At 39.0% G+C, this 61,468-nt stretch overlaps 1 protein-coding gene across 2 annotated transcripts; it reads right to left on the bottom strand.

The window, feature by feature from the left end:
* Window positions 1-22,616: 22,616 nt before the first annotated feature.
* Window positions 22,617-52,271, bottom strand: ZMAT3 (zinc finger matrin-type 3). 2 transcript variants are annotated; one of them, XM_029940770.1, is made up of 6 exons: window positions 52,077-52,271; window positions 48,023-48,349; window positions 31,980-32,099; window positions 29,463-29,629; window positions 29,243-29,343; window positions 22,617-25,764 (listed from the first exon to the last, which is right to left on the bottom strand). In XM_029940770.1, exons 2-6 carry the CDS (start codon window positions 48,290-48,292, stop codon window positions 25,553-25,555), a joined length of 870 nt encoding a protein of 289 aa, XP_029796630.1. In that variant the 5' UTR covers window positions 48,293-48,349; window positions 52,077-52,271; the 3' UTR covers window positions 22,617-25,552. The 2 variants fall into 2 exon arrangements, with proteins under 2 accessions (XP_029796630.1, XP_029796631.1); XM_029940771.1 differs by having other exon boundaries at window positions 22,617-25,761.
* Window positions 52,272-61,468: the final 9,197 nt, after the last annotated feature.

The following is a 61,468-nucleotide window of genomic DNA, read 5'->3' as shown; positions in this document are numbered from 1 at the left end:
AGGGGGGTCAGAGACAACAAAGGACAGTGGACAGTCTAATAGTGTATGACCAGTTGAGGGGAGAGGTAAGGATGAGATACAGGAGAATATATCTGGATTGCAAGAAGGTAAAAAAAGGGAGAAAGGAAAAAGGGAAATAAGGAGTAAAAATTTTTTAAAATTTAAGTAAAAAAAGGTAATAATAATAAAAAATAAGTACAAAAAAGAAGAAAAAAGAAAAAAAAGGAAGACAAAAAAGAAAAAGAAAAAAATTATAAGGAAATAAAAAACAGCTGCTCCCCCTGTGGATAGGCGTGGTTTGGTGTGGTAGGTCTCGGAGGCTGCTCTCAGAGGCTCCGCCTTGTGTCTGCAGAGAGTACAATGGCAGCACGCCAGGCTCCGCTGGAACCACGCATTGTAGGCCGCTCTAATGTGTCCTATCTCCTTGTGCCAAGGTTGAGCCGAGTTGTATTTTCCAGGCCCGCCTCAGTTCAAAGTTCCAGTCCATGCACTTTTATGCTACCACAGATGAGATGTATTTGCTCTGGTGGCTGGCTTCTTAGGGGGAGGAATCAGTTTGTCTTGGCTCAAGCAGGGATTTTGGCTGCTCCTGCCTGAGGCGACATGCACAACAGGAGATGAAGTACACGTCTTCACAGACACAACTGCGGATTCCCAACCCCCAGCCCAGATCGCGATCCTGTTGGGGGAGAAATGAGTTTCTCTTGGCTTCGCGCAGCTGTTGCTTGAGGTACCATGCACTGCTGGAAATGAGCTGGAAGCTCCTGCAGACTGAGTGTGTGCCCAGGCCTCCACGACTGCCAACTCCCTGCCGGGATCGCGTAGGTGTGGGGGCTATTTTTTCCCTGTTGGCACCAGGATTTGGGATTCACGCAGCCAATGCTGGGAATTGAGGTGCGTGCTCCCACTCCCAAAACCGAGGTCGAAGTGAGCACCCCTGGCGCTACCACTGCCGAGGCCGCTGACTCCCCACCGAGATGGCGCAGGGCTGGAAGCTGTTCTTTCCCTTGCACCACCTGGGTTTGTGATTCGGGCTACCCAGCAGTTATCTATGGAGTGAGTTTCTCTCTCCAAGCGTGGTTAAGCATTCTTTACCTCTTCCCCAGAGACAGTACTATGAGCGTGTTCAGTCTCTCTGTCTCTTCCCTTTGTCTCTTGGGCTCCACGTGCTTGCCCCATGTTGGGCTGGGGCTCCCACCTCCCCTGCCCGTCTCAGGCTGGCCCATTTCTCAATCTCCCCAGTTTGCACTCACTCACTCAGGTGTCTTTGAGGTTGTCTTCTTTCTGGAGTCCGTATTTTCTCCTTCCGCTCTTGCAGATGAGAGTAATGTCCTTCTCAGTTCGATAGATGGGGCAGACGGAGTTTACAGAGCTCCCTTCCTCTCCGCCATCTTGGCTCCTCCCTCTTTTTCCCCTTTAAATCAGCAAATTTTTTAACTGATAATGTTCAACTTCAGAGTACAGTAAGTCAGGCACTCTCTCTTAGGAGAATGCTGCTCTTAGAAGCCAAAATCAGTACAACTGTCCTGGAAACAATAGTGTATGAAGGACCTTTTAATGTTTCATACCCTCTCTTCTAGCAACTCCCCTTCCAGAAATATATACCATGAAAAATAATCAGAAAAATTGGGCAATTATTATGAAAAGCATATGTTTACTTAGTACTATCTAAACTAGTGGTAAACTGAAAATAGCCTAAATATTTTTAAAAATAAGAGATTAGTTTAATAAACTGAGACCCACCAAAACAATGTTATACTCTATAACAATTAAAAGTGGCATTTTTACTTCAGATAGCTGTGAAATTAAGTGATTAACTAGTTGTTACTTAACCTTCTAATTTCTGTATAAGTCTAATTACTTGAAATAGAAGTTGGTGTTTTGATTTTTTACTTTGCTTTTCTGTTTGGAGTGTCATTGTAACTACTGTATTGTAAATGATGGAAAATAATTGCATATGTTACAAAAAACAAATTGTGTTATATTCAAAATTTTTTAAAAAGTTGCATTTTTCAGGGACTTATAGCCTAAGGAGAATCCCCATAATAAAATATTAAAGTTAAATGATAGAAATAGCAGTTATCTTTCATAGATAATTTGTGTGCGTGTGTGTGTGCGTGCGTGTGTGTGTGTGTGTGTGTGTGTAGATATGTATTTAAAAAGCTCTGAAATGGGCCGCCTGGATGGCTCAGTTGGTTAAGTGTCCAACTTCAGCTTAGGTCATGATCTCACGGTTCTTGGGTTTAAGCCCCGCATTGGGCTCTATGCTGACAGCTAGCTCAGAGCCTGGACCCTGTCTTTGGATTCTGCATCTCCCTCTCTCTGACCCTCCCCTGCTCATGCTGTCTCTCTCTCTCTCTTTCTCAAACATAAATAATTAAAAAACATTAAAAATTTAAAAATAAATAAAAATAAAAAGCTCTGAAACTCTGCTTCTGGGAAGACGGAGTATATGTACTTTTCTCATTCCTCCTGCTCAGTACAACAAAAAACTCTGAATAATGTCTTATGTTTATAAGAATAATAAGAAAGGTGGAAGAAAGAAAGCAGAATGTCTAGGGACCTGAAGACTCAAGGAGTAATGTGGTTATGAGTACCCTGGATTTTCTGTTTGCCTCATTTATCACAGACTTGGGAACTAAGGAAGCCAGTTACCCAGTAAACAACAGCAAATGCAGATTTTTCCTCTCTTGCCAAAAAGATCAGGAAAGGAGGAGCCAAGCAATATAGAAAACTTTTAGATAGTAACTACTCTATTCCATTCACATGCCACCGAAAAATCCTGTGGTCCCCACCCAACCAATGCCAGCAATGGCTGAGCAGGAAACCTAGAACTTCCATCCTCACAAGATACCCCAATACCACTGCCAGGGTTGTGTCCAAGAAGGTCAAGTAAAGAGCCTTGAATTTCATCCCCATTAGCCAGTAATGAGCCTCCCCTCCAACAGTGTCAGGAGAGATCCCATGGAGCCCTGACTTCCCCCACCCCCCCACTGTTGTGGTGTCAGAGGAGGCCTACAGATGAGACAGGATCTTCACCAGTGCCCTGAAGAATGAAAGTGACAGAGGAAAGAATCAATGAAATAAAAAATAAAACAATGGAAATAACCAAATCTGAACAACCAGAAATAAATATATTTTTTAAGAAATGAACATAGACTCTAGGACATGTGGGACTATAAAAACAGCTCAAACATTTGTATCATCAGAATTGTAAAGAGAGGAGAAGAAAGATGGGGCTGAAAAAGGACTTAAGGTGATAATAGCTGAAAACTTCCCAAAGTTAGCAAAAGACATAAACCTAGGGATCCAAGAAGCTGATAAAATCCTAATAAGGAAAATCCAAAGAAATCCACACCAGGACACATTGTAGTCAAATTTCTGGGGAAAAAAACTTTTGAAATAAGTAAGAGATAAAATGCACATTATCTATAGAAGCTAACAATTTGAATGACAGTGTGTTTCTCATCAGAAACCTTAGAGACCAGAGGAAATGACATAACATTTTACAAATGCTGAAAGAAAGACCTGTCAACCCAAAATCCTATACTAAGCAAAAATAACCTGTAGGAAGGAAGAGAATATCAGGTCATTCCCAGGTGAAAAAAAAACTAAGAGGATGTGTCACCAATAGACCTACCCTACATGAATAGATAAGGGACATTCTTGAAACAAGGAGGAAATGATAAAATTCAGAATGTTGAAATATCAGGGAAAAAGAACCACAAGAACCAAAAATATGGGTAAATACAATAGACTCCTTCTGCTTTTCCATTTTCTAAATTAGGTTTGAGGGTTGATGCAAAAATTGTAACACTATATGATGTGGTTCTAAATGTATAGGAGGAAATAATTATGATAATTATAAATGGAGGAGGGTAAAGAACATAACAATGGGTAAGGATTCTATGCTTCACTTGAACTAGTAAAAAGACAACCCTGATAAACTGTGGTAACTTAAGTATGTATAATGTAATAACTAAAGCAACCACCAAAAATGTTATATAAAGAGATAACACCAAAATACCATGCATAAATCAAAATGAAATCTAAACAACATTCAAATAATCTCCAGGAAGGTAAGAAAAGGAAAATGGGGGGGGGGGGAGGAGGCGGTGTAGGGGAGTAGAAAAAATAAACAGAAAATAAAATGGAAGATTTAAGCCCTATCATATAAAGAATTACATTTAATGAGGCTGGTCTAAATACAACAATTAAAAGACAAAGATTGACAGAGTGGGTAAAAAAATCATGACCTAACTATATGTTGTCAACAAAAAACTCACTTTAAATATAGCAATATAAGCATGTTGAAAGTAAAAGGATGGAAAAAAGTATACCGTGAAAACATTCATCAAAAAACCCAACAGTGGTTATATGCATATCAGATAAAGAAAACTTTAGAGCAAAGAAAATTACTAAAGACAAAGAGAGGCATTATATAATGATAAAGAGAGACATTATATATAAAAACAATCCATCAAGAAATATAGCTGTCCTAATATAGATACACAAAACAATAGAGCTGCAAAATAAATGATGCAAAAACTCATCAGACTGAAAGGAGAAATAGACAAATACACAATTACAGATGGTGACCCCAATGCTCTTCTCTCAACCAGTCACTAGGACAAGCAGAGAGAAAATCAGCAAGGATTTGGAACTCAAAAGCACATCGATCAACATGATCTAAATCAACATTTATAAAATATTCCACGCAACAGCAGTATACACATTCTTTTCATGTTCCACAGAACATATGCCAAGATCGACCATATTCGGGGCCATAAAATGAAACTCAATACGTTTTTAAAAATTGAAGCCATACAGAGTATGATCAAACTAGAAATCAACAACAGAAAAATCTCCAAACCCTCGGATATTTACACACTCTTCACTAGAATAATCTAGGAGTCAAAAAGGAACTTTCAAGTGAAATAAAAATAGATATATTAAACTGAACAAAAGTGAAAACACAACATATCACAACGCTTTACTGAGAGTGAGGTTTACTGTATGCAGACATTGGAAACAAGGGAAATTTTCAGATTGATAATCTAGGCTCTCACTTTAACAATCTAGAAAACAAAAAAAAGCAAAATCAACCCAAAGGAAGGAGCACCTGGATGGCTCAGTCAGTTAGGTGTCTGACTCTCGGTTTTGGCTCAGGTCATGATCTCAAGATTTGTGAGTTAGTGCTGACAGTGCAGAGCCTGTTTGGGATTCTTTCTCTCCCTCCCTCGGTTTCCCCCCTCCCCTGCTGGCTTGCGCTCGCTCGTGCTCTCTCTCTCTCTCTCTCTCTCTCTCACCCTCTCCTTCACCCTCCCTCCCTCAAAATAAATAAACTTAAAAAAAAAAGCCTAAGGAAGGAAATAATCCTCTCATCATGAGAAGAATCAGGAAAACTGAAAACAAAAAAACAATAAAGAAAAATCAGTAAAAGAACTAGTTCTCTGAAAAGGTCAATAAAATTGACATACCTTTATTGGCAGAGATGTGGAGGAAAAGGAATCCTCCTTGGTGGGAGTGCAAACTGGGGCAGCCACTGTGGAAAACAGTATGGGGGTTCTTGAGAAGGTTAAAAATAGAACTACCTTTCCATCCACCAATTGCACCACTTGGTATTTACCCAAAGAATACAAAAACTCTAACTTGAAAAGATGCACCCCTATGTTTACAGCAGCATTATTTACAATAGCCAAATTATGGAACAGTGCAGTGTCCATTGAGAGATGAATGGATAAGATGTGGTATATATTTGCAATGGAATATTACTCAGCCATGAAATCTTGCTATTTGCAACAACATGGATGGAGCTAGAGAGCATACGAAGTATAATGCTAAGTGAAATAAGTCAGAGGAAGAAAAATACTGTAAGATTTCACTCCTATGTGGAATTTAAGAAACAAAACAGATGAGCAAAGGGAAAGACAGGGAGAGAGAAACCAAGAAACAGACTCAACTATAGAGAACAAACTGACGATTACCAAGGAGCAGGGGAGAGGGGGTTGGGTGCATTAGGTGAAGGAGATTAAGGAGTGTACCTTGATGAGCACCAGGTGATGTATGGAATCACTAAATCATACACCTGAAACTAATAGAACACTACATGTTAATTACACTGGAACTAAAATTAAAAACTTAATTTTTAAAAAGGCAACATAAAAGACTCTTAAATACAGAGAACAAACAGGGTTGATGGGGGTGGGGAAATTGGATGATGGGCATGAAGGAAGGCATTTGTTGGGATGAGCACTGGGTGTCATATGTAAGTGATGAATCACTGTTTCTGCTCCTGCAGCCAAGATTACACTGTGTGTGGGACGCCTGGGTGGCTCAGTCAGTTAAACATCCAACTTCAGCCCAGGTCATGATCTCAGGGTTCGTAGGTTCAAGCCCTGCATCTGGCTCGGTGCTGACAGCTCAGAGCCTGGAGCCTGCTTTTGATCCCATCTCTCTCTCTCTCTCTCTCTCTCTCTCTCTCTGCCCATCCCCCACTTGCAGTCCACCTTTTTTCTCTCTCAAAAATAAATAAACATTAAAAAATATTTTTAAAAAGAGATTACAATGTATGTTAACTAACTTGAGAATAAATTTTTTAAAAAGGAGGTAAAAAAAAATTAGAAAGGCAAACATTCTAAGAACAACCAGAGGGCTCTTTGGCCTTGGAGGCTTCTTGGGATGGAGGCTATAGTTATCAAGCTTTGGGGTGCAGTAGAACCCAGAGTGCTGGTTTTTAGCCCCACCTTCAGTCATATGGATTAAGTAAACCAGGGCTTGAGTCCAGGATTCTGATTTTGAACAAGTACTTAAGGTGAACCTGATGGAGGGAGCCCACAGCAGGTTTAGAGGGAATGTTTACATTTCGTTTTAAAAGGTAAGAAAAATGAAAAGAAGGCATTGCGTTAATGCTTCAATTAACCCATAAGCAGGATTATTAAAATGAGTAGACTGACACTATTCATATTTTGGATGAGTGGTACAGGTTTGTGCTTTTTGAAGATACGGTTGTGTTTGTCTAAGTTGTCAGTGTTTGTTACGTGTGTAGAGTCATGCATAGTATTCCCTTCTTTTCCTTTTGTTGGCTGCAGAGTCTGTAGTGATGTACCCATCTTATTCTTGACATTGGTAATTTGTGTCTTCTCTTTTTATTTTTGTCAATCTTGCTGGAAGTTTGTCCAGTTTTTTAAGTTTTTTAAATTTGTTTAATGTTCTCTTAGTTTTGAGAGAGGGAGACACAGAGCACAAGCAGGAGAGGTGGGGCAGAGAGAGGGGGAGACACAGAATTCCAAGAAGGCTCCAGGCTCTGAGCTGTCAACACAGAGCCCAACATGGGGCTTGAACTCCTGAGCCGTGAGATCATGACCTGAGCCAAAGTGGGATGCTTAACCAACTGAGCCAGGCAAGCGCCCCAAGTTTTTAAAGTTTTTATTTTAATTCCAGTTAGTTAACATACAATGTAATATTAGTTTCAGACATACAATATAGTGATTCAACAATTCCATATATCACCTTATGCTCATCATGATAAGTACACTCCTAAACTCATCACCTATTTAACCCATCCCCCAACTACCTCCCTTCTGGTAACCATCAGTTTGTTCTATAGTTAAAAATCTGTTTCTTGGTCTCTCTCTCTCTCTCTCTCCCCTGTTGCTCAAATGTTTCATTTCTTAAATTCCACATAGGAGTGAAATCTTACAGTATTTTTCTTCCTCTGACTGACTTATTTTGCTTAGCATTATACTCTCTAGCTCTATCCATGTTGTTGCAAATAGCAAGATTTCATGGCTGAGTAATATTCCATTGTAAATATACACCACATCTTATCCATTCATCTCTTGATGGGCACTGCACTGTTATATAATTTGGCTATTGTAAATAATGCTGCTGTAAACATAGGGGTGCCTATATCTTTTCAAACTTGTGTCTTTGTATTCTTTGGGTAAATACCAAGTAGTGCGATTAGTGGATGGAAAGGTAGTTCTATTTTTAACTTTCCAAAGAACCCCCATACTGTTTTCCACAGTGGCTGCCCCTGTTTGCACTCCCACCAACAGTGCAGGAGGATTCCTTTTTCTCCACATCCTTTCCAACACTTGCTTCTTTGTTTTTGCTTTTAGCCATTCTGACAAGTATTAGGTGATATCTTATTGTATATTTTTCCATGTTTATTTATTTATTTTGAGGGAGAGCATGTACCTGTGAGTGTGAATGGGGGAGGGGCAGAGAGAGAGAAAAAGAGAGAGAATCAAGCAGTCTTCACACTGTCAGCACAGAGATCATGACCTGAGTGGAAATCAAGAATCAAATGCTTAATATACTGAACCACCCAGACACCCCTCATTGTTGTTTTGATTTGCATTTCCCTGATGGTGTTGAACATCTTTTCATGTGTCTGTTGATGAACATAGTTGCAAAAATCCTCAACACTGTACTGGCAAATCGAATCCAGCAATACATTAAAAAAAATCATTCACCACAATTAACTGGGATTTATTCCTGAGATGCAAGGGTGGTTCAATCGTCACAAATCAATCAACATGATGCAACACATCAATAAGAAAAAGAATAAAAACCATCTGATCATTTCAAGAGATGCAGGAAAAACAATTGACAAAGTACAACATCCATTCATGATAAAAACTCTCAACAAAGTAGGTTTAGAGGGAACATACCTCAAAATAATAAAAGTCTTACATGAAAAAACCCCCTGTGAACATCATACTCAATGGAAAAAACTATGAGCTTTTCCCCTAAGATCAGAAACAAGACAAAGATGTCCACTCTCATGACTTTTATTCAACATAGTACTCAAAATCCTCGCCACAGCAATCAGACAACAAAAAGAAACCAAAGGCATCAGAATTGGTAAAGAAGAAGTAAAACTTTCCTATTTGCAGATAACATGATACTTTATACCAAAAAATCCTGAAAACTCTCCCAAGAAACTACTAGAACTGATAAATTCAGTCATAGGATACAAAATCAACATGTAGAATTCAGTTGCATTTCTACACACTAATAACAAAGCAGCAGAAGGAGAAATTAAGAAAATAATCCCATGTTATAATTGCACCAAAAATAATAAAATACCTAGGAATAAACTTAACCAAAGAGGTTAAAGAAACCAAAGATGACACAGAATGTTGCTTTTTAGTCTTCATTTTTGTCCTATCTTTTGTTACCATCACATGAGTGAAAGGTACACAGCTAAAGGGCTTTTAGCTTTCTCAATAAGGCCAGGACAACATAACACTATGACAGACAAGTTTTTTGTAAATATGGAAAAGCCAGCCAGAGTGGGGAAATGGGAAATGCAATTTCCTTTCCCCACATTTTCTTTTCCATAACTTTACCCACATCCACATCCACATCCACATCCACATATTGGTTTGTTTACTTTGGCTTCGGCTCCAGATAAAATTGATTAAATGTAGTAAGTTTAAGTATTATATCTCTGACTCATGCACACCGTTCTACGATGGCTCTACACAGCTGTAGTCCCGCCTGTACTGTGGTAAATCAGTGTGTGTCCCCAAAGGATGGCTATGAGATGATGGAAAGATTCCCACAGACACCAAGGAGATTGTCTTTCATGGCAGAGGATATGAAAACTTCGAAGCTGGTTATATAAATAACACAAGTAGAAGCAAAACTTCCCAGGCCTCCACCACATTTCACAAGGAGATGCACTGCTGTGGATTACCACACTCCTGGGGATAGAATTTGCTAAGTATGAGATGCCTTTTCCATTCTCATGTATCTGATCTGGGAACCACGCAGTCTGTGCCTGACTGCACAACACCTCCAAATCCTTCCTGGGTGTTTACAGCCATGTTGGGAAAAGCCAAGGTCCTTTCTCCAGAAGCATGCTTCTCCCAGACTGAGGTTGCTGGAGGACAACCTGAGGTGCATTCCTGTAACTATCATTTCCAAAACATACCAGAGCCTCGAGGACTGGGGTTTCCGGAAGTGTCACAGGGAAACCAACAAAAGAGGAATGATGCCATTTGGCAAAAGTAGCTTGGTTGCCAAATACTTTGCAATGTGCCAAGAGGCAGAAGGCAGGCACTGTATTACTGATGGGTCAGGAGCTTTTGCAAAATAAGACCAAGACTAATTTACTCTTCCTACTTCTTTTTTTTTTTTTTTCCTGAGCAAATTTAAACAGGATCCCTGCCTTTTACAGTCATATTAGCTGGCCTTGTCTCCTGTTTCACTGAGAAATTTTAGGCCAACAGACATAAACTGTCTCGGCTTTCTTTTCCCTATGTGTTTATTTTCTACATTAGCTTCCCTTAAGAAGTAATAAGATATAGTGGTCAAGTATCAATCTGAAACCAAACTACCTGACTCTCCACCAGTTGTGTGATTTGGGGCAGTTACTCAGCCTCTCTGTGCCTCCATTTTCTAATCTGAAAAATGGGAACAATAATCATACATAACTCAGAAAATCCTTGTGAGGAAGAAAAGCTACCATTTACCAAATATTTTGAAAGCATTCAGAACAGAGATTAGCACAGCGTAGGTACATATCAGTGTTTACTATCATTATTCCAATGTCAGAGAAGGAAGAATCCTTCATCTTTGAAGGTAAGCTGCTGCCCCCGTACCCCTGATGCCGTTCTCATCCTCTCCAACATGAGCCGCCCCCATGAGTGTCTTCTTCCCCTGTGTGCAAATCTCACGCTCCCTCTTTTTAGCCTTTAAAGATGTTTGTGTGCAGAGGAGTTAGGGAAGGGTCCACAGAGAAGCTACACTGAGCTGGCCTTGAAGACCAGGTAAGAATGTGCTTCATGAACAGGAGAGTAGCAAGGGATTAGTGGGGGTTGGGAGGGCAGCAAGGGAAGGGTCTCAAGCAAAGGAAGCAGCTCTAGCTAAGCCTTGATTTTGCACGGAACGCTTAAGGAGTTGTTCAGGGTGCTCACGGTGTTGAACACATACATGAGTTCTTTGAGGTGCCTCTAAGACAGGGTCACCACCTCAAAAGCCTAGAGAACCAGGAAGCGGAAATGAATGAGTCAAGTAAGCTGGTTAAGAAAATCAGGAATGAAAGAGGTCTTGGCCTCAGTTCTCACCTAAAAGCAGAGGCTGTGACAGGGACCTAAGTACAGGGAGTATTTCAGGAAGTGTGCCCAAGGACTGAGCGTGAGGAATCTGGAAGAGTGAAACCAGGAGAGAAAGTGATATTGTTGTGGAAAAGAGAGACTCCCGTCCACTGGGGAATCTTGAGAAACTATATAGAATTACTATGTAGAACACACTTCAGAATTACCCACCTGAGACATAAAAGTGGGGTGCACTTATCAATTGGCTCTTGATCCTCTTTCCTCAAAAGCTGCCCATAGGGCATTAACCCTTTCACACTTACAGGCTTGTACCTGTATCATAGAGATGAGTGACTTCCTGCTGCCTCTCAGCCCACAGCGGAAGAGAGGCTGTGTCTTATTTAACCATTTGTTATATTGGCTGTGCATTTATTCCCCCAGGATACAGCTTAAAGTCATACTCTAGGGAATGAAATAACCGAAGTTGGAGTTCATTGCTGTGTCAGAATTATATTTTAAAAGATATGTCCTGTTTTAGATGGACAAAACTGAAAGGCCAAAGCGTTTCCTGGGGATGAGAGATGTGCCTCTGTGCTCGCTTCCTGACTCCCTTTCCTCCAGTGCCAGAGGCTCACCCCAACAGCAGCTGGGCGATCTTCATCTGCTGAGTGTGACGCTGTTCTTCTGTTCCCTTCCTCTGCCTCTGGAGGAGCACTGATGAATTCTGTTCCATAGGAACTCTCTGATTGCTGACAGGATAACATCCAGCCAACCGGTCTGTGTTCCAGCAGGGGCCTTAGGAAATATTCATATTCATCGTGTTGTGTGGATGGGTGCTGCCAGAATGGCTATTGCCTAATGCCACTGCGCATTTCATCAACATACCCTCCTGCCAAGTCCCTCTTACTGGACCGAAGAAAGGGAATGAGCAGCTTCATATTTCTTTGTATGTGATCACTGTTTTATCACTTGGTAGCTGGCAAGCTTTCGTCTCTGGGCTCAAGGACTTTGCAAAGCCACTACCAGTTAGGAAAACTGGCCTGTGCTGGGTGTCAGGAGAAACCTGTGTTCTCCCTCCCAACTGCCTCGGTGCAGGTGGTTGCTGCTTTGGAACTCGTGGGCTGAGGGACCGAAGAACAAAAACCAAGCATGTGAGGGAGTATTTCCAAATAAAATCTTGCCGTCACACAATTTTGCCTAAAAACTGTCACTGGTTCCCCAGTGCCAAAAATTTCAATTCTATTATAGAATTAAATCAAAGCCTTCTTAAAGCAGAGGCCACAAACCAGCAGCCTCGCACTGAATTTGTCTTGCAGATATGTTTTGTTTGGCCCCAACGTGTTTTAGAAAAATTAGAATTTCTGGGGCGCCTGGGTGGCTCAGTTGGTTAAGCGTCCGACTTCGGCTCAGGTCATGATCTCATGGTTTGTGGGTTCGAGCCTCGCTTCAGGCTCGGCACTGGCAGCTTAGAGCCTGGGGCCTGCTTCAGATTCTGTGTCTCCCTCTCTCTGCCCCTCCGCTGCTCACGCGCTGTCTCTGTCTCTCAAAAATAAATAAACATTTTTTTAAAAAAGAAAAAAGAAAAAGAAAAATTAGAATTTCCAAGAGACCAAGGTCAAGGAACTTAACATAAAAGTTTGGATTTCTGTCCATATTGGACAGCATTTCTATATGAGGTTAAATAAATATTACAAGTAGAGGGCATAGAAATTCTTTTCCATAAGTTATAAAGCAACATATTTAGAAATACATAGAAAAAGGTTTGGAAGGATAAGCATTATGCTAATAATACCAGTGCCCTTTAGCAAGGAACAAGTGGGATTGGGGACCTAGGGCCTTTAAGGATTATTTCCCCTTTTCAAGCGTGTTGAACATTAGATAGTGAAAATGTGTCTAGGTCTACATATGTGACCAAACATGAATTTAAGTAATGGAAATAAAGAATTTCCCATCTCTGAGAAAGTTCCTTCAGGTCACTTAAATACACTTTGGAGTAGCCAATCCAGTTGTGATTAAAGTGCTCTGTTCTACAGTTTATTCACAAAATTGCAGAGGGACTGGATAAATGATTCGCCCTAAGTCACCCCAGGAATTTTCCCAGTTTTGACCACAACGCTATGCTGATGGGCAGAAAAGCTCACATCACTCAATGGACAGAGTCCTGAGTTCTCTTCCTTCGGAAATCAGTATCCCTGTGCACTTCCTGACCGTGCTCTGCCGGTAAGTGGAGGGCTGCTTCCTTCTGGAAGTGCCCCAGGCTGGATGTTGGCCAAGGAGTGCTGCAGGGTCTGTCTGAACACAAAGCGGAGGGGTTCACCATCCTGTGGTGCATTCTTCCTCCTTACTCACATGTTCTGACTTTTTGATAAGCTGTACTATCCCACTCAAAATCTCAAGGCTTTCTTTAGTGGCAAGTAAAATTTCCAAAAATAGTAACAGAAATAATATTAATGAAGTGCTTTTTAGGAGATTAACTGATACACAGTGCCTTACAAGTATTTGTTAAGTAAATTAAACTCTGTCGACTAAAAACTAATTGTACTTCAAACAGGACAAAGCATTTGCTCAAGTGTTTTGATATTTGCTGGATTAGAAATTCTATTATAAGGGGCACTGGAGTGGCTCAGTCGGTTAATCGTCGGACTTCTCGTGGTTAGTGGGTTGAGCCCCTCCGCAGCCTCTGTGCTGACAGCTCGGAGCCTGGAGCCTGCTTCAGATTCTGTGTCTCCCTCTCTCTCTCTGTCCCTCCACCACTCATGCTCTGTCTCTCTCTAAAATAAAAATAAACAGTAAAAAAATTAAGAAATTCCACTCTAGTATCTACCTGCCTGCTGTAGCTCATTACGGGCGAAACTTTCCTTTCTGGAGGGGCATCCCAGCAAAAGCCAAGTGACACATACAACGCAGCCGTAGTTGTTTCGGTCCAAGCAGTCATTCTAAGTCTTGGCTACGTATTAGAATCACCTAAGGAGCTTTTAAAATTCCCTGGAGAACTGGGTACACCTAGAGCAATTAAATCAGAATCTCGGGGTATGACCCAGGCATAAGTTTGGTTTTGTGGGGCTTTATTTTAACTTCCTAGATGATTCCAGTGTGCTGCTAAGTTTGAGACCAACTGCTCCAACTTCAATATGCCTATGATAGACACCTTGCACAAAAGAAGACCTTACCTAGAAAAAGTCTAATCCAGTGGATCTGGAGTAGGGCCCGGGATGATGCATTTTTTAAATGCATTTATTTATCTTTGAAAGAGCAACAGAGAGAGACAGAGTGTGAGCAGGGGAGGGCAGAGAAAGAAGGAGACACAGAATCCAAAGCAGGCTCCGGGCTCTGAGCTGTCAGCACAGAGCCTGACGCGGGGCCCAAACCCACATAGTGCAAGATCATGACCTGAGCCAAAGTTGGACGCTTAACCAACTGAGCCACCCAGGTGCCCCTGGGATAGTGCATTTCTAATGAGCTTCAAGGCGATGTTGCCATGGTATGGTTTCTAAGAGTCTTTCATACATTTGCCTGTAAAGATATGTAAAAAGCATTCACTGCAGGGGCAACTGGAAGGCTCAATCAGTTAAGCATCTTACTCTTGATTTCAGCTGAGACAGGTCATGATCTTGGGGTTCATGGGTTTGCGGGTTCAAGCCCTGCATTGGACTCCTTGTTGACAGTGCAGGGCCTGATTGGAATTCTCTGTCTCTCTCTCTGCCCCTCCCCGGCTCGTGTTCTCTCTCTCTCAAAATAAACAAACTTAAAAAAAAAAAAAAAGCATTCACTCCAGTATTGTTTCTAATTAAAAAAATACTGAAAGCCACCTATGCGTCCATCAACAGAAGGATGAATTAATTGCAGTATATGTGGACAATGGAACACTAGAGAGCACTTAAAATGGATAAACTATGGTTACATGTATCATCATAGATGAATCGCAAGAAAACTACAAAGGTATTTGCACATTATGATCCCATTTACATTAATTTTGAAAGCATAAACAACACTGTATCTTTATGGATGCATATAGGATTAGTATACTAATATGCAAGAAAATAATAATACCAGATTCAAGATTGTGGTTTCTCTGGGGAGGGACAAAGAAGATTAGAACTGGGCAGAGGAGCACAGTGGGCTTCAGCTGAAGCTATGTTTTATTCTCCTGAAAATAAGAGAATATAGCAAAATGCTAGGATTTGATGGTGCTGGGGAGCTCAATGATGAGTACCTGAAGGTCTATTTCATGATCTTCTCTACTTTGCATTTATGAAATAATTTCTAACTTTTAGAAGTTTTTAATTAATGTATACCCGTGTTCAGAGCAACATTATTCACAATAGCCTAAAGGTGAAGCAGCCCCAAAAGCCATCAACGGGTGAATAAACAAAATGTGGCAAATACGTACACTGGAATATCACTCAGCCTAAAAAGGAAGAAAATGTTAACATATGCTACCATATGAACCTTGGCAATATTATGCTAAATAAAATAAACCAGTCACAAAAGGACAAATAGTGTATGACCCAACCTGTATGAGCTACCTAGAGTAGTCAAAGTCATAGAGAAAGAGAGTAAAATGGCGGTTGCCATGGAGCTGGAGAGTGGGAGAAATGGGTATTATTGTTTAATGGGTTATGGAGCTTTGGTGTGAGAATATCTTAAAAGTTCTGGAAATAGTTGGTGGTGACAATGTACAGTAGTGTGAATGTACTCAATGCCACTGAATGGTAGACTTGAAAATGGTTAAAAATGATACATTTTGTTATGTACATTTTACCACACCTTTTTTTTTAAGTTTTTAATTTAAAAAATCAAGGAGGGCCACTCAAAGAAGGACCGTAAAAGACACTTTGGAAATCATGTGAGGGAATACCATATAGTCAAAAAGAGTAAGATCCACATGTGTGGGTAAAGAATGAGTGCCAAGGCACACTGGTCACCAGATAAATTAAAACGTGTATGGAAGGCCACCATTCATATTGCATAGGAGATCTCTGGGAAATATGTAAGAAGCTGGTAACTGCCTCTAGCAAGGAAAACGGCAGCATGAGTCCATGGGTGAGGTCAGCCCTTATCTGTGCAAAACCCTCAAATGATTTTTTAAAAATATCAATTCTCTGAGTTATCCATGCTACTAAGAGGAATAAAAATAAATAACTGGGAATCACATTCAATACCCCAACTCTAAGTAACTAAAGAGTCAAGTGACATGTTTGGGGACACACAGGTGACAGAATTGCCACCAATTATCCTAGAATGCACTTTTTCTAAATGTTTGAAATATTTAACGAGAGTCTTAAAAATATGTCGACTTCTGTATTACCAGCTTATTGAAACAGAAAACATACTTTCCTCAAAATAAATTATGCTTGGGAAAATTTTTTGCATTTTGCATTTTGTAGTTTAGTTTTTGTATTGTCAGCATTATTTCCACACATATGGTAACATTTGCCCCTATATGTAATTTTTATAATTTACCAATCTCCTTTAACAAGAGATTTTTCTAGTCCTTTCATTCCAATTTGAGGCTCTCACTGATCATTATTTCTATTTACTTTCCATGTTTGTTGTTCACATACCCAAAAATGCATGGATAACAGATCCTTTTAAAGCAATAGACATTTTTAAAAATCACAAAAATCATACATACACATATATGTGCATTCTGATTCCCAGTCCACCATTTTTCCCATTCTGCATACTTTAGAAGCTGAAGTTGTAAAAAGAATACACTCCTTGTTATCTCCTAAAACATGGTGTCTGTCCTTACTTTAAGGATTAAAAACTCTTCTCCACTAGGTAGTTTTTAGCCAAAGGTCCTGCTTCCAAGGAAGTGTACCAACCACATTCAAACAGCTAACTGTAACATTTAGAGAGTCCACGGGGTGGCACTAGATACCTTTGGTCAAAGTCCATAAGCCAGTAAGCTATTGGTAAAAAACAGAGATAGAGAAGAGCCTCTGGCATTAGCAAAGATTAAAAATTAAAGCTAGTATGAAAGACATCTTGTTCCTGTCTGGAGGGATGGCTGCCAGCCAAAGTATATTTGAAGCTCTAATTACATACTTTAAGACCAAAGTACCAAGCAGACGTTATAGACTCCTATGATGAAACATATTTCTTCCAGTGGCAAATATCCATCTGCTTCATCACAACATCTGTAGAACATACTTTTGTACACGTCCTTCTAATATACTTTTATCTCTCCATCCATGTATCTCCATGTATTTCTCTCTTACACACATGTACACACATGCATCTACATACCATGGAGTGTACTTTTAGGTGATTTCTTTTTTTGGCAAAGACTCATAATCACATCCCTATTAAATATGTACAGTTCATAACTGTTGCCTGTCTTCATCTTTTTGTAAGTTTCCACTTTTCAACAGTCTATGAATATCCCACAAGCAGGAATAAAACTTGGTGGATTCAGCTTAAACTCAGATGATAAAAATCTTAAAACTCATCACAAAAATTTCTATTTCTGATCTCTTTACAATCTTGTATTAATTTACAGAATTATATAATGCTGGAAAATTTCATTACTAGTCTTTTACATACGGGCAATTGTAAAGGATAACACCCAGCAATTGATCTTGAATAGATTTTCAGCAAATAAGCTTCAGAAATGCCCAAAGAAAGAAAAGCTGAAAAGCTCTAGTGCTTAAAGACTCTCTTTTTTAATGCCCATTATCATAGCTTTCTTTTAAGCTAAAAATCTCTTAAAAGATGATTTAATAAAATGTGCTGCCTTGAGTATTTTTACAACACACAGACAGATTCAATGTGATCTATTCATTTCATTCAGAAACATTTTTTTGTGCAGACACAAGAATTTTTCCCACGACAGTAAGCGTATGTGTCTTGCATCCTGATTAAACAAACCACACAGCACCTTCCAGGCCTATAAATCTACTTTTTAAAATGAGCATTTAAATTCACACACATTGCATACAGTAAGCCAGAGTACTTAAATGACCATAGTCCAGTAATATAGTTTATATAAGCTAATTATAAGAATACATTATTATGTGAAACACCCAAAAGATTAATGGGTAGATGCCTTTTCATATTGTTTATTTTCAGAAGCAGTGATTATGGTCCTGCTACACCCAAGGTTGCTTAGAATTTGAAGGAAAGATAAATTTTAAAATACATCAAGAAAACTGAGAACTTGCTCCAGGCTCAGGCTAACTCCAGTGATGTACAGAAGTCATGTAAGCAGCTAGGTCAATTCTACTGCAAGCCCAAGAGCTGACAATACTCTGCACGAGTTCAAGAAGTCTGGCAGATCATGTGCAGACTATGAATGGGGCCCTTCAGCATTGACCATCAGCATTGAAAATTATGCCCCAATGCTGACAATGTACCTTTTCCCTGTGATCTCCAACTCATAACCAAACAATCTGCAGACAAGACTCAGAAACTGTTTTATTAAATTGAACACAAAATGCCTGTTATAATAATGTCAAGCTTTTATCAGAAATCAGTACATAAATGAGGATACACAGCCAAAATAAGCCATCAACATAAGCAGTGTAAATTTTAAATAACTTTTGGATTTCTATATTCAATATGCTAAGAAAACAAAACCAAAAGAGCAATTTCAGTTTCACAATTCGCAATTGTGTAAAACAGTTGATTGGTTTTAATCCTGTGACACTTTTGCCATTTTATAACCCCAGAATGCACAGATTTCCAAATCAGTGACTGGCACTTAGCCCCAACAGCACACACAGATGTTAACCCCCGTATGACATTTAGAAAAATTTTTAGGAAACAACCCCAATTGCATACAGTTCTGGTTGGCACTTTTTAGCTATATCCTTTACTAGATATTGTTCTAGTGAAATAGCAAAAGCAACTTTAAAAGTTGGCCATGCCATTAAATGAAGGGTTCTAAAGTCTCCCTTGGTTTCTTTATTTTATTCTCTAATTTAAAACAATAACTACACTAAAATGCGACCTTAACAGTGAAAGAAAAACCAGTTTTGCTTCTGGATCTAGAGCATACATCCAAGAGAGGCGACTTATTGCCCTAGCAAATACATGGAATGCTTTAGAGCAGAATCGGACATGCTCTAGTAAGGCATTTCAAAGCAGACATACCATACCCAAACTAAATTATTACGGTCAGCCAAGGATACCACAAGGTGAACGCCAATTAACACAGAATCAACAAGAAATTCTTACAAAATGACATACCGATTTACAAAACCACAGAAAGGTGCTCAAGTACCGGAAGAAGGCAAAACAAGGACTAGCCGCTCTAAAAGTTTTGTTCCGTAAATGCCAGATCTGCAGAGTAGAAATAGACCTTCTATCTGCTTTGACCTAGAATATCACTCATCCTGACACAATGGGTTACTTTTCCTTAAAAAAATATATCATGTAGAGAATATACATTGAATCAGTGATATCGAACATTTATTTTCACTAGTGAGGGGGTCACTTAAGCACTTACATAGAAAAAGTTAGGAGGGAGTCATGAAGGTTATTAAATGCAAAAAGAAATCTGATAAAACTTGCATTCTTAGTTGGTATTCAACAGTGAAATGAGGTTTTTAGCAATTATACTGGCTTAATGAGGAACATGAAAATGAAAAACAATCTTTAGGTTCAAAGAATTGTGAAATGCCTGAAAATGAAAGTCTAACAGTTAAGGTCCCCAAAGGAATGTTCAGTTATTTTGGAAGCCATGATTCTTATCACACAAGCACAAGAGTATGAATCAGGAATAGTCAAGTTTCCATTCTGACTTGTTCGTTCAATCTTTATGACCTGGAGCAAGTCACTTAAATTCTTCAGATTTTATCCACAAAAAAATTGGCATAAAAATAAAGGCATATGTCAAAAAAATTTTTTTCTAGACAGTACTAGAGTAAAGCTAAAGATGCTTACTAAGGCTTACAATTTCAATAACTCATTGTACAGTACAATCAATTTTGATCCTGCTAATTATGGCTAGAGACAATTCTCAGGGAATTCAAAGGCTTTAAATAAGTTAATGGTTTCAACTTTCTAAACTACAAAATCTGTTTCTCTCGTGTTGTTTAAAACTGCTAATCTTCTATGGATTTGACTCCTCCTCTCTCTTTCTGGTAGAGCAGGTAAAAGTAGTGACAGAGATAGGGTATCATGGAGAAAAGCAGCAATAGATTGAAATGAGGTACTCACTGATTTAATAACCCCCAATTGGTAATTTACAGTGGTTTAAAGAAGCTGCATAGTTCAGCAAAAATACATCACAGAAGAGGGGCAAAGAAAAAAAATCTTACAGAATTTTAAAATGTGTGACAACTAAGCATTTAAAATGACCAACCCCAGAAAACTTCAGGTTGGAAAGGAGCCATCTTCCCTCAGGCTAAGCACATATAAAAACAGAAACTAAAAAGTTAAAGTCCGTGAGAGAAGAAAAAAAAAAAAGCACGTTATTTGGTTCAAGTTATCAACCTAATAAACTGCTTTTTAAAAGATATTAATATTAAACAAATAATAAACTCTAGTTAATGACACCTATTAACTAGAAGTGTTTAAGGGAAATGTACTGTCTGAAACTTACACTGAAATATGGATTTTAAAAAACTCCATGGATGGATGGATAGGGGGATGAACGGACATGTGGTAACACAAGCCTAGTAAAATGTTGGTGGTAGAATTTACTGGTGCATATATTCTAAAATTTTTTCAACCACAAGGTATGTTTAAAATTTTTCATAATAAAATGTTAAGGAAAATGTTTATATATCTACAATAAAATTAATTTAGCAGTGTGTTTTAAAGACTCAAGGTACCCAGGCAATTTACAATTTTAAATTCACTGAAGTAGGGAATTTTTGTTTTAAAAGGCCTCAACCCCAATTTGTGAAGATCCTTTTAACATAGAGATGAATTAACACAATAAATATTATGGGCAAAATAGTCTCTTCAAACATCTCATTTGCAAGTAAATAATTCTCTCCTCTCTCCAGGATAGAGACCTTGGGAAAAGACCACTGGAATAAAGTTTTTCCAAACAACAGTTCTCAACCCACCACACTATCCACTAAATATAAATGTAACACAGATTAAGGTGAAAAATAATCTATGACTATTGTCAGCCTGGGATAACTGGATTTGTTTTCAGGGTGTATGGTTCCTGATCAATAATGTTAACAATTTTACTCAATATCAAATTGAAATTGCACTAAAAAAAAAAAAAAAGACAGAACACAATTCACATAGACCTTTGCTATTCCAAGCTTTTCTGTTTTATGAATTGTGACTAATGACAATAAATCTATCATCTCTTCTCTCTGTGAAATGCTAAAACTTGCTAAAGGCACTCATATTCTGGGCTTAACGGAGACAGGGTCACATGGGACCATAAGCCAGTGTATTTTTTTGGTAGCTACCCAGAAAGGGAGTTTACAAATGATCCTCCCATTCATAATGGGTAAAAAGGTCAAAGAGCTATCAGTAGGAATGTTGTGTGAGAAGCTATTTACACAGCTATTTGTCCATTCAGCTAGATTGATAGTAATAACTTAATGATGGTAGAGGTCCACAGCCCAAAAAAAAAAAAAAAAAAAAAAAAAGCCAAAAAACAAAAGCAACAACAAAACACTATTATGTATGAAACTCCTGATCGATGATTTGGCTAGTTAAAAAAAAAAAGAAAGAAAATAAAGGTTAGCAATGTGGAATATTTTTCAAGCATTTGTTCAAAAGCATTAAATTTTTGCCTATACTGACAGAATATTTCTATTTCTAAGGAAACTTTATTGTCTTAGTATATGTCTCACCAAGTTCTTCAGAGAGCACTTCCAGCCTACATCCTGATACTAAGGAAACAAAACAGGTTCCAAATATACCGTCCCCAGGCCTCTCTGAAGAGGATACTCCACCTGGCAGGTACATGTCTCCCCTGACACAAGCGAGGCTCTTTTTTGTACACAGGTCACTAGACAGTCCTCAAACTGTCGTTGCTCATGGTCCCAGCCAATTCAGGAGTGAAGGAATCCTAAATCCCACCACTAATCCTTAGAATCTATCTACAGAGGAAGATTTAACCAAATATATATACATATGTTTATATATAAACATGAAATATATATTTCTCCTTTTATCTTCTTTGAAAGTGTAGATAGGTAGCTATAAGCAAGCATTATCAGTTCTATAGAACAGCCTTGTAAAATAAAGTAGAAGATTTCATGCTTCCCTTCAGCCTGTTTAAGTCAGAGCAACATAAGGATGATCTCAGAGAGCCATGATTCTTCATTCAATCTCAGGGTTTCAAAGATCCTAAATGGTTTTCTAAGTTTACCAACTGATTATAAGGGGAAGTAATGAAGGAGTTGGAAAAGTCACTTTTTCTAAATGAATGGTATAAAATATTATTCATCTTGCAGAATCCAGTGCAATAAGAGATAAGCAGACAAATGTAATAAAAACACATGCACATATTTACAAGTTGCAGTACATGATATGCAAAGACAAGACCAACAGAGTACTTTTCTGTTTGGTGTGGAGTCAAAAGGATTACATGGCACACTCAATTTTGTACCTTAACTTTTTGAAAAAAACACTTCAAAGGCATATGCAATCCAATCTTTTAATTGGAACAAGGAATTTTTCCTTTACAACCTCTTGCCCTCAATATCTTAAGAAGAGTTTCTAATTACTATCTTCTAACATTGACTTTGAATGACAACTTACACAAAGATACTCACAGAGAAAAGAGACTTTGATGCTATGAGTTCTTGCAGATGATTACTGAAATCTATTTGTTTGACTAAAGGTTTTCCATTGTTTAGGCCTCTGTCCATCCTTGTACAGAGCATATAAAAGATACTAACAGGACTCCTGGGGAGTACAGGGTGCAAATTCAAAAGCACATTACAGAGCGGGACTGGACTTCACAAAATGAAACCAATGGAGATCACGGATCACTGCAGCAGGAACAACAGGCTTCTTCGACAGGGGGAGAAACACGGTCTACAGGGGATGCATGACTGTGAGAAGCTGTACCATGCAGAGATGTATTTATTTAGGTATTTCCTTTCTGACAACCTCTGTCACCCTTTGTCTCACTCATGGAACACAGGAGAATACTGCAAGGTAACAAGCCCAAAACAACCCACTGTCATAGAGATTTGTGATTTTTTTTTTTTGGATGTGTACGTAACCTCTATAAATTGATCGTGGAAGTTATCAACTTCCTACAGTTTGGAAATTAAGGAGCAAACTGAGTTATTGTAGGCAATATGGTATCTAAAGTGTCATATAAAACAAACACATAGCTCTTTTTTAGTGCAAAGAAATAGAGCAAGTAAGAAATAACACTATAAATCTAACTTTTTCTTTAAAGAAAATGCGTTTATGCATTCATAACATCCATTAAGGGCACTGGGAGACTGGAAACCTGAATACACAAGGCCAGGAAAAACATCAAGGCCTTTAAGTCCACTGCTTTTTGTATATATGTAATGAGATTGTTAAGTGGGGAGATTGGGAAAATCTTTCCTTTAATTTTATTTGTAAAGGAAAAACGAAAAGTAGATAAATGCTACTTTTACAAACTGTAAATTCTTATTCACAATCCTTTACCATTATCTGAAATAAGGATCAAATGAAATCTCTATGGTATCACATAAATATATGTGTGTATATGTATATAAATATACACACACATCTATATGAGTGTGTATCTATCTATATAGATAGATACACACAAAGACATAAAGAAAAAGAGGGGAAAATGAGATTTTTAAATAATTCTAGAACCAAGTGGCCAGCACTGTTATATTAAAATCTACCAAAAAAATATGCTTAGCAGCAAAATGAGTAACCTACTGACCAATAAAATAAGCTCTAAAGTGCCCTAAACTAACCAATTATATAAAAAGATTATACTATGAGCCACAAATCTAGATAGAATCTCAATAATGTTATTTCATTCTTCTGTTTTGGGAAAAAACATTAGTAAACAGTTCTATTTTTCAAAAAAAACCACCACTTCAACAGAAGGACAGCTTGATACTGTACTAAAGGTTAATCCCAAACCTGAATTTTAAATACGGACCCAGAGTGCTCAAAAACTGTTCATAAGTATTAAAGGAAAGGAATGATGATGATACTTTCTTTCTCCTAATCTCTTTGCTTACAGAGTTCTCAAGGAAAAAAAGAGGTGCATTTTTAATTAGTAATATAAGCAATCAAATGTAAATTGACCATAGTGCAAAGACTACTCAATATAAACTTCCTGGTGAATGTGGCCTTTCTAAAGAAGTATGGATGAACACCAGTCATATCCATGTAAATACAGTAAGTAGATAAAGTGCCCAAAGTTCATAGGGCACTCCATTAGTTAATCTGGCCATACACTAGAGCTTATTTTAAGAACAAAAAAAACAAATAATAACACTGTTGTAATTATCAGATATCAAAGTCATCCATAATGTATTTCTATTATCTTTAAGGAAGCTGAATTATAAAGAAGTCAAAGTTCATGTATTTTACTACTGGAAATTATGATACTAAAATTTGATGAACTTTTTAAAACTTCCTCTCTAGTTATGAAAGTATGAAAGTATTTTTTCAGGATGGCCTACAAACTGGCAAGACAGAAAAGAAATGTAAGGAAAATGTAAGGATCAGTTTATCAAAAAAGTCTGCCAAAACAGATATCAAGAGAACTGAACTTAGGATAGAGACCATCATACAAGTACATGTTATTATCAGTGAATAACTCTAAAACCATCTGAAAAATATTTTTGTAAAAAATAGCATATCTATCTTATACTCACTGGATATTGGAATGGGGACTTAGAAACCCCACAATAGAGCTGGGGCATGAAAATGAGCTTACTTTACAAGCTAATTCAACTGGGGCAGGGAAAACAAAGAAGGTGGCATTTAAATGAGTGAAATCCACAACTGGAAATGAAATTTCACCATCTGGAAGTGTACATCCAAGAAAATCTGCATTTCAATAAAGGGAAGACATGAGAAGGGGAAAACATGTCCTGGGAAAGACCCTAATGCAGTTTATAATAGTATATCCTACTGACAAGGCATTGCGTTGAGGTGGTTCCAAAGAAGCCTTGGGAAACCAAAATCTCTGCTTACCTGTTTTTACCATTATCTGAAGTAAGAACTCAAGAAAATTCTTAACAGTGCATAAAACTAAAATTGCAAATGAAGGTGAAATTTTCAAATAGTTAAAGCTCTAAGTGATCAGGCTACTAGCTGACCAGAACTTGGTCAAGATAAAAAGTTATTTCTCATGGGGTAGGTAGGTCACATGCTCTAAGTAAGTAGCTCAACACAACTGACCTGAAAACGCATCATGACCTAAGAAGCACATTCTTTACCTTCCCCAGTTTTGACATCTCAAGGTACCACTGCAGGCTACGTGTATCGACATTAAGCAGAGGAATGTACTTATATCAAAAGGACCACAAAAGCAGGGCATGTTGACAGAAGGCAAAACAACAGGCAGGCAAAGCTGCTCTATCTGAATATAACAACCACTATACGTATCCCAGGTTCTCCATCTCGTTCCTGTACCGCTGTTCAGACACCTTGCTTTTATGCTGCTTGCTCTCTAGATGCTGCCGGAATTCCATCTCTTCGCCAGCCCCGACATTGCACATGGAGCAGTAGAACTGGCCACTTGGAGTAACACACATGGCCAGGTCACGTGGGATTCTCTGCCGAGAGCGGGGATTGAAGTAAGGACCTGCTAGAGCAAGAGAGAAAAGTAGTGTATTCACTTCAAAATATTTACTCAATAAATGATGACAGTCTGATTGATTATCACTGTAATCTATCACTCTAAGTTCAAATGTAAAATTCACTGACTCCCAGCTTTAAAAGAATGCAAAACTCCCAGATTTTTTTTAAATTACAATTTTATACAGGTACAGCTGAAATCATTCCTCCAACGATCGTCAGGAAGGCTGCTGTAGAGCCAAACCCAAGCTCTAAATGGCAATGCCTCTAAAAAGTAAATAAAATTCTAAAAACTGTTTAACATCCAAACATTATATGAAAAGTTTTATAATAATGCTAACTCTTTAATCCAAAACTTCTAATTCTAAGAATTATCCCAAGAAAATACTGAGAATTTTGCATGGAGATTTGTCAACAAGGTCATTAATTCTGATCAGCGTTCATATAAGTTTTCATGGGAGGATGTGGGGAAAGGAGAGATCAAATACATGACTTGAACAATTATGGTAATGAATGCAATGGAAAACCATGCAGTCGCTGTAAGTAATGAAAACTCTTTGATTACATGGTGTAATTATAATATGCTATTAAGTGAAACAAGAATATCAAAAAAACATCGCATTTCTACTTAAAAGAAGTATACAGAGATGGGAATGACATATACAAAAACGTTGGTGGAATTACCAATAATTTCATGTTCTTTTTTTTTACATAATTGACTTTTTTTAATGACGTTAAACTGAATTGACTAGCCTGTGTGTGCATTCAAAAAAAGCTAATCTAGGGGCTCCTAGGTGGCTCTGTCGGCCTAGCATCCAACTCTTTATATCGGCTCAGGTCATGACCCCAGGGTCACGGGATTAAGGTCTGCATCAGGCTCTCCGCTGAGCGTGAAGCCTGCTTGCGATCCTCTCTCTGCCCCTCTCCGCAGCTTACACTCACTCTCTCTCTCTGTAAAAAAAAAAGTTAATATTCTTTAGCATTCAAAATACATAATGTTACATATTTATAGGTAAACCAAATCATAACTAATGTATTTTAGATTGGAGAATTTCTTTTTTAATTTATTTTTGAGAGAGAGAGACAGAGTGCAAGTGGGGGAGGAGCAGAGAGAGAGAAAGACACAGAATCCGAAGCAGGCTCCAAGCTCCAAGCTGTCAGCACAGAGCCCAAGGTGGGGCATGAATCCACAAACTGTGAGATCATGACCTGAGCCAAGGCTGGATGCTTAAACAACTGGGCCACCCAGGCATCCCTTAGGGGGGCTGTGTTTATATAAGTATACCTGACATGCCATGTGACATTAGCTTCAGGTGTACAACATAGTGACCGACAAGTCTATACATTACGCTGTGCTCACCACCAGTGTAGCTACCTTCTGTCACCATACAATACTATCATAATACCATTTACTACATTTCCTATGCTGTCCCTATTATCCTCGGACTTATTCACTCCATAACTGGAAGGCTGTATCTCCCACTCCCCTTCACCATTTTGCCCAAGCCACCCTCCCCGCCCGTACTAACTGTTCTCCATATTTACTTAGCATAATACTCACTAGGCCCACCCATGTTGTTGCAAATAGCAAGGTCTCATCCCTTTTATGACTGAGTAATATTCCTTTTATGACTGAGTAATATTGTGTGTGTGTGCATGCACATGTGTGTACACACCACATCTTTATCCATTCACATACCAGTGGATACTTGGGTTGCCTCCATATCTTGGCTTTTGTAAATAATGCTGCAATAAACAGGGTGGTGCCTATATCCTTTCAAAATAGTGTTTTTGGGGGATGCCTGGGTAGCACAGTTGGTTAAGCATCCAACTTCAGCCCAGGTGATGATCTTGTGGCTTGTGAGTTTGAGCCCCACATCATGCTCTGTGCTGACAGATCAGAGCCTGCAGCCTGCTTCAGATTCTGTCTCCATCTCTCTCTGCCCCGCCCCCATTCACGCTCTGTCTCTGTCTCTCTCTCTCTCTCTCTCTCAAAAATAAATAAACATTTAAAAAAAAGTGGTTTTTGTTTTCTTTGGGTAAATACTCAGCTATGTAACTGACTTAAGTTGGACCATTGCTTATTAATTTTCTGCTTTTCTTTTCTATTGTAAGAAATACTTAAGACTTTTCTTAAGATATTATTTTCACTGCATCCTACAAAGTTTAATCCATTTTATTACTGTTTAATTTTAACAATTTTTAATTTCCAGTATGATTTCTGTTTTGATCCATGAGTTATTTAGAAGTATTTTAAGATTTCCAAACAAACAGAAATTTCATAGCACTTTTTTTTAATGTACTTTTTGCTACTGACCTCTCATTTAATTGCATTCTGGCCAGAGAATGTCGTATAAACTGCCATCTGTTTTCAGGTTTATTTCATCTAATTTTTAAAAACTTTTTTAAATGTTTATTTATAAAAGAGAGAGAGACATACAGAGTGCAAGCAAGGGAGGGGAAGACACAAAATCTGAAGCGGACTTCAGGCTCTGAGCCATTAGCACAGAGCCCAACTCAGGGCTCGAACTCACAAGCTATGAGATCATGACCTGAGCCAAAGTCGGACGTTTAACCAATAAAGCCACCCAGGCGCCCTACTTTATCTAATATCAATCAGCTTCCTTTCAGCTGAATTTTTTATCTAATCTTAACACTTATCTTTAAACTGGGACTTCAGTAAATTTACACTTATTATAATTACTGATATAGATTTGAAATTTTATTAATCATATTACATTGTGCTTTCTATATGTCCCTTTTTTTCCTATGCTTCTCTTGCCTTTTCAACTAACATTTTTTGGTTTTCGTTTGACCGTTCACATGAATTACCTCTGCTGATTTGCGGGTGCCCTGGAGGCTGTGATGGGGAGAGAATGAAGAACTACTCAGTCCAACTCTCCCTACTAGAGACAATCAGAAAATACAGACAGGATTCCTCTGAAGTGGCAGTTCTGCACTGAAGGCGTGTATAGAATCGCTGAGGACCACACTTATGTCTGGGCCCCACTCTGAATTTACTGACTGAAAATATCTAAGTCATGGTTCAGCCACGTGTATTTTGTAAAAACTCCCCCAATAAATCTGATTCACTACCCTACTTAAAAGCCATTGCTATAATCTTTTTTTTTTATTTTCCCCAATAAATGGAGATTGAACACGGTACAACTTTAAACCAAACTGCCCATTTTTATAATGCATTTTACATTTCTCACCTGGCAAACACCAGGAAAAGTATAAAGAACTGTGATCAAAGACCTTAAAAAATAAACTATAATTTAAAATCAAAATAAATAATATACTTTCCCCCCAAAAAATAAATAAATAGGATGTGAAATAAATGCCAGCTTGAAAAGCCACTAGACAAACTGAACTTAACAATTAGCTAACCCCCAATTCTCAGGACTATCTATTCCCATTAAAGGAGATAAAAATAAAGAAGCCCATCTGCAGAATGTAGCCCAGGTATGCGGAAATCCACAGGATACCTGAATTATTCTGTACCGCGTACGTGTTCCTCCTATTCGGCATCATCTTATACTCATTCCCTTCTTTCCGGGTCCGCCGATGACCCACCTCTGGGGATTCCCTGGAGAGAAGAAATGTTAAGAGTGAGACTTCCCAACAAGGACCCCTCTCAACTCTTTTTCTCTAACGACAGTCGGTCTTACACAGCACTCTGGCCTCAGCGGGAGTGGCAATACCTACGAGAATGAGTTACTCTGAGCTTCGGCCAGCCGCAGCCTCTTGGCATGATTCTTCCCCTGATAGTGAGCCTGAGCCACAGCCGGAGAGCTAAAGGAGGCGTCGCAGAGCTTACAGTAATCGTTCTCGGTGGCCAGGATCACTCTGCCTCCCGGCTTAAAGGAGCCCATCTGACATTAAAGACACAAGAGACAAAGTTAAAAAAAAAAATGTGGAGTTTATTCCCTTCTTTCCCTCAAAGGTCCCTCTAAGTGTTGAAAGATAACCAAAGGTTACGGTATGACCACAAGCATTCGGCTTTATAAGGAAAGGACATAATTCATTCCAGAAAAAAATGCAACAACAACAGAAAGAAAAGGAAAAAAAAATGCTGAGAGACAATTGTGGTTTTGTATTACAATCACCTATGTACCAGGCTGTTTAATGGCTTGTTGCTATCTTGACAGAGAAATTTTTTAAAAGAAGAATAGCAGATTCAGGGCAGCAAAATTAAGGCTTAAAATCGTGTTATCAGAAAGGTAAAGTCCATCAGAACCCATCAACAAGCATTCAATGAATGCCTATCTATTGCTTTTAGGACTTGCTACCTAACGTAGAAGGGATATACAGACGTATACTTACAAATGAGCCCCTTTCCCCAAAGACTCTAAACACTAGCTACAGATACAGCCAGGGAAAAATAACCCATAGATTCAGACAATTGTATTCAGCAGAGAAACCTAACACAGTACCTGAAGATAGTATCTATTCAATAAATACTGCTGGGTTAACAAAAAAAGACAAACTAGATTTTGGCTAGAGGAGACTAAAATACAAAATAAGGGGTCTGGAAGGCATATTGTATCAGGACCAGCTGAAGGAAACAGTATTTTTTCACCTGGAAAGAAAGATTTTCTGGGGACAGGATAGCTGTCTCCAAAAATCACAAAGGGCTATTCTGTGAGAGAAGGCTTCAGCTGTTTGCTCAGGAGGGGGACCCAGCTGCAAACAGTCCCCGGCCACAGTGACCCTCACATGCCAGAGCAGCCTTGAGGAATAAGGGTCCTGAATACTGCTCAGCCTGAAAATCTGTCCAGGTATTTTCCTGCTCTCTGATTCTGTTTTATCTTCTCTTAGTTACCCCACAAACTCATGAGGATGGAGGTAATCGCTCATATTGCTATCCACATTTTAAACACTGGAAAACTAAAGTCCAGACAAGTAAAATTATGCCTTGGTGGTTAGGAGGAGAGGTCCAAGGGCAAAAGAAATTCTTGCTCCACCACTTCACAAAACATGGAATGCCATAGACAAGTTACTTACTTAGCTTACCTGAGCTTCTAATAAATGTCTCGGTGAGACAAATGCTGCTGGCCCATGGGTTACACCTCCCCCTAACAAGGCCAACACCTCTAAGTTCTTGGAAGCACTAAATGCAATCAGGATCCAGGACTAGAATGAAGCAAGACAAGCACTTGCCATGGACACAAAATTTAACAGTGCATTAAAAAAAAAAAAAAACTCAGCAATCAAGATAAATAATATTTTGATGGAACATTTTTACAAATCAAACTTAACACAAAAAAAATCGATGTAAACAAAATATCAGAAGTGTAAATAAAGAAAATTTTAGGAACAGTGCAAGGCGAAGTCCTACTGCAGCCTGAGGCAAAAGGAAAATCAGTAATACCTGTCCTATCTTTAAGTTGTTGACATTTTGTTACTACTGATTTTTTCACGTTAATTTTGGAGTTTTACAATATGACATCAAAATATTTATCTTGGTAACTGAATGTTCTGGCTCCCTCCTAATTTTTGTGCCTCAGTCAAGTACATCCCTCACCTCCCCTTAGTCCCAGCCCTGAATGAAGTAACCCATGAGAAGTGCTTAGCAGAATGCTTGGCATAATGAGGATTCAATGACAGTTATTATTATTTATGACCATGTATTGTTCTACGGACAAACACAGATGAAGGAATACAATCCAGAGTTCAGAGGCTATTAAAGTACAGGATTATCTTGCCTCAAACACCTGCTTTATCTACAAACAGTGAAAGGACTTGGCTCTCAAGTGTGTGTCACTACACTAAAGTCCAGAGAAAGTGTATATAGGCTCTTGCTATAGAGGTAAGAAAGAGGTAACCTGAAAAACCTAACCTTGCTCGAAGGCAAAATACAAAGTCAATGGGATTAACTGTAATAAAGATGTAAGTGTTTAAGAGCCTCTCCTTTCATTCAGAGCTTAGCCTAGACATTGAGAATCATTTAACCCAGAACTTTGAGAAATGCTTACCAAATGGTACATGTAGCAATATTTGTTTTTTCGTTTCGTGCATCACAACAAAAGCCAACAAGAAATGTCGAGGGTCATGGATGTTGGTAAGCTTTACATCCAGCACTACAGTTCAGGACTTACAAGTACCAAGGAGAACCTTTTGGGAATATATGTCCAACTGTACATTGATGGGCTCATGGATGACAAAGTCCATCCACGACCACTTGTGCACAGGACAGCATCCACCCTGGCGTGTGTGTCTCACCTGTGGAGGGACGGGGACTGCTGGTGGAGCCACGGGTTCCACCACACTGCTCATCCTGGCAGGAGGAGGACAACTGTTTGCTGCATAGTAATTTCGGAGCTTCTTACCATGATTTTTACCCTAGAAATAAAATGAAATAAGTAATCGCCATGAAGAAAATTGGTTACATTGAGTTAATGTACTCCCTAACAACATAGAAAAAAGGGGGGAACCCCCAATCAATGTTACCTATGTTTTATTCTTTCAGATATATGAAACAGTGGGGTAAAAAGTAAAAGAGTCTCCTTTTTGGTTCTAATAGAAGGATTTATCTAGGAAAGATGAGGGAATAGAGCCCAAAAAATATGAATTTCCTATTATTTCTGGAAAAGTATCACATTTTCCAGTGATCTATATCATCCCCCAACTTGTTGCCATTCATATGCCACTGCCTAAATGAGTTTTATTACACTCTGATCTAATCTACTTTATAAATCAGTAATGAAATGGATAATCCAGTTATTTTTACAAAAATAGCACTTAGCGTATCTTTTTACTTGTAAAAGACTCTCCTGTGCATTAGCTCATTTGCTGCTCACAAAAACTCCTGTAAGAGGAATTGGCTAATATTCCGCACATATGACAGCTGAGGAACTCAACCCAGAGGGGGAGGAGCACCTACCCCTGGCATCCTCAGCAGGCGTAAGAAGTAGAGCCAGAGCTGGGGGCAGGCCCTCTGAACTGAAAGCAAGGCCCTTTTGACTATATCAGGATGGCCTCGGGAGATACTGTGAACCTCTACTAAAATGCATTTGCCCCTCTAAGTGGGTTTTTAAGTTGTTATTCACATGATTATATTCCCTGAACTGATAAAACTGATGGGAAGAATGAGTGGTCGGAAGGCATTTTAAATGAGGATGAAATAATGGGTTCTTCTTCAAACTGCACTGTACACTTCAAACTTGTTGGCAAACATTCATTCACCATCTACCATAGGCTAAGCCCTAGAAATAAAAAGACCTAGTACACACTCAAGAGGAAGAGACAGATATGTGAGCAGGGAATTAAAGTAAGCATATACATTCTACCTTCTGACCACTGGAATACCCAGGGGTGCTCTTGCCATAGTCACGGTGACTATGAGAACTCCAGAGAGTTCATCCAGTGGTCACATCTGTGGCTTCACAGCATTCTTTTTTTTTTTAATGTTTTTATTTATTTTTGAAAGAGAGAAAGACAGCGTGAGCCAGAGAGTGTCAGAGAAAGAGGGAGACACAGAATCTGAAGACAGGCTCCAGGCTCTGAGCTAGCTGTCAGCACAGAGGCTGACGCAGGGCTCGAACCCACAAACTGCGAGATTGTGACCTGAGCCGAAGCCAGACGCTCGACCAGCTGAGCCACCCAGGCGCCCCTGTGGCTTCACAGCATTCTAACTCTAGGCAGCATGACATCATTGATACTCCTTTCTGTCGTCTCCTGTGACTCTGTCTTACCTCCCCACTTCTTATTCTTTAAACTCCGCAACTCCAGGACTCCGCCATTGGCCCTCTTCTCCATCTACATTATTTTACCCTGCCTCACAGCTTTAAAATAATCAACAAGTTAGCAGCTCCCAAATTATTTATCTCCATCTCTATACTGGACTGAATGATTGTGTCCCAACAAAATTCACATGTGGACATCTAATCTGCAGGTGGAGCTTCCGGAAGGTGATCAATCACTGTCCTTATAATAAGAAGCCCAAGAGCTCCAAGGAGAAGTTGGCTGTCTGTAATGTGGAAGAGGACCTTGCCAGAACCCAACCGTGCTAATACCCTGATCTCAGACTTTCGGCTTCCAGAACTATGAGAAATAAAACTCATTCTAGCTCCAGGAACTTGGTACTTACTGTTTCTTTGGCCTGGAATGTTCTTTCAGTTCTCTGCATAGCTAGCTCCTTCTTATCTTTCAGATCTTAACTCAAACGGCATCTCACTGAATGCCATCTTCCCCTACTCTGCACACACACTCTCTAACACGATACCTCTTTGGCTGGTTTATCCAACTTCCACTTAGCATGATCTGAAATGACAGTGTTTGTTTAATTGGTTTTTTATCTCTTTTGTACTTTCTGAAATGTAGACGCCTTAAAAATAAGGACCTATGTTGTTTACTCTTCTACCCCAATGTCTAGAACACCTTCTAGACACCTGTCTGGTTCAGTCGGTAGAGCATGCAACTCTTGATCTTGGGTTTGTGAGTTTAAGCCTCACGTTTAAGTAGAGATTACTTAAAAATAAAATAATAAATCTAGAAGAGTTTCTAGCAATAGCAGGCAATCAGTAAAGACTTATTGGATAAACAAACCAAGTATTATAATAGAGCTAACAAATAACTGCCAAGCAAACGCAAAAAAGGAATTTCTTAACTCTGCCTGAATGTGTCAGAGAAGGCTTCTGTGAGAGGGGAACAATCAAGTCATCCTTTGAAATGAGCAAAAGTTTACCAGGCAGGAAGGAGTGAGGGAAAAGAAAATTGTGAACAGAAGAAAGAGTATAAGCAAAAGCCCAGCCTGCTGTATTGAGGAGCCACAGGAAAGGCGGTTTTCTGAATCCTCTGGAGAAGAGTAGGAGTTGAGATATATAGTGGGCTTAAGGGTGAAACAGATCTTGGACTTCAAAGGCAGCAGGGAGCCCCTGAAGGACTCTAAGCAAAGTAGTTACATGACTGGATTGCATTTGATAAAAATCAACCTGGAATTAGCATGGGGGATAAATCAGAGTAGACCAAAGATGGAGCTGGGCAGATGGAAGAGAGCTTAGGACAAAGCCCTAGGATGACATAATCTAAGAGTGTAGTAAGAATGAGGATCAAGAAAATGAGATTGAGAATGTCTGGCCCATCAAATAAAATAAAAACCAGACAAGGATGGTATTATGGAAGCTAAAATAAGGTGTTTCAAAAGTTAGATACCTTATGACCCAGGAACTATACTTCTAGGTATCACCAAACAGAAACATTCGTATAAGAAGATATCTACAAGAGTATTCCTAGGCGGCACCCAGGTGGCTTAGTCGGTTGGGTGTCTGACTTCAGCTCAGGTCATGATCTCACCGTTTGTGAGTGCTGTGCTGACACCTCAGAGCCTGGAGTCTGTTTTAGCTTCTGTGTGTCCCCCTCTCTCTCTGCCCCTCCCCCTCTTGCATTCTGTCTCTCTCTCTCTCTCTCAAAAATAAACATTAAAAAAAAATTTTATAAGAGTGTTCCTAGAAGGACTGTTAATAACACTGAAAAGTAAAAATAATTGAAGTGTCCATCTACAGGATAATGCTTAAATAATAGTCTGTTCCTACAATGAAACACTATACAGAAGTGAAAATAAACATTCCAGAGCCATGAAGGGCAACGTGAATGATTCTAACAAAAACATTGAAAGAAAAGAACAAGTTGCAAAAAAAAAGATACATAAGAATAAGTTTTTAATATGGGAGTTAAAAACATGAAAAGCCACTACATTTTACCTACAAAAACAGTATGTAGCAAACATACAAAAAAAGTAACAGAACAATAAATATCAATTCAGTATAGTAGCTACACCTAGGAGCACAGGAGGGGATACAGTTGGGAAGGGATGCATGGGGGTTTCAACTGAATGCATAGTTTTCACCCTTTCAGCTTGATAGCAAATACACAGGTTCATTATATTATTTTTGTGCCTTTTTATGTCTGAAGCATTTCATACAACTTTAAAATAACACTAATAACAATAACAAAAAAAGAGCTGTTCATCAAGTCAGATGCTACTGTGGGGTTGAGTACTGTCAGGACAGAGAAGTAAAGATTGGATTTAAAATCAGAAGTCAAGAGTAACTTTGTTAGGGGCGCCTGGGTGGCTCAGCCGGTTAAGCCTCCGACTTCAGCTCAGGTCAGATCTCACGTTCGTGGGTTCAAGCCCCGCATCAGGCTCTGTGCTGACAGCTGGCTCCGAGCCTGGAGCCTGCTTCCTGTTCTGTGTCTCCTCCTCTCTCTGACCCTCCCCTCTCATGCTCTGTCTCTCTCTGTATCAAAAATAAATAAAACATTAAAAAAAAAAGAGTAACTTTGTTAGAACCATTTCAGTAGAGGGGTTAAGAGGTGACATGGAGTGGCTTGCGGAGACAATGGGAGATGTGAAAACAGAAATAACTAGTATAGGCAAATATTTAGAAGAGTTCTATGACAGGGAGCAGACAAAAAGGGTAGAGTGAGAAGGGGAAGTGGGTCAAGGGAAGATTGGTTTTAAACCTGGGTTTTACTTAGGCTCGTTTGCATGACAAACAGAAGGAAGTCAGTAAGCCCTGAAGAACAGATGGTGCAGAAGCCTGCAGAAGAGGATGAGGCACATAGTACTACAGCAAGGGCCAGCATCACACACTATTCACAATTTTCAAGCCCATATTACATCAATAACAAAATGATAATAATGGCAACTAACATTTTTTAGCATTTATATGATAAGTGGTGCTCTAAATACTTCATAAATATTTTCTCATGTAATCTTCAGGGAATCTCCATCAAGCAGATATAATTATTATTCCTATTTTACACAGGAGGAAACGGAACTTGGGAGAGTTAAAAACTCACCCAAGGGGCACCTGGGTGGCTCAGTCAGTTAAGCGTCCGGCTTCGGTTCAAGTCATGATCTCACGGTTCATGGGTTCGAGCCCCGCGTCTGGCTCTGGGCTGACAGCTAGCTCAGAGCCTGCAGCCTGCTTCCAATTCTATGTCTCCCTCTCTCTCTGACCCTCCCCTGCTCACGCTGTCTCTCTCTGTCTCTCAAAAATAAATAAAAAACATTTTAAAAAATTAAAAATAAAACTCGCCCAAGAGTTTCCAGGTGGCTAGGTAGCAGGGCTTGTGTGTCTCCATCTACTCTCCACAAACAATACAGAACAGTATGAAAAACAAATAAAACTACACAAAAGCCATGCCCTCCACACAACCAGAAGGCACAGAATGCCCAGACTTCAACTATAAGTAAAAATAGGAAAAACATCAAATCCCAGTGAGCAATCACTCACACTTCTGCCACATGCACTCACAGTAAGCAAGAGAGTCTTTCTGCAGGAAAGAGAGAAGAGGGAGCTGGCAGGCCAAAAATTGCTTAAAAATCATCACCAGGAAAAAATAAACCCACCCTAAGTTTGTAAACACTAAAACATGATCTGGTGGAGCAGAGCACTCACTACTGAACGGGGCTTAAATGTACATACGATCTGAAGTGGCAAAGAGGCTTCTGGAGGAGAAAAAGACAAAAAAGAAGGGAGAAGGCAACTTTTGGCACATGGGAGGTAAAGGGGGGAAAAACAAAACAGGACAAGCTAGCATCCTGCAAGACAAAACAACAACAACAGAAATTAGAGGACGTACAAACCACACACACACACACAAAATCTGAAGAACTGAACTTTGCTATGGTTACAGAAGAGATTGCCGCTGAATGAAGATGCTCATAAACCACCCCAAATCCTCATAGTGAACGGATGAAAACTAGCCAGTTCTTTATTCTATTTTATTTTATTTTAGAAAAGTAATCAATGCTATACAAAGTTATTACCAAAAAAATAGACACAACTCAGCAAATGAACTCTACCCCCCCCCCAAAAAAACATATGAAACAGAAGAAAACCATTAAGACAATACTCCATATTGAACTAAATATATTCAAGCAAGAATTTGGAAATATGAAAAATCACCTTCAATCAGGAATCCAAAAGGTACAAGGAAAAATGGACAAAACAGTAAGAAATGAAAAGAAGGTTAATTAAGTTCAGGAAAGAAAAAAGAGAATTTTATCAAAACTGAGAAGGAAATGCATGCCAAAGGAGAAGAGACACAAATGAAAATATAGAAAGAGACACTGAAGAAAAACAGAAAAGCAGTCAAGAAAATAAAATAATATAAAGGAAAAAATCTTAAAGGGGCAGAGAGGAAGCAATGGAAATGGAGGATAAGAAAGAACACTTTATGTAAAAATGGAGTCCCCGAAAGACAAAAAACAAAACAATCAAATAGAACCAATATTTGAAAATATAACCCAAGAAAATTGTCCAAAAGTAAATGAAGACCTGAATCTACATATTGAAAAGGCACACCAGGTATCTGGGAAAATCAACCTAGAACAATCAAATCTGAAGTATATTTTTTAAAAGGTATGAGACTTCAATGCAAAGGAAAAAAAAGTCTCAAGCTTTCCAGGCTAAAAGACCAAATGACTTACAAATGCATAAGAATTAAAATGGCATCCACAATATGTAAAACAAGGCAGTAGTTGAGAAGCATTTTTTAAAAACTTAATAAAAGTGTCAACCAAGAATTTTATATATAGCCAACTATCCCTATATCAAAGGTCAGGACTACAGAAATACACTTTAAACATATACAACCTTAGGAATTCAGTACTTGTAAGTCCTGCTTGAGGAATCTTTTGGAATTTCATTCAACCAAAAAATGACTGGGAAAACTTCAGCAAAAGGGCTGATGGTAAGTATTTTCATAGCTATATTCTAGATCAAAGACTAAATAGGGGCGCCTGGGTGGCTCAGTCAGTTAGGCATCTGACTTTGGCTCAGGTCGTGATCTCATGGTTCCTGAGTTCGAGTCCCGCATCAGGCTCTGTGCTGACAACTCAGAGACTAGAGCCTGCTTCTGATTCTGTGTTTCCCTCTCTCTCTGCCTCTCCCCCACTCACATTCGGTGTCTCTCTCTCTCTCAAAAATAAACATAAAAAATTTAAAAAAGAAGACTAAATAAAAGATGGAGATGTGGGTGAAAGAGTAATGTTCAAATATTACACGACACAATGGAAGTCATGCAAAAAAAAAAAAAAAAGAAAGGAAGAGGAAAGTAGAATAGGCCCATTGATTCTGCAATAGGTATTTTAGCTGGAATACCATTAAAAATTGACAAAGCAGAGGGGTGCCTAGGTGGCTCAGTAGGTTAAGTATCCGAATTCAGCTCAGGTCATAATCACGCAGTTCATGAGTTTGAGCCCCGCATCAGGTTCTATGCTGACAGCTCAGAGCCTGGAGCCTGCTTCAGACCCTGTGGCTCCCCCTCTCTCTATTCCCTCTCCCCCTCCCCCTTCCTCTGCCCCTTCCCTGCTCTCGCTTGCACACGCACGCGCTCTCTCTCTCTCAAAAATAAATAAACATTGGGGCTCCTGGGCGGCTCAGTCAATTGAGCATCTGATTATGGCTCAGGTCATGATCTCAGGTTCATGGGTTGGAGCCCCATGGTGGGGCTTTGGATTCTGTGTCTCCTCTCTGCCCCATCCCTGCTCACAATCTCTCCCTCTCTCTAAAAATAAACATTAACAATTTTTTTAATAAATAAACATTAAAAACAAAAATTTTTAACTGACAAACCAGATAATAACACATTATATAACTGACAGGGTAGTAAGGTCACTTATAATGCATAAATAATAAGGGAATGAGAACAGACTACAAGGTATGGTAGGGTGTGACACTTTCCTAAGTATACATTTTTGTATAGTTCTGACTTTTAGAACTGTATTAACATTTCACAAACTTAGAAAAAGAATCAAAGTCAACGAGGATTGAGGAGGACTAGAAACACAAATAGAAACAAACAAACCTAACTGTATAAAAAAATGAGTAACATAAACCTACTGAATGGAGGGGAGGAAAAAAAACTAACCACATAGTCTTAAAGTATCTCCCCCATGATACTTATTAAACACAAAAAGAAAAATAGTAACTTTACAAAACAAGAACCTTAGAAGACAGCATCTTTATAACCTAAGTAATTTTATAAAACAATATTTTGATTATATATCATGCTAAAGACAAAAAAAATACACAAATATCATCCTCTGGTTGGTAGGTTTGTTTTTCATGGGGATGTAGTTTATCAATCCCTAAATATATATACTGAGAGAGAGAGTTTGTGGTGTGCGTGTGTGCGTGTGTGTGTGTGTGTGTGTGTTGTGCTTAATGAGTGCCTAGGTTTTTCACTATCATAGAAAGAAGTTAATCATTAAGAAAAGATGGAAGGCTAGAATGAACACGGTCATATTGTACTGAAACTGGAAGGTTCAGTCTGAACTCAGTTTTCACCATATGTGCACATCTACATAACTATGTGCACACATAAATACATGTAACTAGCTCTGTCACTAGAAACACTAACACCTCAGTCGCAAAGATTTTGCTTACACTCAGATTTTGGCTTCTAAACACCATTCTCCAATCAAAGGAACCTAATTCCTTGAACAAGTGGCTGGCATAGGTAACATATAAGAAAATTCTAGAATCTTTTGTATTCAGGAATTAAGGAAGCATGACAAAAATTACAGGGATGTGTCAAAAGGACACAGGCACCAGCTTGAAGAGTCTCACATTTTTCAAATCTGGGACAATATAAACATTGGGATAAATAATGATAGTAATACATTATAACCCTAGAATAAAATAAGAATCCATAATCTATGGTGATTGAATGAAAGCAGAAAGTTCTTCCTTAGAGTAAAATTCTGACCGATAAATGTAGAAAGAATAACTAAAACAGAAAAATCACCATTTGGCAAACACCACAGTAATGATCACTGCAGAGAAGAATCATCAATGGATGTGAAAATTACTCAGTGAAAATACCCTAAGAAATAAAATACTCACAGAGTCTCAAAGTATCTCCCCACATGCTACTTACTAAACACAAGAAGAAAAATAGTAACTTTATAAAGAAGAACCCTGGTAGATACCACCTTAACCAGGGATCAAAGTCAACAGCACCACTAATATAAAATATTCACATCATCTCCTTCCCAATTTGATGCACTGGGAATGATGCAACATCATTTCTGTGGTACTCTTGTCAAAAGAACACATAATCTGAATTTAATAATGAGAAAACATCCATCAAACCCAAATTGGGATATTCTACAAACAACTCTTTAAAAACTGCAAGCAAAGAAAAAACTCAACCTGTCTACATTAAAGGAGACATAACATCCCGTGCAAAATTTCATCCTGAACTGGATCCTGGAACCAGAAAAAGGGTACCATCAGACAACTGGGAAAATGTAGTCTATAGATTAGATAATATTATTGTTATCAGTGTTAATTTTCTGATTTTGATCATTGCACTATAGTTACAAAAACATTCACATTTGGGGAATCTGGATGAGGTAAATGCAAGAAATTTTTTGTAGTGTTTTTGGAACTGGCTTATAAGTTAAAGCTTATTCAAACTGAAAAGTTAAAGAACAGAATAAAATTTGTCCAAAGCCATAAGTAAATGGCAGAGCGGGGGGTCAATCCTGAGTCACCATGCTCCACTGCACCCTCGGAAAACTCAACAGTATTAAGAACCATCTCAGGTACCAGAAACTGTTCTAAATGTCTTACACATCCTACGACTCATGACATCATCTTCTTCTGCATGAGGCACAGAGGAGTTAGGATATATTTCCAATGTTATGCATCTAGTAACTAGTGAGACTACAATTTGAAGACTAGTCTGACCCCGAAGTCCATGATTTCATGTGCTTAATTAATAGCCTATAAAACTGATGCTAGCAAAGGAAACAGTAAGAAATCAAGAGATCCTTAAAAAGTAAAGACAAAAATGTCAAAATAAAAAAATTTAATACACAGTTATAATTTAATACCTCTTAATAATAAAGGAACGATAAAAATGATTTTAAAAAGAGAAGAGATAAGCAATATAAAGAATCAGTCCAGCTAGTTCAGGCAAGGGCTAGCAAAATTATGAGGAAAAGAGACAGAGAAAATACAGAGAAGAATTTTATCAAGGAAACAGTATCAAAGAAAATTCCCCAGAGCTCAAGAAACACAGGAATATGCAAACTGAAAGGGAACTACTAGTGCAGACCAAGGCCAATGAAAAAAGATGCACAACTAAACACATCCATCACTGTGAAGTTTCAGATATCGGGGATCAAAAGGAGAGCCTAAAAGCTTCCAGGGGGAAAAGATCCCCAAATTAAAGCAGGTCATCTACAAAAGAATAAGAATCAGAGTAAGATTTCTCTTCAGCAATACTAGATTACGAAAACCAAAAATATACACATGCACACACAATGAGGTACAGCCTTTAACATTTGTAGAGAAAATTTTTCAACACAAAAATAACGTATGAAAATATTATACACATATAATATACATATTATATACATATACATATACATATATACACATATAATATACATATAGAATACATACAATACACATTATATGTATATTATACATATGTACATATATACATATATCTACATACATAATATACATAACGTATGAAAACATTATACACATATTTTTAGACATACAAGGGCCCAGAAAAATTTATCTCATATTACTCTCTCATTTTAAAGAGAGATGCATTGTAACATACATTTATATTTATTCTTTCTTCCTTCAACTAATGTGAAGAGGTACTCCAATAAAACAAGATAGAAAAATAGAAAGAAAACATGTATATTTAGAAAAGAGTAGCCCAAGCCAGAGAGCAAAGAAGAGAAATCCAAAATTAACAGCTGGGCAGCAAACCCCGAGGGCAACTGGTTGCAAATAGAAAGGAGGATGGAGGGATCTAGGATAAAGGGGTGATTCCACACAGTGGAAAGTGCAATGGACTGTCTGCAGGGAAAATGAGGCTATGATAAAGACATATTATGTAAGAAAAAGGCAAAAAAAGAAAAGCACTGAAAAACTCTGGGATATACAATAAGCTACACAATGAAGTCATGATCCAAATGTGAAACAGCTAGTCCAAATTAGAACAGGAAATCAGCGGGTCTAATAAAGATAAATAAAATGAACTGTAAGCAATAAAAAGAAAGATTAAGAAGCTATCAATTGTTATAAATGCATAAGACTCTTCTCCCTAGGTTTCTAAAGTGTCAGAAACTGCAGGAAAAACAAAAGGTTATTTCTAAGTTACAATCCACATACGAAACAAACTTAAAAAGGGCATGATTTTGAGCAATTGCTGGCATTCAAGAAAGGGTCATCCATTTGAACTTCTCTTTTGAGTAGCATGGGATCATGACATTGGAAACAGAGAAGAAAACAGCTCTGCTGTGGACAGTATTTCCCTACTCAAAGTAATGTAAAAGTTGAAAGTCAAATTTCAACAATTGGAATCAACCTTACAAATAGAGCACAGAAAATTTAATTTGATTATTGAATAAACAAAAATGTGATCAACCTAACAGTGTCAAAGTAAAACTATTGCCAACCCAAGATGAGAGGTGGAAGAGAAGATGGAGAAGAAAAGGAAGGTGATTACTGCTTTTCATTATATGCTTTGTTCTATATGCATTATTTTGCGTTAAAATTTCTTTAAATGTTTTGAGTAAGCTGTCACTAGTGGCAAATGCTACAAAAGGTTAAGTGAGAAAGAGCCAGATTTGACTTGTTAGATCACAGGTGACCTTGGAAAGGACCATTTCAGTAGAATATTGGAATGGAATGCAGTGGTGGGTTGGGGATGAATAGAAAATGAAGACCAGGAGAGGACAATTATACCTGTCAGAACTCTTAGGAGAGAAAAGTTGCCCCAAAAAAGGCGGGGGGAGGATTAAAAGCACAGGGAAGGTGGCTGTTGCTATTTTTATTTACATAGAAAAACCTGAGCAGTTTTTCAATTTGCTCAAAGAAAAGAAGTGATGGCAGGTGATGAAATCCACAATTAGGGCAAGGAATCAGCCTCCTACAGAAGAAAGGATACGTACTCTTGTGAAATAAGAAACAAGGCTGGGGGGTCTAGGCTGGCGAGGCAGAAAGCTGGTGAGACACAGCCATGAGCAGGATCACAGAGAACTTCTATCCTCTAGGAAGTGCATTGTGACTAAACTCAGTCCACTGCAAGTTCGTTTGGAAAACAACCAGATGGAGAATTTTGAAAAACATAAAAATTAGCTGAGATTAGAGTTGCTGATCATGCCATCCAAACCAGGTGACCAATGTTAAAATATAAATACCAAATTCAGTACTCTAAACTTTGGGATAACATCAATTGAACTCTCTGCATTATGAATCAAGATCACTACAATCAGCATCACAATTATAGAACTATGTTTTTTAATCTGCATTCTGTCTCCCTTTCAAATTAATCTAATTAATAGAGTACATTGTTTTTTTGGCTGGTAAATATTACAAATAGAAATCTATGTTTATGACAAACTTTAGAAACATACTTTGAGTAACTGAACAGTTATTTTTCAAATGGACATGCAAATCAGCAAATAAATTGGTTGACTTTATTTTAAACTGTGGGTGCCCTAGCAAAATTTATCCATTTTTGGTTTTTGCTTGTTTTATTTCTGTTAACGACCTTCTATCCAAAGTAGTTCCTCCTCTGGGCATGTCTGCTGCTAAAACAGTATTGTGTTACGCCATGCCAGGCTTGCCCGAAGTGACCTGAAGCCTGCAGACAGATTTTAATAAAATGAAGATGTGTTTTTCCTCCAAAGGTTTTATTTTAAATCAAGATATAACTGAAGCCATAATTTTGTGACTGTACAAATAGGTAACCTCATTAAAAATAAAACAACTCTGGGTTGTTTTATTTTGAAGCAGACAGACTGGGTTAAAAAGCCCTGGGAATAAAACTAAATCTTGGTGGCCACAGATACACATGGGTCATTGCTAAAGCAGCCCCAACTTAGGAACATCAGGATGTCAGGGAAAGAAGGTAGTGAGTTTAAAGGGAAATATTTATTGAGCAGCTTCCATTGTGTGTCCTGGATTTCTGGAATATGATACAGTTAGATTCAAGTGTAACACTGCCCACAGCACATCGAAGGTTGTTTATAATACCCTGGGCAATTTGAAACTTTGCGATTTCAACAATGGCACCAACTGAGTAAAACGTTTTGAGTAAAGTAATCACTATGATTTATCGCTTCACACAATTGTGTTTTTAGCTTATAAACAGGCTACCACTGACCCCTTTTATCTAACGCATAAGTGAAATAGTGAATCTGTGGTCTTGGTATCACTCTGTATTAAAAATTATAAAGCAGGTTTTCAGAAATAAAACTTTCCATCACCTCATCAACCACTTTGTTTTATTAGCCTACTTATAATCATTGTTTTTCTGCCTATTCCTGGTTCCAGGTAAGCCTTACTAACTGGTCTTAACCCTGGTCTTCAGTAGCTCTTTTTAAAAATTTTTTTAACATTTATTTATGTTTGAGAGAGAGAGAGAGAGAGTGTGTGTGTGTGTGAGCAGGGGAGAAGCAGAGGGAGAGGAGGGACAGAGGCTCTGTGCTGATGGCAGAAATGGTGATGCGGGGCTGGAACTCACCAACCGAACCAAACAGAGATCATGATCTGAGAGAAGTTGGATGCTCAACAAATTGAGCCACCCAGGCACCCCTTCAATAGCCTTTTTGAATCACTGACTACTGATGTACTGTCTATTAGCCTTTGATGCATCTTTCAGGCTGACATTTCTGTTTCCCGTCTGTGGTAGTTTCACTCACCTCTAAGTTATGTCCATGTTCTGATTGTTTATTATTCTGATCTACCCTTTGATCCACACTCTCTCATCTCAACCACATCTATCTTGTTAAAATCCAGATTTCACTTCTAAAATTAACTTTCTTTAGGGTGCGTGGGTGGCTCAGTTTACTGAGCATCTGACTCTTGATTTTGCTCAGGTCACAATCTCACGGTTCATGAGACTGAGCCCCACATCAGACTCTACACTGACAGCACAGAGCCTGCTTGGGATTCTTTCTCTCCCTCTCCCCCTCAAAACAAATAAATACATAAACTTAGATAGATAGATAGATAAAAATTAACTTTCTTCTATACTATCCTAATGAAATTTCTCCATACTTTCACATTAACTGCTTTGCCTTCTCTCTCTGTAAAAGGGAAAACAAAAACAAAAACAAAACTCCCTCTTTAACAATAACACCAATTTCATTCAAATGTTTGCTTCTAAGCTCTTACAAACAAACTCTTAAAAAAATAAACCAGACTTTTAATTTTTCATTAGGTTCTACTTTCTTAATACCCACTTGCTTCTTCTCTATCTTTACCCTAGTTCTTGGCTGCTTAAATTATCTACTATGACAGGCTGTCCTTCTCCAACTTTTCCACCTAAAAATTCTGATTATAGAGACATTTACCTAAATTTCACTTTCTATAGTTTCTATCATGAACAGAGCTGAAATTGAGTATAATTACTAATCTTATCAATTAAAAAGTTCAGAGCACACATATATGTAGAATCAAAGAAGAAAAAAAACAAAGGCAGATTCTGTTTCTTATCTAGGTTAAGCCTTATAATCCAATGACTCTCTTTAAATTGAATTCTCTCTGTGCATAACCAAAAGCACCCATCACTGTCTATAGAGACATAACATGATATTAGGAGAAAAAGAAAGACAGATGCAGATATAATCCATACACACATATTAAAATTACACACTGCCCAAGAGTTTTGCCTCCTAAAAGTAAACAACTCTTCTTCAAAGAGCACACACACATATAGGTTTTCTCTCAAGTTAATGACTTAAAAATCAAAACTTTAGAACTTCAGCTTGATTTTTCAAATGAGTCTTAGGCTATAAAACTGGACATTCTAGTTGGTCCGAGGGCTGTGGGTTATCATTAAGTTGATTAAAACTGGACATTCCACAGGAATGAATGAAGAGGAAAGCTAGCACTGAGCCTTGGGTTTGAGAAGCATCATCCTAACTGACTCCCCTCAAACAGTAAAATAGGCAAAGAAAGACCCTGTATCGAACACTGGGGTGGAGAGGGGCACACAGAGATAATGGGAGTGGGGGTGGGCAAGGGGAGAAAATGTAAAAATAAAACCGGAAGATGCTTTTATGCACCAATGAGGGCATGTGCCAAGATCTGAGATATAATTAACTCAAACCTCTGCAGCTGAGGGCAAAACAAACCCAAACAAAGGGAACCCCAGGGAAGCAACATATTCTATCTTCCCCCAAATTCCCCAGAAAACAATACACCATCAAAATATTTCTGGTGTACAATCACAAAGTGACACAGCCATTCGTCAGTCTTTAGGATCAAATCAGTCTTTAGGATCAAAACAAAACAAAACAGATTTGCACCTAGAGTAAATAAAAACGTTGTTAGAGGCAGTTTCGTGGCACGATGGAAGCCATATTGTGTAAGTCAGCTTTCTACCTTCTGCCTTATTATTGCAGCTACTCGCACAGAGAATAAACAGTCAAATCAATGCTGACCCAGAAGACATCCTTTCATTCAGAGGCCTTTGGCCTCAATTGCTTCTTGGGTCGCCTTTCTCCAAAAACGGAAAGTACACAATTGTATACGGGATAGCAATCTAGAATAAAAAGAAATGCCATACCCTCTCTTTCTAGCCAAAAGTTATCTTTCTTTGTGTTCATAGTAATAACACCCTTTAAAACTGTCCTTTCCACTAGCTATTCTACATGGAGGTGAAAGCTTTAAATCTTAGAAATGATTATCAGTTCACACTAACAGACTAAAAGAAATCACAGTATGCTTCCTATGAAGGGTAAAACTGAATATCTCAACATTTTATTCTAATGACAGAAAAATACACGTTTTCTTTAGCAGTGACAGGTTATATAAGAAGAGTCAGAGGTCAAAGAGAAAAAGTATAAGATTCATAGAGATCACCTTGCACTGATGCAAATCATATTAGGTGGAAGAGAATATTTATAAGGCTAATTCTTCTAAACAATGTGACACTGATTTGAGTTTGGTACATTATGTTTCAAATACCTATTCACCTGAGGATCACAGGTTCATCCAGGATCACAGATTATTGTGTATTTGCCTACAACAACTAGTACGCTATCAAATGCCACACAGGTAGGTTGAGATCCCATTCTGTGAGAAGTGCTGCTCTCTTTAAATGGAGGAACATTATGCTTTTACTCAAACAAACTAATATCTCGTTGTTCACTAAGCCATCTTGATTATTCCAGGCACAATTGGTCATATCTAGGGAGACAACCCTGAAATGGGCAAAGCCCTAAAATGATCTCTCACTAAATTCCCAGTTTTCTTTTCTTTCCTTACCTGATAATGAGCCTGGGCTTGCTGCGCTGAGTTCAAGGTGACATTGCAGAGTTTGCAGTACAGAGGCTTACATAGCTCCTCCAGGGCAGAGTCTTGCTCTCCCCCCTTAGGTAACTCCTCTTCCCCTGCCAGAGGCAAGGAAGTCTCCTGCCCAAAAGGCCTCTGTGTCGGAAGCGGTAAAGTTCCTGTAGACCTGGCGGCCACTGACATAGGAGGGGAAGATGAGGGCCGCTTAGGCAAAGGAAGCCCGCCGTGTTGCAAGAGGATCATTGGGTAGGAAAGCCTTGGGCATAATCCAGTGGGCGATGAGAAGTAAGGTCTTCAAATCTGAAGAGCAAAAAAACAAAGCAAAACAAAACAAAAAACAAAAAACAACTCACTTAAAAATGTAACCTCAGCAGTATGACATGTAAATGGCCACACCACCTGACCCCTTCCTCTACTTCTCCAAACCACCTTTGGGATTTCTTTTTGCCTCATCTAGCAGACCTCACCTGTCTGTTAACCCACATTGACACTCTGCTCTTCCACTGAGAACAGCATTATAGATTTCACTTTATTTTGCTTGGCACAGCTCCAACTGCGGTCCCTCTGACCCATGAACATTAATAGCGTTGCATCCATGGCTAATTAAATCTAAAAGTCACATGGCTGAAATGGACATCAAAGGTCACCTAGTCCAGAGCCCTTCCCTCAGGCACACTTACACTTAAATACTCTTGATGATAATTATTCATAGACAAAAACACAGGCTAAGAACCTTAGCAAATGTGTCCTTTCCATCCAAACTAGTCTTTCCATCCAGATGATGTCAAAAAGAGCGAAATAAAGCCGGTCATGTCTCAGAACCCTTAAAACACTCCTAGAGCTAGCTAGAGTATCAAGGAAGTCTAGGAGTAACTCAGTTACAGTGTAACAAATAAAAGAGTTCCTTCCCATCAACCAGTAATAGTTAAATAGGTAAGCCAATGATTCCTCCCAGCAGAGGCTGTAGGCAGCGTGTAAGCCAAATGCAGCTTCAGATGTCCTCTGTTTGGATTATACAGTGTTTTGTTTTGCTTTCACTTTTTAAATTGAATTAGTCATCAACATTGAAATATCAAGACATTCCTGGCTTCTCCTGATAAAAGGATGATCTGGCAACACTTAGCACCTGGTCCTATATGGACAATTGGCTAGTTAGTGCTGAGAGGCACTGTCCCCAGGAGCCAGGCCTGCCTTCTCCCGGCCACCTCCTTCCCCACTTAGCCTGCTATCTGTATCTATGCTACTTGCCGGCTCCCTGTAGGCCCTTAAGCTTGGGCCCTCACTTTGTGTGGCCTTATATTCATGAGTCGCCTAAAAAAATCTAAGTATTTTCTCTTCCTCTAGCCACAAATTACCTGCATAAAATAATGTATCAAGTAAATGTCCTATAAGGTAATGGATTCCACTATCATTGGCGCAATTTAATTCTAGTTCCTCATCAGTCTTTCAGCAATTTCCTTTCTCCTTTTTATTAAGTAACCGATAATCTCGATTCTGTTTTGCTCAGAAAAGATCCAATATGTTCCAATACCTCTTCAATTTTATACATGACTTCTCCAGCCTCCCACCCAACTGGCGTTTTCTAACCCTGAGTATCTCAAAATGAACCACAGTACACGCTGAGTTCCCATGATTCTAATTAACCCAAATTAAAATCCTTATTCCAAAACACACAATTCCTTCCACTCTCCCAACACTACTAAAACCTCTTTTCTTGGGGCACCTGGGTGGCTCAGTTGGTTGAGCATCTGACTTCGGCTCAGGTCATGATTTCAGTTTGTGGGTTCGAGCCCCACATCGGGCTCTGTGCTGACAGCTAGCTCAGAGCCTGGAGCCTGCTTCTGATTCTGTACCTCCCTTTATCTCTGACCCTCCCCTGCTTGCACTGTCTCTCTCTGTCTCTCAAAAAATAAATAAAAAACATTAAAAAAAAAAATAAAAACTCTTTTCTTGATCAATAAAAAATGGCTATTTTAAACTGCTGAAATGTTCTGGCTGCAACAGAAATGTGTACATTTTCTGACAATAATAGATTTACTAAAATTAACCAAAATTTTTAAAAGTTAAATGTCTCTTTTACCACAATTAGTAAGTATACCCGTGGAAAGTGTAACCAAGTAATAACTTTTATACCAAATTCAAAGTCTGGGGGTAACAGAGGATATTCAGTGCAATGGCGAAATAAAGGAGTTAAGGGCAAGTACAAAAATTATTAGTCATAATATGCAATACTTCTCATTCATCAATATTTAAAATAACAATATTATTTGATTCTTAAGCAGAAGTACAACTGTCCATCTCTGTAGGGACATAAAGAAAAGCAATACAGATTCAGAACCTTTAAAAAGTCAGATTCTCTACATTCATATTATTCTTCTCAATTAAATCAAGCAAAACTGGCATGGATATTTCAAAAAGGAAAACTAAGGAGACAAAAGCCATTTTTTCAGAAAGTTAACTACCTAATTATAATAATTCACAGTATTAAAAGTCTACACATACCACCTGTACAAAGGCATACTGCTACCAAACTGCCACAAACAAGCTACAAGTTCAGAACAGAAAATGGAGGAGAGTGTCGAAATATCTGGATAAAGGAAATCAAGAATACAAACAAAATCAAATAATACTGATCGCCTCGACATGCCTGGACTTGTTTTATGAAAGCTCACTCCCACTTGAGGAAATTCCACCACGCATCTCCCCCAGTTTTGCCTACAGGTTTCCATCAAAATAAAGGCCAGTCTCAAAGCACAAAGGTCTGAGAGGGCCCTCCCAGAGGTGATAAAATCCTGTGCATTACGGAAAAAATTCTTGCCAAGTACAGACTTATTCATTATCACATTTTATCTTTACAACTTTTAAAGAATAGTTAGATATTCCAAAAGTATTTCTTATAATATTTAACAATCAAAATGATAATGTCAACTCCCAAAAAGGATATGGGCATGACCACTACATCAAGTATTCCATACTTGGGAGAAAAAAAAAAAAACCTAGCATAAAATTTAAATCTAAAAGAAATAAAACCAAGTCTTTAGTGAAAGCATGAGTGGTAGAACATAGAGAAACCCAAAGCACATGCGATTTGGATCCACTCAACTACTGCATTAGATTAAAACTAACTTGATGGCTAATGTAAATAAAATATTCCTCAGATCCTAAAAACCGCTCGATTTTATGCTGTAAGTGGCATAAATGAAGGACTTGTGGTGGCTAAAGTCCTGGTATGGAAGGGGTTGGAGGGACAATAAAGAAAGTCAAAGAAAGCTTCATGGTGTACCCTGGTTAAAGAAAAGGAATGATCGGACTGGGGCCTACTTTTCACACACTGTATTAAAGACAATTACTTTTTCAGTTGGAGAAACCTACTAAGGAAAGAAAACTATAAAGGAACAGGTTATTGGCACCTCAGCAAACTAGGGAAACCTGTACAGTAATTGGGAATTCTGGAAATGAGGGGGAAACCGTGAGCGTTATTCAGAGGTCAGCAGAACGCAGCGAGAAAGAATGAGAAAGAGAAATAGAAAAATAATCAGCTGAGGCAAGGTCTATCATATAAGGAAGATTCAGAAGAATGCAAGGATCTCGGGGAGAAGAGGCCTTGGTGAATTGGCGAATGTTTCCCAGTCTCAGCTAAGACGGTTCCTAATCCAAGGGAACCATTTACACGTTTGAATATAAGCTACATACACTTCAGCATCGCCCACGTATACCTTGCATATGTGCCTGCATACACACGAGCGCGCGCACACTCACGCACCTCCATCCCGTAAGGATGCCATCACGAAAGATGGAATCCCCGGTCTCCCACCGGGCGGGGGCAAGCGCGAGGGCCAAGGCAGCAGCACGCCTAGATCATCCAAAAGGTACACGTGAAATGCTCAAAAACAAACAGATAACAAACAGCGGCGCAAGCCTGTCACGTGGAGGGCAGGTGGAAAGCCCGCACCCGAAGGGAACCGCTAGTAGCCGTCGCTCCGGGCTCGTCCTAAATGCCCCGCGGCTCGCGATCGCCGGCACTTACCGGAACCCTCGGGACGCGCCGGGAGTCTGGGCGCCGAGTCCACCCGGGGCGCCCGCCACTGTCTGCCCAGCGCGCCCGGCTCGGCCCGGCTCAACTCCACCTCCCTCGGTGCAACTTTCCCGGGTGGCCCCCGCGAAGCCCCCTCCGCAGCTGAAGGCTGACTGTCAAAAGTCAGTCCAGTCAGACCCACTGGGAAACAGCTGCAGGAAGTGACTGCGGAACCGGGAGGCGGCGGAGGAGGAGACTGAAGGCGCCTGCCCGGCGTCGCCACTGCGCATGTGCCAGGCGGGGCAGTCCGGCGGTGGCGGCGGCGGCGGCGGCAGTGGCCTTGGCGGCCGCACTGGAGTCTCCAGCATCCCAGACTGCACGGGGGCGCGCCGGACAGGTGCGGGCGCTGCGAGCGCAGGGGCCCTGGAGCGGAAATGGGAAACAAGCACAGGGCTGACGGAGGGCGCACCACCCAGCGGACAGGTCCTAAGTGCTGTTCATCACAAACACCCTGGAAAGTTGATCCAGAGCAGAAGCTTGGGCAGAGCTTTCGTCAACTTTCATCTCCTGTCGTTGAGATCCAAACCTTTTCACTCCAGCCGCGCCCTCAGTCCGCTGGTTTCCGCCTAAGGTCCTGCCAAATTGTCCAGGATCCTTTAAAGTGCTGTGACAGAACCTTTAAACTGCACCTCTCCCCAGGATGGAAGAAGAGCGCGGCTGGAGGTTCAGAGGTCTCCAATCAGACAAGAGCGCGTGTGCGCGCCCATGCACACACACAGACACACAAACACACACCCTCTCTCTTATGCTACCTGGGGTAAGAGATATAGAAGACTTTCTCCAGACCTCTGGATCCCTATCTGCAGAGTACAAAAGACCAGGAAGAGAGCATGTAATGCTAGAATGTCACATCATCACACAGGTAACTTTGACACCTGTAGGGTTGACTTAGAGAGCTGAGCTAAGGAATTTCCAGCTCCAAACTTCTATTAATTGGCAAATTATTCCATAGAAGAGTTGCAGGGCCGGGGTGGCAAAATATACATAAATTTATTATTTTCACCATTTTTAAGTGTACACTTCAGTGCCATTAAGTATACTCACACTCATGTGCTTATTTTTTAATCATTAATTAAAATGTTACGGAGATCTAAGTATAGCAATATGTGTCCTCATAGTAGGCAACTACCACAGGAAATTAAGGCTGTTTCTTTGACTGAAACATACCACCCAGTACCACTGCCAACAAACCAGACTGACTGTTTTCCAGAAATGACTTCATAAATACAATGACCGTTTAGCAATTTTACACACACAGCGAGTACACATAAGCCATTGGGGAGAGTAATCTATCATGCCTAGATAGAAAACAGAATTTTTCTGAATTGATTCTCCAACTGTTTATGTATACATACTTTATGTGTCAAAATTTTACATGGACACGTTGTTTTTAAAATAATAAATGCTGCTGAAATCCACTTTCCATCCCTTTTCTGCATGCTTTTTAGCCGTGTCACAGTCTATACCCTCTAGCTAGGACTGGACCTAGGCCTCTGCTAACCTTCCTGGCCTGACCCTCCCACTAGTCTCCTAAATAATGAACAAAATAAAGTCACTCACATTTACTTGTTTACTCATGGATGGGCCCCACCCATGGCACTCACCCTCCTGCCTCTGTGATTTAGCTCTATCTGCATATTGAGTATCCTTGCATTTCTAAATCCTACCAATCCTTTAAAGCCTCTTCGTCAATAAGCTCCATAGCACTTTGTCTGCACACCTTGCTGACACACTTAGTATTTATTGCGTCATACTATAGTTACTTAAAGAAAGGACTAATCTGCCCCATAAATCCCTTAAGCATAGAAAAGATAGGTATCTTGGAGTTTTCAAGTGGTATATCTCATTTTTGCATGCAGTTTTGTATGTCAGGACAAAAATCTGAAATATTAACTGAGGTGTCTCATCCTCCAGCTCTGTACACACACACATGCATTTCCGTGTCCTTACCCAGGGTCTCAGACTCTTCCCAGACAGCCAGGGCACTTCCTTCCCTGCCTCAGGAAGAAAGAAGAAGCAAGTCTCAGATGTTTGTTTAATAGATTTCAAGCTCATGGTGTGACAGTAGTCTTATAAGTCAAAGGTTTGGTTTTGCAATAGCTGTACTTTTCAGTTCTTAAGAAGCTGAAAGAAAAAAAGACACTAGATCATGATGTATTAGTTTTGCTGTAAAAAACAAACAACTCCCAAGTCCCAATGGCTAATTGCCAGAAAGGTTTGTTTCTTGTTTATATTAATAACATGCTATGGATCAGCTCCCTGGGTCTTCTTGCTCCAGGTCCCAGGCTGAAGAAGCAGCCCCTATTTGTGACTTGGCAGTTCTCATGGTGTATGGGAAGAGCCAGAGAGCTGGTGGACATGAGGCCTCTTAAGGCCACTTCTTCACTGTGTCATGACATGTCCACTCAAATCCTATTGGCCAAAACCTTTCATAGAGTTTCAAAGCCCAAGTCAGTGGAGATGAAGCCTACAGCTTCCATAGGCAAATCACATGTCGATGGGCATGGAGTACAATCTTATGAGGCAGTGATGGACAGTGGTTTAATTATAAACAATAGTGCAATCTGCCACAAGCAAAGAGAAATCAACTATCTCATCCTCGAGGTGTTGGTATGTATCTCCAAGAAGGGACTTGTGCCTCCTCTTCACAGTCAAGATTAGCCTGAAAGAAGCTATGGCGTTAAAAATAACAGAATCCCCAGATATGTTTCTAATATCTGAAGACAAAAAAGATCTCAGTTTTATTACTAGGACAGGGATCAGGAAAGCAACCAAAATCTTGGGGGTTTTCTTTAATAAGCCAACAGAGAGAAGTATGTTTTAGCATGAAGTATTTGGGTATGAAGGGTGAGAGGAAAGGCCTCAAACTTGTTCTTTAGTATCTATGGCAATAAAGACCCTTGGAAGAGGCTGAGGTTTGAACGGCCTAGAGGTCAAAATTAAGGACAGAGCTGAGTGCATAGATCAGTAATCAAAAAGCAATGGAAATGTGGACATCAGCTTCTGAGGTCAAAGGCAAAGGTGTTTGCATCTGAAGTCAGATATTTCTCCTTACCCCCTACCTCTGCACCCCCACCCCAAAGAATTTAGTGGCTACCCTGAGAAGAACAGGGGAGTCAGATCATTCTAAAGTGATTACATTTTAACCAGAAATTATTTGAGGATAGGAGAGATTTGTGGGTAACAGAAGTGCAGGTGAAATTAGCCAAATTAAGTTTTCTGGGCTTAGGAAGAGCAAGATCTCAACATCGAGACTAATTTCAATTATGTTTTAATTTTTTTGTACTCTTAAGTTTTATTACCTGATTTAACATAACTAGTATATTTGTATTACCATGCCCAATTGGATAAATGAATGAATGAATAAATGAATGAATGAATGAATGAGGTACTTCTGTTTCCTCCCCCCTGAAATAGGGATTATAGTGCCTGACAATTATAAGTTCTAGGAATGTTGTCTCTTTTGTGTAACTATTATATGGGAAACTCTCAATTTATCAAAAGGAAACTGCCATATTAAAATAAGGATAATGATTTTTCATTATGTTAGATCATAGTAAGAAAATCTACATTTAGCATTAGTTTATTTACCAAGAAGATGGTTCTAACATGCATTTGGTGTCATGGCTTGAGCCTATGGGGAATCTAAGCCAGGAGTCTTCATGTTATACCAAAATCAAAAAAAAAGGAGAAACACTCATTCCTCTCTATGGACTGATGCAATTTATCAGGTCAGACCCTCTTTGGAATATAAATTTCCATCATCCTTTGAGACCACATCCTTTACTCCCATGCCCAGGCCATGACACATTACGTCTTCCAGATCTACCTCCTTCTTTAAATCATCAGAGAGACCCTCCAAAATTATTGTCTCTGATACTAACCTCTGCTTTGCAACACAATCCATCCTTTACAATCAAAGCAGTACAACAAAACTCAAATCAAGCAAAATAATCTCTCAAGAATTTTAATAACATTTTAACATTTTTTACTTAAAAATGTTGGGGTGTTTGGATGGTTCAGTCGGTTAATCTCCAACTTCAGCTCAGGTCATGATCGCACATCCATGGGTTCAAGTCCCACATCAGGCTCTGTGCTGACAGTTCAGAGCCTGGAGCCTGCTTCCAATTCTGTGTCTCCCTCTCTCTCTCCCTCCCCCTCTCATGCTCTGTCTCTCTCTATATCAAAAATAAATAAAACATTTAAAAATTTTAAAAAATAATAAAATAAAGTGTGGAGAAATAGTGGGAAAGTGGCGACATCACTGGCATGATTTTTTTAACCTCCCTAAATTCCCCTGTTTAAAAAAGTAGAGAAAGTAAGTAGTAGCCCAAAAGTCTTTGGACAACTACTACCGTAGATTATCCCCACCACCCCAAAACATAAGTAACAACAGGGACAAACCACCAATAGCTACAGAGCCACGTGGTATCAGCAAGAGAAAGCAGAGAAAAACATCAGGGACACCAGACAGACTGAGAACACCACTCCAGCTGACAAGGATGCACCAGAAAGCTCAGTGGGCCAATTCGAGTACAGCAACTGAAATGAAGAAGAGCCATGCACCGTGTGGGAGAAGGTGCATGCAATAGGTACGTCATGAGTCTGGAAGGGACTAGAGCACATCGGGGCCCATGAACTCTCAGAGCTAACTAACCCTAACTCCATTCCCCAACTGAGGAGAAAGTGCTGGGAATAGAATCCAAACGCTGCAGGTGACAGAAATAGGAGAAAGGACATCCAGAACTGAAGAGGGGAAAGAGTCAGGAGATCTCAGAAAGTAAGCCAGGCCTGGTGAACACTACATGGGGAAAAGGGAAGAGTGATCTCTGAAGTTGGACATTGAAAAGGTATCTTAAACTGCCCATCCTCCAGCTCCTAATCAAACCTGTAGATTCAACTGCCAGCTAGCAAGACATAACAGAGGACAGAGAAACGTGTTAAACTGCACTATGGGGATGCACTCAATAAAATCCAGACATAGAACAAATAATCTGGTTTCTTCAAGATTGAATTACACAGTAAAACAGGGACAGCGAAAGAAGGCAGGGTGGGGGCTGGTTAAATCTTTTACCTGCAGATTAACATCTCCCTCCAGGAGGAAGAAATCTCTATAGAACTAGGAACACCAAAGGGAAAGAGAAGACTTGATACTCCAGCTCAAGCAGTCAGAAAGAGAGAGCAAATTTTTCTTCCTCCATCTTTTTCTTCTATTCAGTCGTCAATAGAGTGGGTAATGCCCAACCACATTGGGAAAGGCAATTCACTTTACTCAGTCTACTGATTCCAATGCTAATCTTTTCCAGAAACACCCTCAGACACACCCTGAAATAATGTCAACCAGATATGTAGACATCTCATAATCTAGTCAAGACTCATAAAATAAACAATCACAGGGGGACCTGGGTGACTCAGTCGGTTGAGTGTTTGACTTCAGCTCAGGTCATGATCTCATGGTTCATGGATTCAAGCCCTGTATTGGGCTCTGTGCTGACAGCTCAGAGCCTGGAGCCTGCTTCAGATTCTGTGTCTTCCTCTCTCTCTCTGCCCCTTCCCTGCTCATCCTCTGTGTCTGTCTCTGTCTTTTAAAAAAATGAATGAATATTTTTAAAATTTTTTAAATAAATAATCATATTATGTAAGATAATGAATGCTATTTTAAGCTCCTAAAATTGGTTAATTTGTTAAGCAAAGATAACTAATATAAGCCTCCCCCATTTAAAAAAATTTTTAAATATATATTACTTTAATAAAAATAAAAACATATATCTCACTACTCTTTTTTGTTCTTGTTTTCTTGCTCATTCTTTGCTGTTTATACTTCCTGGTTAATGTTAGAATCACATTGTCAAATTCCCCAAGAAAAACCCTTTGGGATTTTAATCCAAATTGCATTAATTAATTATTTATTTATTTGGGAAGAAGTTAAAATTTTACAGCATTATCTTCCTCACCATTCTCCAATGATTCAAGACTTCTATGTCCTTCACTAAGATTTTGTGATTTTTTTCAACATAGGTACAATATTAGACATATCATTATAATTATTCAGATAAGTAAAATATACATTTTGTTCTACTGAATGAAATCTACTTTAAGTAATTATTGCTGGCATGTAGAAAATTACCAAGACCTTGTATTATGCTCAAGGATTTAAGTAACTTGATTATATGTTTATACTATCGCTAAAATCATACACTCTGCCTTGTGAGCAAATCTATCAACATACAAGAGACAAAAATGAGTACTTTTAATATGATGGCAATCATATTTCTCTTCTCTATCCTGTGAATTTTCAAATTATCCAATGTTGGTCTTATGATCTATAGACAGCAGAAATAATTGGCAACTTTCCTAAAAACTCCATATTTCTTCCCTAGACTCCCTTCACAGTCTACATAACTTCTCTACCAATTCTAAAAAATACTAGAATTAATTTTTATTTAAACATATGTCTTCTCACTCAGACCAGTTAGTTTCCATCTGCTTCTTTGTCATTGACACCACTAACGTGAACTCAATTTTGCATACCCATTATTTAAAAAAAAGCCAAACTATACTTTTTCTTGACCTTTTACCCTTGCAGTTACTATTCTGTTTGGGAGAAGCCATTAAACATCCACATATTCTTATCTGTACCATTTTGTGTATGTGCTTATCAGTGACATCCAATAATGGCAAGAAGGATACAGTTATCTAATGTTGGAAAGGAAGAACAACCAATGTGAAATAAGAGCCTACCATGTCAGACACTGTGACGGTGGCTTTATGATCTTTACAACAATTCCTTACAATAAGGTATGTATTAATTTATCTATTTTGTAGATGGGAGGAATGATTCTGAAATTTTGGATTATAATTTAAAGTGGTTTAGCTTAGGTCTCTTGGCCCCCAAAGTCTTGGCTTCCTCAATTAGAACTTCTCAAACTCATTTGCACACAAATCACCTGAAGATCTTGTTAAAATGCAGATAATGTCTCAGTATGTCTGAGGTCAGGACTGAGATTCTGCATTTCTAACAAGCTCCCATGTGATGCCAACACTAGTAGTCTCAATACCACACTTTGATTAGCAAAACTGATCACCTGGAATTTTAGACAGTCTGAATCATTGGAAGGAGCACAGGCTTTGGAATTTGATCATCAGAATTCAAATTCTAATGCAGTTATTCACCAGCCTTCTCACCTAGCATAAATTGGAGCCCCTTGGTGGCTCAGTTGGTTGAGTGTCTGACTTCGGCTCAGGTCATGGTCTCATGGTTCATGGCTTGGAGTCCCGCATCCCGGCTCTGTGCTGACAGCTAGCTCAGAGCCTGGAGCCTGTCTTCAGATTCTGTGTCTCCCTCTCTCTCTGCCCCTCCCCTGCTCACGCTGTCTGTCTGTCTGTCTCTCTCTCTCAAAAATAAATAAAACATTAAACAATTAAAAAAAAACCTAGCATAAATTTTTTCTGAACCTGAGTTCTCTGCTATGAAATATGGAGAAAATAAGACCAGCTTCACAGGATTGTTAGCATAAAAATAATAATAATATTATTATTTATGTATGTCTAGTATCTGACACATAGCAAAGGCCTCTCCTTAATTTGCCTCTAGTTGAGAACTTAGAATATTGTTATAAAAATCATAGCTGCTTAATACATGTACTTCTTGGTGGCCATGACAGAAAACAACTAAAACTGATTGGGCAGACGGAATGGAAAGATCTCAGATTTCATAGAAGTACAACTATGGGAAAGGCAGCTGGGCTTCTAGAACCAAGGACTCAGATTCTGCCAGGAATCTCTCTCTAGGATTTGTGTCTTCCCTAGGGCTAATGGGATTCAGACTATTTCATTGCAGTCATGTTTCTCACAGGTAGAAGGCTTGGATGCCAATAGTTCCCAATCATTACAGCTTAAGACTTCCACCATCAGAGAAGACTGAATCTTAGGCCTTCTTGTTTTTGTTCCAAATTTTAAAACCCTTGAAAACAGCATTAAGGAGGTCACAGTTGGGATGAGCACTGGGTGCTATATGTTAAATGATGAATCACTAAATTCTACTCCTAAAATCATTATTACACTGTATGTTAACTAACTTGGATATAAATAAAACTAACTAAATAAATAAATAAATAATAAATCTCTTGAAACAGAATTTACTTAGACTGGGTGGGTCAAATGTCCACCCTGATTCCAATACCTCTGGCCACAAAGAGGGGATATTGCTGGAAATACTAGTTACTTCAACTGCCAGTTGGTGGCAACTACAGTGAAAGACATTAGTGCCAAAGGAAAGAACTGGAAGAAACCTAGGTAATTGTCTCAATAGTGACACCCATTTTCTAAGTGACTGTGGGTAAATCATTTAATAGCTTTGAGTATCATTTTCTTTATATGCATAAAAATGCTTTGGATTAGATATCTGAGCTCATATCCAAATATAAAATGTTATGAGTCTATACATATATGTGATAAAAATGTAGACTTCCTTTTAGTTTAACTGTTAGCTTTTTTTTTTTTTAAGAGAGAGAGCATGAGCAGGGGAGAGGGTCAGAGAGTGATAAGGGGAAGAGAGAGAGAGAGAGGAGAGAGAGAGAATCCTAAGCAGGTTCCACACTCAGATTAGAGCCCAATGCAGAGCTCAATCCCGCAACCCTAGGGTCATGACCTGAGCCAAAATCAGGAGTCGGAGTTTCAACCAACTGAGCCACCCAGGTGCCCCTATCTGTTAGCTTTTTTAAAAAATCTATCAAACAGCACCATCTTCCATTAGTATTTTTCAAGCTATTAAAGAATGGCAGGCACACCTGATGAGGTCCCGGTGAACCATTCCGGTGCTAGTGTTCTTTAACATCAGTCAGTGTGGTTCACAGTTGCATTTGAAAGGAGAGAGCATTCCAAGTTGATGGTACTATTTATGGTTTGCTATAACTGTCAAATTAATTCTTGTTTTTAAGTAGGACAACCCCACCCTCCCATTGCTTAACAAGCAGGGGTCTGGGAAACAATCACCACAAGTAATAAAAACATATCCATAGTATGAATAGAAAAGAGCCTGCTATAGATGAACATAGGGGAAGGGAAGGAAAAATAAGATAAAAAGAGAAAGGGAGGCAAACCTATAAGAGACTCTTAAATACGGAGAACAAAGTAGGGTTGCTGGAGGAGTGTTGGATGGGGGGTTGGGCTAAATGGGTGATGGGCAGGAAGGAGGGCACTTGTGATGAGCACTAGATGCTATGTAAGTGATGAATCACTAAAATCTACTTCTGAAATCATTACTCCCCTAAATGTTAATTGACTTGGATTTAAATAAAATTTAAAAATTAAAAAAGAACCCATTGACTAGCTTCCAAGAAGGT

The sequence above is a fragment of the Suricata suricatta genome, chromosome 5 (assembly GCF_006229205.1).
Source record: "Suricata suricatta isolate VVHF042 chromosome 5, meerkat_22Aug2017_6uvM2_HiC, whole genome shotgun sequence".
NCBI classification, from domain to species: Eukaryota; Metazoa; Chordata; class Mammalia; order Carnivora; family Herpestidae; genus Suricata; species Suricata suricatta.
The sequence above is the reverse complement of the archived record's forward strand: the minus strand, read 5'-3'. Positions and strand labels throughout refer to the sequence as shown.

Coding starts and splice junctions, on each gene's coding strand:
- ZMAT3 (XM_029940770.1), bottom strand. CDS start 48,292: ATGATCCTCTTGCAACACGGCGGGCTTCCTTTGCCTAAGCGGCCCTCA. Junction 29,630..31,979: donor CAGTCCCCGTCCCTCCACAG/GTGAGACACACA, acceptor CTTTAATGTCAG/ATGGGCTCCTTTAAGCCGGG. Junction 29,344..29,462: donor GCTCAGAGTAACTCATTCTC/GTAGGTATTGCC, acceptor TCTTCTCTCCAG/GGAATCCCCAGAGGTGGGTC.